Source organism: Salmo salar, chromosome 09 (assembly GCF_965601325.2).
Source record: "Salmo salar chromosome 09, fSalSal1, whole genome shotgun sequence".
NCBI lineage: Eukaryota > Metazoa > Chordata > Actinopteri > Salmoniformes > Salmonidae > Salmo > Salmo salar.
In genome coordinates, this window is record NC_138299.1 from 48,987,818 (window position 1) to 49,059,906 (window position 72,089).

Consider the following 72,089-nt stretch of genomic DNA (forward strand, 5'->3'; position numbering starts at 1 on the left):
AGTCTATGGAAGGGGGTGAGAACCATGAGCCTCCTAGGTTTTGTATTGAAGTCAACGTACCCAGAGGAGGATGGAAGTTAGCTGTCCTCCGGCTACACCATGGTGCTACCCTACAGAGTGCTGTTGAGGCTACTGTAGACCTTCATTGCAAAACAGTGTGTTTTAATCAATTATTTGGTGACGTGAATATATTTAGTATAGTTTTATCTAACAAGGATAACTTTTTAATGTTTGCCTATTTTTATTTTTTATGAAATTCACTGAGGAAGATGGTCCTCTCCTTCCTCCTCTGAGGACCCTCCAATGGCCTATAACTTGGCAGCATATCTGCCTTCCCTGTGGCTCAGTTGGTAGAGCATGGTGTTTGCAACATCAGGGTTGTGGGTTCGATTCCCACGGGGGGCCAGTACAAAAAAAAAATGAAATGCATGAAATGGAATGTATGCATTCAATACTGTAAGTCGCTCTGGATAAGAGCGTCTGCAAAATGACTAAAATGTAAATGTATTTCAATAAAGTTCATGCTTGTTTTACTCCAATGTAAACAAGTACTGTATACATTAAAACATGGTTAAAACTATAATTTTGATATCGTGGGTGGTCAGTCCTCTGTCTTTGAATTTGAGAGCGGTTACATTTCTCTAGGCCCATCCCTCAGCTTTCTAACAAAACAGAGACGGGATGCCCACATTGTTATTGTTTAAATTAAGGATTATAGCTTTAAATGGATAGTTGTTGGCTCAATAACTAGAAGTCTATGGGAATACACACACACACAAAAGGGGCCATTTCCTGTGACACAGATTAAGTGTAAAATAACTGAATTGGTTTCATGGAGGACTGACTTTAATTGTGAGGATGACCATACAATTTATTTTAATAACGAGCCAAATCTATTGGTTTTCTGCCCAAAATTGCAAAGGAAATGTTGTGATCTATTTAATAAACACAAGAGACCAGCAAAATTGATAACATAATGGTGGGGATATATGAAAGGAACAGCGGCATCTAGTGGTCAAAACCTGGTACTATCACTGTACTTTATGGTAAATAATGCAAGCAAACTTCAATGACTAATTTCTCTGAACAGGAGAGAAAAACATCACCAGATTCACAGGGAATACCTTACATAGTATGAAGAAGTGATACTCCAAACTGCATCTTTATTTATGTTATTTAACCTATTTAAACGGGGAGTCACATTGAGATTAAACATCTCTTTTACAAAAGAGCCCTGTACACATTACAATAAAAACAGGATATTAAAAACATACATGTGTATAAAACAATATAATTCAGCACAATAAACAAAAATAAACATTTAATAAAAATCAATCACATTCAATTACATAGAGGACCTCAGTCCATAATGTAAACTGCCTGAGTGGCACTAGTACGTCTAACTGCAGTGAATTCTGCATATTGTTAAACAAATTAGGGGCAAAAAAAAACTAAATGCTGATCTTCCCAGATCTGTGGAGACTGGAGGGATCTCTAGTGCTATTCATTCCTGTGAACGGGTTTGGTAACTTATGATTCTTATCTTAATTAATTATGTTATATATGAAGGGAGTTTCTGTCAGATTGCTTTGTAAATAAATCAAAGAGAATGCAGCTCTCTTCTTACAGACAGAGAGGTCCATCCCACATTTATATACAGACTATAATGATGAGTCCTAAAATTGTCCTCTGTGATAAAATGTATTCCGGAATGGTAGACAGCGTCCAATGGGTTTTAAAACAAATGTTGCCGCGTGTACGGTAACAATATTACCAAAATCCAATACAGGGAGAAGCGTTGTTTGAACAATCTTTCTCCTATTTTTAATACTAAGGCATGATTTATTTCGATATAAAAAAACTATCTTGGATCTTAGCTTCTTAGTCAGATTTTTTATATGCGTTACGCAGGATAACTTGTCATCAATCCAGACACCCAGGTATTTATATTGAGAAACAAGCTCAATTTGGGCTCCGTTTATAGCGCAGATATGCAGATCCTCAGGGTCAACATTTCATGACCTAGAGAACAGCATGAGCTTGGTTTTACTTGTATTTAACACTAATTTAAGATCTGTAAGTGATTTCTGAATTGAATTAAAGTCATGTTGAAGTTCACAAATGGCCTGCTGCACTGAGGTGGCACAGAAATACAAAACTGTGTCATCTGCATAGAGATGAATGAAAGTATTAATATACAAAGTGAACAATAATGGACCCAAAATAGAACCCTGAGGAACACCTTTTTGAATCTCAAGAAATTCCGATTTAACCCCATCTATCAAGATGGCCTGAGTTCTGTCGCTAAGATAACTCAGATTTCACCCCATCTATGAAGATGGCCTGAGTTCTGTCACTAAGATAATTCTGAAACCATAAACAGGCTGTATATATCTATATATACTGCTAGCGGTCATCAGCTAACCTTTAGCTCGGAAAACTCTCGCCAGTTTGCACAACGCAATTCTAACCAGAGCATATTCAACTGGCCCCTCCGTCACGACGTCCCCTGAATGCCCATCTGCTAGCCTGCTAGCCGCGGCCCGCTAGCTGTCTAGAGCATATCGGCTGTTAGCTGAATATCGGCTGTTAGCTGAAAATTTCTTGGGCCACTATACCTATTTTTGCCAATTGGACTGGTCCCCTTTACCACACGGAACCCTACTAATCCATCATGACTGTTCAAGCAACGTAAACGCATGAGGAGGCTCTGCACAAGGAGGCTATAAACAGACTTCCTCCATCACGACATCCCTCTGAGGCTCTTCTGCTAGCTTGCTAGCCCCGGCCCGCTAGCTGTCTGAATCGCCGTGTCTCCAACCAGCCTCACTACTCACTGGACCCTACTCACTGTCAAACGCTTCCTAAAACATTTCAGCGAGCAGGCCTTTCTAATCGACCTGGCCCGGGTATCCTGGAAGGATATTGACCTCATCCCGTCAGTAGAGGATGCCTGGTTATGCTTTAAAAGTGCTTCCAGACCTGCCTTCCAGCACAAAAAAATCTTGTGGCGTACTGCATTAGCATCGAAGAGCCCCCGTGTTATGCAACTTTTCAGGGAAGTTAGGAACCAATATACACAGGCAGTAAGGAAAGCAATGGCTAGCTTTTTCAAGCAGAAATTTGCATCCTGTAGCACAAACTCAAAAAAGTTCTTCCCCCAAAGCCAATTCCTCCTTTGGCCGCCTTTCCTTCCAGTTCTCTGCTGCCAATACAGAGAAGAGAGTCGGCACGAGAATTGAACCCTGTGGCACCCCCATAGGGACTGCCAGAGGTCTGGACAACAGGCCCTCTGATTTGACACACTGAACTCTCTCTGATGTCGCTCTTGCTGCTGGTGATTCTCAGATCCACCTCTACGCAGACGACACCATTCTGTATACTTCTGGCCCTTCTTTGGACACTGTGTTAACAACCCTCCAGACGAGCTTCAATGCCATACAACTCTCCTTCCTTGGCCTCCAACTGCTCTTAAATGCAAGTAAAACTAAATGCATGCTCTTCAAACAATCGCTGCCCACACCTGCCCGCCCGTCCAGTATCACTACTCTGGACGGTTCTGACTTAGAATATGTGGACAACTGCAAATACCTAGGTGTCTGGTTAGACTGTAAACTCTCCTTCCAGACTCACATTAAACATCTCCAATCCAAAATTGAATCTAGAATCGGCTTCCTATTTCGCAACAAAGCATCCTTCACTCATGCTGCCAAACATACCCAACTGACGATCCTACCGATCCTCGACTTCGGCGATGTCATTTACAAAATAGCCTCCAACACTTTACTCAACATATTGGATGCAGTCTATTACAGTGCCATCCGTTTTGTCACCAAAGCCCCATATACTACCCACCGCTGCGACCTGTATGCTCTCGATGGCTGGCCCTCGCTTCATACTCGTCGCCAAACCCACTGGCTCCAGGTCAACTACAAGTCTCTGCTAGGTAAAGCCCAGACTTATCTCAGCTCCCTGGTCACCATAGCAGCACCCACCCGTAGCACGCGACCCAGCAGGTATATCTCACTGGTCACCCCCAAAGCCAATTCCTCCTTTGGCCGCCTTTCCTTCCAGTTCTCTGCTGCCAATGACTGGAACGAACTGCAAAATTCACTGAAGCTGGAGACACATCGTCTACCTTTGACTCATTTCTCTCTGCCTCCTTCTTTCCACTCCTCTCCTCTTTTGACCTCACCCTCTCACCGCCCCCCCCCCCCCCCCCCCTACTCACAAGGCAGGCAATACGCTTGACCTCATCTTCACTAGATGCTGTTCTTCTACTAATCTCACTGCAACTCCCCTCCAAGTCTCCGATCACTACCTTGTATCCTTTTCCCTCTCGCTCTCCTCCAACACTACTCACTCTGCCCCTACTCAGATGGTATTGCACCGTCGCAACCTTCGCTCTCTCTCTCCTGCTACTCTCTCCTCTTCCATCCTATCATCTCTTCCCTCTGCTCTATCCTTCTCCAATCAATCTCCTGATTCTGCCTCCTCAACCCTCCTCTCCTCCCTTTCTACATCCTTTGACTCTCTATGTCCCCTATCCTCCCGACCGGCTTGGTACTCCCCTCCTGCTCTGTGGTTTGACGACTCATTGCGAGCTCACAGAACAGGGCTCCGGGCAGCCGAGCGGAAATGGAGGAAAACTAGCCTCCCTGCGAACCTGGCATCTTTTCACTCCCTCCTCTCTACATTTTCCTCCTCTGTTTCTGCTGCTAAAGCCACTTTCTACCACTCTAACTTCCAAGCATCTGCCTCTAACCCTAGGAAGCTCTTTGCCACCTTCTCCTCCCTCCTGAATCCTCCTCCCCCTCCCCCTCCTCTTCCCTCTCTGCGGATGACTTCGTCAACCATTTTGAAAAGAAGGTCGACGACATCCGATCCTCGTTTGTTAAGTCAAACGACACCACTGGTCCTGCTCACACTGCACTAGCCTATGCTTTGACCTCTTTCTCCCCTCTCTCTCCAGATGAAATCTTGCGTCTTGTGACGGCCGGCCGCCCAACAACCTGCCTGCTTGACCCTATCCCCTCCTCTCTTCTCCAGACCATTTACGGAGACCTTCTCCCTTACCTCACCTCGCTCATCAACTCGTCCTTGACCGCTGGCTACGTCCCTTCCGTCTTCAAGAGAGCGAGAGTTGCACCCCTTCTCAAAAAACCTACACTCGATCCATCCGATGTCAACAACTACAGACCAGTATCCCTTCATTCTTTTCTCTCCAAAACTCTTGAATGTGCCGTCCTTGGCCAGCTCTCCTGCTATCTCTCTCAGAATGACCTTCTCGATCCAAATCAGTCAGGTTTCAAGGCTGGTCATTCAACTGAGACTGCTCTTCTCTGTGTCACGGAGGCTCTCCGCACTGCTAAAGCTAACTCGCTCTCCTCTGCTCTCATCCTTCTAGACCTATCTGCTGCCTTTGATACTGTGAACCATCAGATCCTCCTCTCCACCCTCTCCGAGTTGGGTATCTCCGGCGCAGCTCACTCTTGGATTGCGTCCTACCTGACAGGTCGCTCATACCAGGTGGCGTGGCGAGAATCCGTCTCTGCACCACGTGCTCTCACCACTGGTGTCCCCCAGGGCTCAGTTCTAGGCCCTCTAATATTCTCGCTATAAACCAAGTCACTTGGCTCTGTCATATCCTCACATGGTCTCTCCTATCATTGCTACGCAGACGACACACAATGAATCTTCTCCTTTCCCCCTTCTGATAACCAGGTGGCGAATTGCATCTCTGCATGTCTGGCAGACATATCAGTGTGGATGACGGATCACCACCTCAAGCTGAACCTCGGCAAGACGGAGCTGCTCTTCCTCCCGGGGAAGGACTGCCCTTTCCATGATCTCGCCATCATGGTGGACAACTCCATTGTGTCCTCCTCCCAGAGTGCTAAGAGCCTCGGCGTTACCCTGGACAACACCCTGTCGTTCTCCGCTAACATCAAGGCGGTGACCCAATCCTGTAGGTTCATGCTATACAACATTCGCAGATTACGACCCTGCCTTACACAGGAAGTGGCGCAGGTCCTAATCCAGGCACTTGTCATCTCCCGTCTGGATTACTGCAACTCCCTGTTGGCAGGGCTCCCTGCCTGTGCCATTAAACCCCTACAACTCATCCAGAACGCCGCAGCCCGTCTGGTGTTCAACCTTCCCAAGTTCTCTCACGTCACCCCGCTCCTCCGCACACTCCACTGGCCTCCAGTTGAAGCTCGCATCTGCTACAAGACCATGGTGCTTGCCTACGGAGCTGTGAGGGGAACGGCACCTCCGTACCTTCAGGCTCTGATCAGGCCCTACACCCAAACAAGGGCACTGCGTTCATCCACCTCTGGCCTGCTGGCCCCCCTACCTCTGCGGAAGCACAATTCCCGCTCAGCCCAGTCAAAACTGTTCGCTGCTCTGGCACCCCAATGGTGGAACAAGCTCCCTCACGACGCCAGTACAGCGGAGTCAATCACCACCTTCCGTAGACACCTGAAACCCCACCTCTTTAAGGAATACCTGGGATAGGATATAGTAATCCTTCTAAAAAAAAGATATAGATGTACTATTGTAAAGTGGTTGTTCCACTGGATATCTTAAGGTGAATGCACCAATTTGTAAGTCGCTCTGGATAAGAGTGTCTGCTAAATTACGTAAATGTAAATGTAAATGTACATCACTAGCTTAAGCACCAGCTGTCAGAGCAGCTAACCGATCGTTGCAGCTGTACATAGTCCATCTGTAAATAACCCACGCAATCTACCTACCTCATCCCCATACTGTTTTTATTTACTTTCTGCTCTTTTGCACACCAGTATCTCTACTTGCACATCATCGTCTGCTCATTTATCACTCCAGTGTTAATCTGCTAAATTGTAATTACTTCGCTACCATGACCTATGTTTTGCCTTACCTCCTCACGCCAGTTGCACACACTGTATATAGACTTTCTTTTTTCTATTGTGTTATTTAATGTACGCTTGTTTATTTCATGTGTAACTCCGTGTTGTTTTTTGTGTCGCACTGCTTTGCTTTATCTTGGCCAGGTCGCAGTTGTAAATGAGAACTTGTTCTCAACTAGCCTACCTGGTTAAATAAAGGTGAAATATATATACACTGCTCAAAAAAATAAAGGGAACACTAAAATAACACATCCTTGATCTGAATGAATGAAATAATCTTATTAAATTATTTTTTCTTTACATAGTTGAATGTGCTGACAACAAAATCACACAAAAATAATCAATGGAAATCCAATTTATCAACCCATGGAGGTCTGGATTTGGAGTCACACTCAAAATTAAAGTGGAAAACCACACTAAAGGCTGATCCAACTTTGATGTAATGTCCTTAAAACAAGTCAAAATGAGGCTCAGTAGTGTGTGTAGCCTCCACGTGCCTGTATGACCTCCCTACAACGCCTGGGCATGCTCCTGATGAGGTGGCGGATGGTCTCCTGAGGGATCTCCTCCCAGACCTGGACTAAAGCATCCGCCAACTCCTGGACAGTCTGTGATGCAACGTGGAGTTGGTGGATGGAGCGAGACATGATGTCCCAGATGTGCTCAATTGGATTCAGGTCTGGGGAACGGACGGGCCAGTCCATAGCATCAATGCCTTCCTCTTGCAGGAACTGCTGACACACTCCAGCCACATGAGGTCTAGCATTGTCTTGCATTAGGAGGAACCCAGGGCCAACCGCACCAGCATATGGTCTCACAAGGGGTCTGAGGATCTCATCTCGGTACCTAATGGCAGTCAGGCTACCTCTGGCGAGCACATGGAGGGCTGTGCGGCCCCCCAAAGAAATGCCACCCCACACCATGACTGACCCACCGCCAAACCGGTCATGCTGGAGGATGTTGCAGGCAGCAGAACGTTCTCCACGGCGTCTCCAGATTCTGTCACGTCTATCACATGTGCTCAGCGTGAACCTGCTTTCATCTGTGAAGAGCACAGGGCGCCAGTGGCGAATTTGCCAATCTTGGTGTTCTCTGGCAAATGCCAAACGTACTGCACGGTGTTGGGCTGTAAGCACAACCCCCACCTGTGGACGTCAGGCCCTCATACCACCCTCATGGAGTCTGTTTCTGACCGTTTGAGCAGACACATGCACATTTGTGGCCTGCTGGAGGTCATTTTAGAGTGAAGTACATCGGAAAAAAGCAAAAGAAAACTGCAAGACTGAATAGGAGAAAAAACAAGCAACAAACAAAGAAGATAACTATTTTTCATAAAATTGTAGTTATCTTAGCAAGCTGAATTGTTTACCAGTTGCTAAGCAGTTGCTAGGGACTCTTTTGGAAGAAGCTAGCTAGCTAACGAAGAACAACAAAGAATATCTAGTTAACAGAAGAAAAGAAAGAGAAAATCAGGACAGAAGAAAAAGGATATCAAAGTGAAACAGTTCTCTAAAGACACAGGAGACAATAATACAAGAAACAACACTTCTGTAGCTTGTCAACTATGTGTCTGTCTATCCCTGTTCTCTCCTCTCTGCACAGGCCATACAAACGCTTCACACCGCGTGGCCGCTGCCACTCTAACCTGGTGGTCCCAGCGCGCACGACCCACGTGGAGTTCCAGGTCTCCGGCAGCCTCTGGAACTGCCGGTCTGCAGCCAACAAGGCTGAGTTCATCTCAGCCTATGCTACCCTCCAGTCCCTAGACTTCCTGGCGCTGACGGAAACATGGATTACCACAGATAACACTGCTACTCCTACTGCTCTCTCTTCGTCTGCCCACGTGTTCTCGCATACCCCTAGAGCATCGAGCCAGCGGGTGGTGGCACTGGAATCCTCATCTCTCCCAAGTGGACATTCTCTCTTTCTCCCCTGACCCATCTGTCTATCTCCTCATTTGAATTCCATGCTGTCACAGTTACCAGCCCTTTCAAGCTTAACATCCTTATCATTTATTGCCCTCCAGGTTCCCTTGGAGAGTTCATCAATGAGCTTGACGCCTTGATAAGTTCCTTTCCTGAGGATGGCTCACCTCTCACAGTTCTGGGTGACTTTAACCTCCCCACGTCTACCTTTGACTCATTCCTCTCTGCCTCCTTCTTTCCACTCCTCTCCTCTTTTGACCTCACCCTCTCACCTTCCCCCCCTACTCACAAGGCAGGCAATACGCTTGACCTCATCTTTACTAGATGCTGTTCTTCCACTAATCTCATTGCAACTCCCCTCCAAATCTCCGACCACTACCTTGTATCCTTTTCCCTCTTGCTCTCATCCAACACTTCTCACTCTGCCCCTACTCGGATGGTATTGCGCCGTCCCAACCTTCGCTCTCTCTCTCCCGCTACTCTCTCCTCTTTCATCCTATCATCTCTTCCCTCTGCTCAAACCTTCTCCAACCTATCTCCTGATTCTGCCTCCTCAACCCTCCTCTCCTCCCTTTCTGCATCCTTTGATTTTCTCTGTCCCCTATCCTCCAGGCCGGCTCGGTCCTCCCCTCCTGCTCCGTGGCTCGACGACTCACTACGAGCTCACAGAACAAGGCTCCGGGCAGCCGAGCGGAAATGGAGGAAAACTCGCCTCCCTGCGGACCTGGCATCCTTTCACTCACTCCTCTCTACATTCTCCTCTTCTGTCTCTGCTGCTAAAGCCACTTTCTACCACTCTAAATTCCAAGCATCTGCCTCTAACCCTAGGAAGCTCTTTGCTACCTTCTCCTCCCTCCTGAATCCTCCTCCCCCTCCCCCCCCCTCCTCCCTCTCTGCGGATGACTTCGTCAACCATTTTGAAAAGAAGGTTGACGATATCCGATCCTCGTTTGCTAAGTCAAACGACACCGCTGGTCCTGCTCACACTGCCCTACCCTGTGCTTTGACCTCTTTCTCCCCTCTCTCTCCAGATGAAATCTCGCGTCTTGTGACGGCCGGCCGCCCAACAACCTGCCCACTTGACCCTATCCCCTCCTCTCTTCTCCAGACCATTTCCGGAGACCTTCTCCCCTTCCTCACCTCGCTCATCAACTCATCCTTGACCGCTGGCTACGTCCCTTACGTCTTCAAGAGAGCGAGAGTTGCACCCCTTCTGAAAAAACCTACACTCGATCCCTCCGATGTCAACAACTACAGACCAGTATCCCTTCTTTCTTTTCTCTCCAAAACTCTTGAACGTGCCGTCCTTGGCCAGCTCTCCTGCTATCTCTCTCAGAATGACCTTCTTGATCCTAATCAGTCAAGTTTCAAGACTGGGCATTCAACTGAGACTGCTCTTCTCTGTGTCACGGAGGCTCTCCGCACTGCTAAAGCTAACTCTCTCTCCTCTGCTCTCATCCTTCTAGACCTATCTGCTGCCTTTGATACTGTGAACCATCAGATCCTCCTCTCCACCCTCTCCGAGTTGGGCATCTCCGGCGCGGCCCACGCTTGGATTGCGTCCTACCTGACAGGTCGCTCCTACCAGGTGGCGTGGCGAGAATCTGTCTCCGCACCATGCGCTCTCACCACTGGTGTCCCCCAGGGCTCTGTTCTAGGCCCTCTCCTATTCTCGCTATACACCAAGTCACTTGGCTCTGTCATATCCTCACATGGTCTCTCCTATCATTGCTATGCAGACGACACACAATTAATCTTCTCCTTTCCCCCTTCTGATAACCAGGCGGCGAATCGCATCTCTGCATGTCTGTCAGACATATCAGTGTGGATGACGGATCACCAGCTCAAGCTGAACCTCGGCAAGACGGAGCTGCTCTTCCTCCCGGGGAAGGACTGCCCGTTCCATGATCTCGCCATCACGGTTGACAACTCCCTTGTGTCCTCCTCCCAGAGTGCTAAGAACCTTGGCGTGATCCTGGACAACACCCTGTTGTTCTCCACTAACATCAAGGCGGTGACCCGATCCTGTAGGTTCATGCTCTACAACATTCGCAGAGTACTTCCCTGCCTCACACAGGAAGCGGCGCAGGTCCTAATCCAGGCACTTGTCATCTCTCGTCTGGATTACTGCAACTCGCTGTTGGCTGGGCTCCCTGCCTGTGCCATTAAACCCCTACAACTCATCCAGAACGCCGCAGCCCGTCTGGTGTTCAACCTTCCCAAGTTCTGTCACGTCACCCCGCTCCTCCGCTCTCTCCACTGGCTTCCAGTTGAAGCTCGCATCCGCTACAAGACCATGGTGATTGCCTACGGAGCTGTGAAGGGAACGGCACCTCCATACCTTCAGGCTCTGATCAGGCCCTACACCCAAACAAGGGCACTGCGTTCATCCACCACTGGCCTGCTGGCCCCCCTACCTCTGAGGAAGCACAGTTCCCGCTCAGCCCAGTCAAAACTGTTCGCTGCTCTGGCACCCCAATGGTGGAACAAGCTCCCTCACGACGCCAGGACAGTGGAGTCAATCACCACCTTCCGGAGACACCTGAAACCCCACCTCTTTAAGGAATACCTAGGATAGGATAAAGTAATCCTTCTAACCCCCCCCCCCCCCCCCCTTAAAAGATTTAGATGCACTATTGTAAAGTGGTTGTTCCACTGGATATCATAAGGTGAATGCACCATTTTGTAAGTCGCTCTGGATAAGAGCGTCTGCTAAATGACTTAAATGTAATGTAATGTAATTTTGCAGGGCTCTGGCAGTGCTCCTCCTGCTCCTCCTTGCACAAAGGCGGAGGTAGCAGTCCTGCTGCTGGGTTTTTGCCCTCCTACAGCCTCCTCCACATCTCCTGATGTACTGGCCTGTCTCCTGGTAGCGCCTCCATGCTCTGGACACTACGTTGACAGACACAGCAAACCTTCTTGCCACAGCTCGCATTGATGTGCCATCCTGGATGAGCTGCACTACCTGAGCCACTTGTGTGGGATGTAGACTCCGTCTCATGCTACCACTAGAGTGAAAGCACCGCCAGCATTCAAAAGTGACCAAAACATCAGCCAGGAAGCATAGGAACTGAGAAGTGGTCTGTGGTCACCACCTGCCGAACCACTCCTTTATTGGGGGTGTCTTGCTAATTGCCTATAATTTCCACCTGTTTTCTATTCCATTTGCACAACAGCATGTGAAATTTATTGTCAGTCAGTGTTGCTTCCTAAGTGGACAGTTTGATTTCACAGAAGTGTGATTGACTTGGAGTTACATTGTGTTGTTTAAGTGTTCCCTTTATTTTTTTGAGCAGTATATATATTATTTAAATATCCCAGTCCTACTCATGATAATTTCATCAGCAAAACAGAATGATCAACATTGTCGAACACCTTTGACAGGTCAATGAACAAGGCAACACAGATCTTTTTAGCATCCAAGGCATTGACAAGATCATTAACAACTAGCGTGATTGCTGTGGTAGTACTATGCCCAGGCCTAAACCCTGATTGGTTTATATTAACAATACAATTATCAGATAAAAAGGAACAAAGTTGTACATTAACCAAAGATTCTAGAATCTTAGCTAAACAAGATAATTGTTGTCAAGATCATTTGTATCCCCACCCTTATGGAGTGGCAACACATATGCAGATTTCCATGCTTTTGGAATACTTTCCTGATAACAATGTTAAATAAAAAATGTGGGCTACTGAGCCAGCAATAAGTTCTGCTGCACACTTAAGCAGACCAGGATCCAAATGATCAGCCCCTGTGGATTTGTTTTTGTCTAATGTTAACAAAGCATCCAGGACTTCTTTATCAGTGAATTTCAGAAAACTCCTGACCAGCATTTTCAGTATCTTTCAATAGATTTTCACCGTCAACATCTAAACTACTCTTTTCAAGAGCTGGCTTTGAAATACATTCAAATATAAAGCCTGCAGAGATAAAATGGTGATTAAATGCATTAATGACATCAATTGTGTCAGTAATAGGGCCAGAATATAAATTCATTTCTTGGTGGAGAGAAGAGGAGACACAACCCTTCAGTGATTTAACAGCTTTCCAGAATTTAGCTGGGTTCCCTGTACATTCAGATGTGTAATAACAAAATAATCTGATTTAGCTTTTTTAGCTAGTTTTACACACAGATCGCTCAATTGCCTAAAAGACTGCCCGTCTGTGCCCGAGTCTGTGAATCTAGCTTTGGCCCAGGCAGCATCTCTGTTGTGTATGATTTCAGATGGCTCTGGACTGAACCAAGGGCAAGACCTATTTTTAATTATCCGTTTTTTTTTTTTAAAGGGAGCATGTTTATCTACAATACAATGTAAAACATTTGTGAAGTGGTTCAGAGCCAACTCTGGGTCAGGTATAGATGCAATGCAATCAAAGTCACCAAAATAAAGGTCACAAAAAAAGGCCTGTTCATTGAAATGTTTAAAATTCCTCTTGTTGATAAAATGAGGTTTGGATCGAGGCATCTGTATATCCCTGACACACACAATGGGACAGTGGTCACTAATATCAAAAGCACATACACCACTCCCAGCATATTTATCTAGAGTATTTGTAAATACGAGGTCAATCAAAGTCGATTTCGTAGGGTCCTTTAAGTTTGGACTAGCGGGCTTTGTAATCAGCCGGGTTAAATTTAGATTAGTACAAAAATCATTTAAACAGACATGCATCCTGCGTTCCCCGTGCAAAATTAAAATCGCCAGCGATCAACACCTCTGTGGTAATAAAAATGGCAATTAAATCAGTGAGTTTGTTTAGTACACACTTCTTGGCGGAGGTTGGATGATAGATTCCTATAACTGTTATTTTTGGAGTTTGAACCCAACTGAAGACTTAAAGCCAACAATTCAAATTGTTTAGGACTGGAGGTAGCCTTTAACAGAGACACAGAAAGAAGATTCCTTGTGTAAATAGCAACACCACAACCTTTGCCTTTCCTATCAGGCCTAAACGCATTGTAACCATCCATAGCAACCTCAGAGTCCAGGGTTTTATCAGTTAACCAGGTCTCACATTCAATAAAAACATCAGGGTCTACCTGAGAGGCCCAGATCTTAACATGATCCATTTTAACTAATAAACTACGAATGTTAAAGATGTAAAAATGTCAAACCTTTTCTGCATTTAAAATCAGATTATTTTGAGATTTCAGAACAACAGGAGAAGATTATTATACCAATTAGGAAAAGTAAACAAAATAAGAATAGCGATTACATTTCTCCGGTTAACACCATTTGGCATGTCACCACTTTCAGATACAACATGTGGAACTCTCATAGAGACCAAAGAGGACATGGTAAAAACTGACTTACATGTAATGTTAAATGCTAACATAGTCCTCACATCAATTTAAGAAGAGGAACCAAGAACCTTTCCCATCTTTAATGACCACAACCTGGGAGCCATTTTCACCCAGGTGAATTCCGTCTTCCACAAAGTAGCCAGGCCTATTCTAGAAGGAGTCAAATTATTCCATATGTGTTATTTCATAGTTTTGATGTCTTCACCATTATTCTACAATGTAGAATAATAGTCAAAAGAAAAGAAAAACCCTGGAATGAGTAGGTGTGTCCAAACCTTTTGACTGGTACTGTATGTGGTTGTATTTTGGATTTGCGTCATCTTGACCAACTAGTTTGAGTAGCAGGAGGCTTATAACGTCCTGTTCTTTATCTCTCTTTTCATCCCCCCTCTTTTCTCTCTCCTCGCCAGGTTTGGTGCGTTGATGATAACAGTGGCGGGTCTGAAGCTTCTTCGTTCCTCCTACAGTAAGCCCCACATACCAGGACATCACAGTATTCTCTTCACCGTCCTCTTCTTCACCTTCGACTACCGAAGCCTCTCGGACACCATGTGCTGCTGGACCTCTTCCTCAAGTCCATCGTCTTCAGCAAGGTGACCAAGAATTTTACCCTGACATCTGGGACCTATACATTAGGGAACACAGCGCCTAAATGTTTTGCAATAGAAAAGTTCAGATGGTACCAGAGTGCAATAGTTAGTTGTGTTTTTCCTCATACTGCCCACAGCCCTGTGCTTTGTAGTATGATATACATGTTGTTCAGTGTATAGAGCATCCAACTAACTAGTGTCTGTGTAGTTTAGACGAGTTTAACTCTCTCGCTGTCTCTCTCTCTCTCTCGCTGTCTCTCTCTCTCTCGCTGTCTCTCTCGCTCTCTCTCTCTCGCTGTCTCGCTCGCTCTCTCTCTCTCTCTCTCTCTCTCTCTCTCTCGTTGTTCCTCTCGCTCTCTATCTCTCTCTCTCTCTCTCTCTCTCTCTCTCTCTCTCTCGCTGTCTCTCTCTCTCTCTCTCATTGTTCCTCTCCCTCTTTCTCTCGCTGTCTCTCTCTCTCTCTCTCGCTGTCTCTCTCTCTCTCTCTCTCTCTCTCTCTCTCTCTCTCTCTCTCGTTGTTCCTCTCGCTCTCTCTCTCTCTCTCTCTCTCTCTCTCTCTCTCTCGTTGTTCCTCTCGCTCTTTCTCTCGCAGTCTCTCTCGCTCTCTCTCTCGCTCTTGCTGTCTCTCTCACTCTCTCTCTCGCTGTCTCTCTCGCTCTCTTTCTCTCTCTCTCTCGTTGTTCCTCTCACTCTCTCTCTCGCAGTCTCTCTCGCTCTTGCTGTCTCTCCCTCTCTCGTTGTTCCTCTCTTGTAGCTGCGGGAGCTGTTCTACAAGCTGTGTTTTCCCAGGCGTTTCTTTAGATAACAGCAAAAACATCATTTGTACAGAAGTCGCTAGCTAGTTATGCTAATGTTAGCTAGCTAGCTAACCAAAATAATGTTTACAATGCCATGGCTGAATGCCTCTTGATAGAACTCTAACTTCCCACAATGATTTTAATCAGAACAGGACATCCATTACATTTAGCCACCGTTTTTTGTTGTAGTTCTCAGATTAAAATATTTAAGCAAATGATCCCAATTCTAGTTGTAGCAGCTTGTGACCAGTTCATGTTGAAGTAGCTTAGGCTAGCTCTAATAGCTGATAGCTGAACTCAGACCTGGCTGACCTGTTGTTATTGTCTTATGTGGAATTCATAACATTGTTTGATAGATTTAAATGCTCTTTGTTCTTTGTATCCATAGAGACATTTTTTTTTTTTTTTACTGTAGTCAACCCTCCAATCAGAAATAGGGGGAACACTCAATTGTTGGTCCCCAAAAAGTCCTCGCAAGTATAGTAAGTAATGTGTGTGTGTGTGTGTGTGTGTGTGTGTGTGTAACTTCAACAACATTGATAAGAGGGTGTAGACCTATTTAAACTTTGGAAGCATTTCATTTTTGATACAGATTATTTTGTGTTTCCGTCCTTGTTTCTCATTTTATTCAACTGTTACCATGCACCTGCAAAAAATATATAGCTCAGATGTGCAAGTGCCTTTTTGAATTTTGTGTTTCAGTCACTTACGGTCAAAGTATGCCTGTAACACAATGCACTGCTTTTTAAATTGAAAAAAATCTTTCTTAAGAGACAAATTTGAGCAACATTTTTTTTTTAAAATTAAAAAAGAAAGAGGCTTCAATATTTGCAGCCGTAGGTGATATCTCTCTAGAAGTTGATCGTCTTCGGTTAAGGTAAGATTATAATAGAGAAAGCTGCTCCGAGAGCAGCGCTGCTTTTCTTTCCATCCTGTCAGTTACCTTTAGCGTCTATTGATGAAGGTATCATCTTCACGGTGACTTTTGTTACGAGCCCAGACGCTCGGTTTTTTTTTCTACATACTTTCGTATCGGCGAGAAATTACTACAAACCTTATTAGGATTAGTGTTCCCTCACGGCCATATCTCCATGTTACAACGGGTGTATGGAAGACAGACGGAAGACCGAGGCTTCTACCTGTGCTAATTAGCTATCTAGCATGCTCCGAACACCTGTGCTAATTAGCTATCTAGCATGCTCCGAACACCTGTGCTAATTAGCTATCTAGCATGCTCCGAACACCTGTGCTAATTAGCTATTTAGCATGCTCCGAACACCTGTGCTAATTAGCTTTCTAGCATGCTCCGAACACCTGTGCTAATTAACTATCTAGCATGCTCCGAAGAACCTGTGCTAATTAACTATCTAGCATGCTCCGAACACCTGTGCTAATTAGCTATCTAGCATGCTCCGAACACCTGTGCTAATTAGCTATCTAGCATGCTCCGAACACCTGTGCTAATTAGCTATCTAGCATGCTCCGAACACCTGTGCTAATTAGCTATCTAGCATGCTCTGAACACCTGTGCTAATTAGTTATCTAGCATGCTCCGAACACCTGTGCTAATTAGTTATCTAGCATGCTCTGAACACCTGTGCTAATTAGTTATCTAGCATGCTATGAACACCTGTGCTAATTAACTATCTAGCATGCTCTGAACACCTGTGCTAATTAACTATCTAGCATGCTCCGAACACCTGTGCTAATTAGCTATCTAGCATACTATGAACACCTGTGTGTAGTAACCAAGGCCACGAGAAATGTGTTGTCACTGAAAAATACTGTCGGCAGCAACTGTGAAAGCTGGTTAAAACAGTTAAGTGTATATTTTGTATTTGTGAAATTATTTTGATGTGATATGAAAGTAAAGGACTTTGTTTCTAGAACTGTATCGCAATTGAGAATCGATTCACATTTAGTCTCCATGGCTGCCAGAGCCAGTCTCCATGGCTGCCAGAGCCCGTCTCCATGGCTGCCAGAACCCGTCTCCATGGCTGCCAGAGCCCGTCTCCATGGCTGCCAGGGTCAGTCTACATGGCTTCCAGAGCCAGTCTCCCACTGAAAATATCATAATGTCCTTGGAATGGTAGGCTTGCCTACACTCCTTCTGAGTACATTCTTAGGCTATATCGACTCAACGACTCACTTGTAACATCTTCGGCCATTATAGGAACGATGCATTGTTAAAACACTCGTCAGCCTAAGTTCCAGCAATATCGTGAAACTGGACCCTGGTTATCTTCTATCCTGTCCTCTCCATACAGGCACCAACTAACCTGTCCATACAGGCACCAACACAACTCTGCTCTATCCACTGTGAGAAGAGATTACATCTACAGAGTGCAGGTCAGGGGACAGACAACGCCTTGATGAAACCTCACTGTTTTAACCAGCACCTGTAACTGTTTCTTATTGGTTTTTAAAGGGATAGTTCACCTAAATTCCAAACGTACCTTTTTGTTTCCTTTTCCATAGACTGCTTCTCCTTTAGAGAAACATACAAGTCTTTTAGACATTTGGAGGATGGATTGTTTACTTTAGATCAGTGTTTCCCAACTCCAGTCCTCCAGTACCCCCAACAGCCCAACTCCAGTCCTCCAGTACCCCCAAAAGCCCAACTCCAGTCCTCCAGTACCCCCAAAAGCCCAACTCCAGTCCTCCAGTACACCCAACAGCCCAACTCCAGTCCTTCAGTACACCCAACAGCCCAACTCCAGTCCTCCAGTACACCCAACAGCCCAACTCCAGTCCTCCAGTACCCCCCAACAGTGTTTCTCAACTCCAGTCCTCCAGTACCCCAACAGCCCAACTCCAGGCTGGAGTGCAGACTGGTACCCAGGCTGGAGTGCAGACTGGTACCCTGGCTGGAGTGCAGACTGGTACCCAGGCTAGAGTGCAAACTGGTACCCAGGCTGGAGTGCAGACTGGTACCCTGGCTGGAGTGCAGACTGGTACCCAGGCTAGAGTGCAAACTGGTACCCAGGCTGGAGTGCAGACTGGTACCCAGGCTGGAGTGCAGACTGGTACCCTGGCTGGAGTGCAGACTGGTACTCAGGCTGGAGTGCAGACTGGTACCCAGGCTGGAGTGCAGACTGGTACCCAGGCTGGAGTGCAGACTGGTACCCAGGCTGGAGTAAAACAATACACACATCTATCTTGCTCTGTGTGTCCCAACATGCTGCATGACAGTAAATCCTGTTCAGTTGAACATTTCTACCAACGGTCATTATTTTATATGCATTTATTTCTATTACTTTGACAGACTGTGTGCACACACGTGACACACACACACACGTGACACACACACACACGTGACACACACACACGTGACACACACACACACGTGACACACACACACACACGTGACACACACACACACACGTGACACACACACACACGTGACACACACACACGTGACACACACACACACACATGACACGCACACACACATGTGACACGCACTCACACATGTGACATACACACACACACGTGACACACACACACGTGACACACACACACACACACATGACACGCACACACACATGTGACACGCACTCACACATGTGACATACACACACACACGTGACATACACACACGACACACACACACACACTTGACATACACACACACACACACACGACATACACACACACACACACTTGACATACACACACACACATCACACACACACGTTACACACACAAATATGTGCACAAACTCCTGATGACAGTTTGATTTATGATTATGACAGAATGGAGTGTGAGGAAGTTGTGTGAAACTGCAAAGTTTTATTTTTCTTGTTTTGTCTCTAAATCATTTGCCAAAAAGAAGCCTGGCCCTGAAAGTGGCCATGGTTTCACACGTGACATGACATGTGAAATCTTTTTGTTGCTGCCAAGAAGATTACAGAGAAACATAGCTGTAGTTAAGGGGGAAGACATGCAGTTTCTAGATACACTATTTACTATGGCCTCATTGTCATTCCTATTTGTAGGTTTTGGAAGTTGCAAAAATAAGACCCTGCGAGCAGAAAATAACGGACGCTATGATGTTCTTTATGAATTGACAGTGATACACTACCATCTACGGCAATATCACATTATTGTATTTGTTAAGACCCTTAGCGGCCATGGTTACCAATACCTTGGGAATTAAAATAAAAAATAATACAATCATTCTGTTTATTAAGCTATTAAATTTTTTTGCATTTGATAAACTTGAAAAAAGTGTTTACAGTATATCATTTTATATATATATATATATATATATATATATATATATATATATTATGTCAATGTACAAAATATCAATTTTTGTTTATAATATTTATTACTGTGAACATGGTATATTTTCATTTATGCGACAAAGGTTATATAAATAAGAATGCGTTTGATTTACAGCTGGTTTATATTTTATGATGAGTCTCAAAAGACCGCGGTTTGTTAAAACATCTGATGTGAAACCACCAGCACCAACACTCTCAGTGTGAAACCACCAGCACCAACACTCTCAGTATGAAACCACCAGCACCAACACTCTCAGTGTGAAACCACCAGGACCACCACTCTCAGTATGAAACCACCAGGACCACCACTCTCAGTATGAAACCACCAGGACCACCACTCTCAGTATGAAACCACCAGCACCAACACTGTCAGTGTGAAACCACCAGGACCAACACTCTCAGTATGAAACCACCAGCACCAACACTGTCAGTGTGAAACCACCAGGACCACCACTCTCAGTGTGAAACCACCAGGACCACCACTCTCAGTATGAAACCACCAGGACCACCACTCTCAGTATGAAACCACCAGCACCAACACTGTCAGTGTGAAACCACCAGGACCACCACTCTCAGTATGAAACCACCAGGACCACCACTCTCAGTATGAAACCACCAGGACCACCACTCTCAGTATGAAACCACCAGCACCAACACTGTCAGTGTGAAACCACCAGGACCACCACTCTCAGTATGAAACCACCAGCACCAACACTCTCAGTATGAAACCACCAGGACCACCACTCTCAGTATGAAACCACCAGCACCAACACTCTCAGTGTGAAACCACCAGGACCAACACTCACAGTGTGAAACCACCGGGACCAACACTCACAGTGTGAAACCACCAGCACCAACACTCTCACCGCTCACAGCCTGAAACCAAAACACACATAACTAAACACAAAACATACATCACATCCCCACCCTCACCCCTGATTGGAGGACCTCAAACCTTTAAACTGGGAATGTGTATAAGCCTTGTGTTTGGGGAAAATCCAACACATCACTGAGTACCACTTCATATTTTCAAGCATGGTGGTGGCTGCATCATGCTATGGGTATGCTTGTCATCGACAAGGGAGTTTTTTTGGGGATAAAAATAAATGGACTCGAGCTAAGCACAGGCAAAATTCTAGAGGAAAATCTGGTTCAGTCTGCTTTCCAACAGACACTGGGAGACAAATTCACCTTTCAGCAGGACAATAACCTAAAACACAAGGATTAAATATACACTGGAGTTGCAAGACGACATTGAATGTTTTTGAGATGCCTAGTTACAGTTTTAACTTTAATCAGCTTGAAAATCTATGGTAAGACTTGAAAATGGTTGTCTGGCAATGATCAACAACCAACTTGACAGAGCTTGAAGAATTTTCTAAATAATAATATGCAAATGTAGCACAATCTAGGTGTGGAAAGCTCTTAGAGACTTACCCAGAAAGACTCACAGCTGTAATCGCTGCCAAAGGTGATTCTAACATGTATTGACTGATATGAATTCTTCTGTAAATGAGATATTTCTGTATTTTCATTTTCAATAAATTAGCAAAAATGTATAAAAACATGTCTTGACTTTGTCAATTTTGAATTCAAGCTGTATCACAACATACAGTGGAATAAGTCAAGGGGTCTGAATACTTTCTGAAGGCTCTGCATGTCTACTAGACGAGGGCCGTTAGCCACACATGATAGAGCCCACAAATACATTTCAGGAGCATTTCACATCCCGTCCCACAGTGCAGTGCAGGTGCTAAACTGAGTGTTAGATGCTCAAATAAAAGCAGGGCCATTTGTAACACCTGATGTGAAAGTCTTCCATACTGAAAGCGTTGTATTGTCCTACAGCCCCAGTGTCCACTCTAGACTATACTCTCTGAAAGGTGTATGGCTACTAGACTATACTCTCTGAAAGGTGTATGGCTACTAGACTATACTCTCTGAAAGATGTATGGCTACTAGACTATACTCTCTGAAAGATGTATGGCTAGCAGACTATACTCTCTGAAAGGTGTATGGCTACTAGACTATACTCTCTGAAAGGTGTATGGCTACTAGACTATACTCTCTGAAAGGTGTATGGCTAGTAGACTATACTCTCTGAAAGGTGTATGGCTACTAGACTATACTCTCTGAAAGGTATATGGCTACTAGACTATACTCTCTGAAAGATGTATGGCTACTAGACTATACTCTCTGAAAGGTGTATGGCTACTAAACTATACTATACTCTCTGAAAGGTGTATGGCTACTAGACTATACTCTCTGAAAGATGTATGGCTACTAGACTATACTCTCTGAAAGGTGTATGGCTACTAAACTATACTCTCTGAAAGATGTATGGCTACTAAACTATACTCTCTGAAAGATGTATGGCTACTAGAGTATACTCTCTGAAAGGTGTATGGCTACTAGACTATACTCTCTGAAAGGTGTATGGCTACTAGACTATACTCTCTGAAAGATGTATGGCTACTAGACTATACTCTCTGAAAGGTGTATGGCTACTAGACTATACTCTCTGAAAGATGTATGGCTACTAGACTATACTCTCTGAAAGATGTATGGCTCCTCTTTAAATCTGGGTATTCCTCCAAAGCTCCATTGTCCTGAGTCTACACAACTCTGCCAGGACCTAGGATCAAGGGAGATACTAAAGTGTTTTAGTACTATATCTCTTGACACAATGATGAAAATAATCATGGCCTCCAAACCCTCAAGCTGCATACTGGACCCTATTCCAACTAAACTACTGAAAGAGCTGCTTCCTGTGCTTGGCCCTCCTATGTTGAACATAAAAAACGGCTCTCTATCCACCGGAGGTGTACCAAGCTCACTAAAAGTGGCAGTAATAAAGCCTCTCTTGAAAAAGCCGAATCTTGACCCAGAAATTATAAAAAACTATCGGCTTATATCGAATCTTCCATTCCTCTCAAAAATTTTAGAAAAAGCTGTTGCACAGCAACTCACTGCCTTCCTGAAGACAAACAATGTAAACGAAACGCTTCAGTCTGGTTTTAGACCCCATCATAGCACTGAGACTGCACTTGTGAAGGTGGTAAATGACCTTTTAATGACGTCAGACCGAGGCTCTACATCTGTCCTCGTGCTCCTAGATCTTAGTGCCGCTTTTGATACCATCGATCACCACATTCTTTTGGAGAGATTGGAAACCCAAATTGGTCTACATGGACAAGTTCTGGCCTGGTTTAGATCTTATCTGTCGGAAAGATATCAGTTTGTCTCTGTGAATGGTTTGTCCTCTGACAAATCAATTGTAAATTTCGGTGTTCCTCAAGGTTCCGTTTTAGGACCACTATTGTTTTCACTATATATTTTACCTCTTGGGGATGTCATTCGAAAACATAATGTTACATTTCACTGCTATGCGGACGACACACAGCTGTACATTTCAATGAAACATGGTGAAGCCCCAAAATTGCCCTCGCTAGAAGCCTGTGTTTCAGACATAAAGAAGTGGATGGCTGCAAACTTTCTACTTTTAAACTCGGACAAAACAGAGATGCTTGTTCTAGGTCCCAAGAAACAAAGAGATCTTCTGTTGAATCTGACAATTAATCTGGATGGTTGTACAGTCGTCTCAAATAAAACTGTGAAGGACCTCGGCGTTACTCTGGACCCTGATCTCTCTTTTGAAGAACATATCAAGACTGTTTCAAGGACAGCTTTTTTCCATCTACGTAACATTGCAAAAATCAGAAACTTTCTGTCCAAAAATGACGCAGAAAAATTAATCCATGCTTTTGTTACTTCTAGGCTGGACTACTGCAATGCTCTACTTTCCCGGCTACCCGGATAAAGCACTAAACAAACTTCAGTTAGTGCTAAATACGGCTGCTAGAATCCTGACTAGAACCAAAAAATTTGATCATATTACTCCAGTGCTAGCCTCCCTACACTGGCTTCCTGTTAAGGCAAGGGCTGATTTCAAGGTTTTACTGCTAACCTACAAAGCATTACATGGGCTTGCTCCTACCTATCTTTCCGATTTGGTCCTGCCGTACATACCTACACGTACTCTACGGTCACAAGACGCAGGCCTCCTAATTGTCCCTAGAATTTCTAAGCAAACGGCTGGAGGTTGGGCTTTCTCCTATAGAGCTCCATTTTTATGGAATGGTCTGCCTACCAATGTGAGAGACGCAGACTCAGTCTCAACGTTTAAGTCTTTACTGAAGACTTATCTCTTCAGTAGGTCCTATGATTAAGTATAGTCTGGCCCAGGAGTGTGAAGGTGAACGGAAAGGCTGGAGCAACGAACCGCCCTTGCTGTCTCTGCCTTGCCGGTTCCCCTCTTTCCACTAGGATTCTCTGCCTCTAACCCTTTTACAGGGGCTGAGTCACTGGCTTACTGGTGTTCTTCCATGCCGTCCATGGGAGGGGTGCGTCACTTGAATGGGTTGAGTCTTACTGACGTGGTCTTCCTGTCTGGGTTGGCGCCCCCCCTTGGGTTGTGCCATGGCGGAGATCGTTGTGGGCTATACTCGGCCTTGTCTTAGGACGGTAAGTTGGTGGTTGGAGACATCCCTCTAGTGGTGTGGGGGCTGTGCTTTGGCAAAGTGGGTGGGGTTATATCCTGCCTGTTTGGCCCTGTCCGGGGGTATCATCGGATGGGGCCACAGTGTCTTCTGATCCCTCCTGTCTCAGCCTCCAGTATTTATGCTGCAGTAGTTTATGTGTCGGGGGTCAGTCTGTTACATCTGGAGTATTTCTCTTGTCTTATCCGATGTCCTGTGTGAATTTAAATATGCTCTCTCTAATTCTCTCTTTCTCTCTTTCTGTCTTTCTCTCGGAGGACCTGAGCCCTAGGACCATGCCTCAGGACTACCTGGTATGATGACTCCTTGCTGTCCCCAGTCCACCTGGCCGTGATGCTGCTCCAGTTTCAACTGTTCTGCCTGCGGCTATGGAACCCTGACCTGTTCACCGGACGTGCTTGTTGCACCCTCGACAACTACTATGATTATTATTATTTGACCATGCTGGCCATTTATGAACATTTTAACATCTTGACCATGTTCTGTTATAATATCCATAGGTTTTTGGCCTTTCTAGGGAGTTTTTCCTAGGGAGTTTTTCCTAGCCACCGTGCTTCTTTCACATGCATTGCTTGCTGTTTGGGGTTTTAGGCTGGGTTTCTGTACAGCACTTTGAGATATCAGCTGATGTACGAAGGGCTATATAAATAAATTTGATTTGATACTAGACTATACTCTCTGAAAGGTGTATGGCTACTAGACTATACTCTCTGAAAGGTGTATGGCTACTAGACTATACTCTCTGAAAGATGTATGGCTACTAGACAATACTCTCTGAAAGGTGTATGGCTACTAGACTATACTCTCTGAAAGGTGTATGGCTAGTAGACTATACTCTCTGAAAGGTGTATGGCTACTAGACTATACTCTCTGAAAGATGTATGGCTACTAGACTATACTCTCTGAAAGGTGTATGGCTACTAAACTATACTCTCTGAAAGGTGTATGGCTACTAGACTATACTCTCTGAAAGGTGTATGGCTACTAGACTATACTCTCTGAAAGGTGTATGGCTACTAGACTATGGCTATTTGCAGTATCACGAGAGCAAGCACAGGAACATTTCACCTCAGTAAAGGCTGGTTTATACTTTGTCTAACGACACGTCTGTCGACAAGTCTGTAGACCATTTAGAATGTGACAAGTGTCTAAAAACAGTAGGTAACCAGACCAACTGTAAACCAGCCTTAACAGGACAGGTGCTAAGTGGGTTGAACGCTCAAATAATCACACCCTGATCTGTTTCACCTGTGTCCTCGTTATTATCTCGTTTGTTTTCCCCAGTGTATTTATCCCTGTGTTTTCTGTCTCTCTGTGCCAGTTTGTCTTGTATGTCCAAGCCTACCAGTGTTTTTCCCAGTTTCCTGCTTTGCCTTTTTCTCCTTTTGCTAGTCCTCCCGGTTCCTGACCCTTGCTTGTTTTCTGGACTCCTGCTTGACCATTCTGCCTGTCCTGACCTCGAGCCTGCCTGCCCTTCGGTATCTCCTAAACTCTGAACTGGTTTTGACCTTTTTCCTGTCCACAACCATTCTCTTGCCTACTCCCTTTTGGATTTATTAAACATCTAAGACTCCAACCATCTGCCTCCTGTGTCTGCATCTGGATCTGGGCCTTGTGTCATGATACACATAATGCTTTTTATTGATCTTTTATGTCACAAGATCTGTGGTTCATTATGTTCAAACATGTCACAAGGAAGATCTGTGGTTCATGGTGCCTCACTGTACCATTTCTGCTGAGCATTCGGAAATGGGTCACAAGACTGTGTCAATAAAGGAAGTTAATGAGAGACAGAGAGAATTACACCTGGCATCATATTTCTATATATTGTGCACTTCAGTGTTATTTGGGTGACTTATAAAACACTAGTGACTAAATGAAACTCCCTTTGCAGTTATCCAAACATGTAAACAGTACTGTTTTTTTAATGCATCCATATTGCACATTGCATAAGTCTTCCTAATGAAATGAATAGCAAGCTTTGTCAAAATTGTTACTGTAGTATAACCTAATTCAGAAAATCTACATTTAACACAAAAATTGTGTTACTATGTGTGGGGAAAAAGGACAGTGGTGGAAAGTACATAAGTAGTACTTTAAACTATTTTTTACTGAAGTTGTTTTTGGGGGTATCTGTACTTTACTATTTATATTTTTGACAACTTTTACTTTTATCTCACTACATTCCTAATGAAAATAATGTACTTTTTACTCCATACATTTTCGCTGACACCCAAAGTACTCATTCCATTTTGAATGCTTAGCAGGACAGGAAAATGGTACAATTCACGCACTTATCAAGAGAACATCCCTGGTCATCCTGTGCCTCTGATCTGGTTGACTCACTAAACAAATACACCGTTTGTAAATGATGTCTACCTGTTGGAGTGTGCCCCTGGTTATCTGTAAATAACAAAAACAAAACGTCTGGTTTGCTTAATATAAGCAATTTGAAATTATTTGTACTTTTACTTTTGATACTTAAATACCAAATACGTTTAGACTTTTTAAGTAGTATTTTACTGGGTGACTTCCTAGTAATTTCCTATTAAGGTATCTTTACTTTTACTCAAGTATGACAATTGGGTACTTTTTTCCACCACTGACAAAAGACCATGTCATGAAAAATAGGAACAAGTCATATTTTTTAATCAGAGAATCAGAGACAAGCACATGACTTTGTATCATGTGTTTAAAACGTAGACTGATTTATCCAATCATGACCCGCCTTCCCCGTCTTGGGGCGATCTGATTGGCTGTCCAGTAAATCCTGACTGGGTTTTTTTTCCCCAACCCTGTGATTGGCATAAAAATCCTCTCCTCGATGCAACAGCTACAAACGGTATCCTAGTCTTCGTGACAACAACAACAACTCAGAAAAACGAAAAAAGGTAATCAAACTGTTTTACTTTTCGATGATACCTCAAATGTAGCTAACTTGTTTTTGTTGTTATTTTCAGTGTTGTAGTAGGCTACTGTTAGTGTAGATTTGCTGCTTCAGTAATTTTGGAAATGGATGGTGTAACTGACAGCTAGCTTACCTAGCTAATGTTGGCAGCCGTAGGATCGACCAAACCGCACGTTTGCTATGGCTTGCTACTTTACTCAACTGTAAACAGTCGCGGCAGTCGGCCAATTTTTATACAAAGTGTTAATATAATCTTTTGACATTTCAAAACATGTGTGGACAAAGGGAAAAAAAACAAACATCTAGCTAGTAACTTGATATGCAGTGATGATAATACCTTTTTTTACCAGGACAGAGGATGTTTACTTCGACCCTAGCCCTTCTGGGCCTCAGTCTGGGACTTGTGGCTAATGCTTTCCCCACACAACAGCTTGAAAACGGGAAGAACTGGGTGGTGATTGTCGCTGGCTCCAGTGGCTGGTACAACTACCGGCACCAGGTAAGAAAGTTAGACTAGTACATTTTGTGATTTAAAGGTGAAGAATTTTTTTTTTTTTTTAATATATAGATTTTTTTAATCTGTTAACGTACACTTGACTATCAGTTGAGTGAGTCATTGTTGTAATCTTTTGCCATGATTACATCCCAAATGGCTCCCTATTCCCTTGTATCGTGCACTACTTTTGACAAGGGCATAAGTATTGCACTATAAAGGGAAAATGGGGCTATTTGGGACATATTACAGTGTATTTGACCAATTTTAATTCTATCCACCTAGACTTGAAGGTGACTTTCCCTTTTATTGATAAGAGCTAGACATGCATAGCTGACATTGGCCACTATATTACTAATGTAGCTAGTCCTTTTTAACATTGTATGAAGCAGTGATTCACCCCTACCGACATGTACCTATTGTCTCGTCTAACCGGTACCCCCTGTATATAGCCTTGCTATTTATTTATATAAAAAAAAAATATATAGTAATTTACTTAGTTTTTTGGTAAATATTCTTAATGAACTCTTTCTTGAACTGCACTGTTGGTTAAGGGCTTGTAAGTACGGTCTACACCTGTATTTGGGAGGGGGGGGGGGGGGGGGGGGCGGCATGTGACAAAGTTGCATAATAATCAGTAAACATACTCATGAGCTTCTCAATCAATAACCCCTCATTCAGATAATCAAATGGATATATGCTGTGATGGATTATTTCTTGAGTTTCTTTTTATTTTATTTATTTTATTTTTGACTGGCTGGCTGTGTTCCTAGCTGCTGCTCTGTATTTAGCAGTTGACTGGCTGGCTGTGTTCCTAGCTGCTGCTCTGTATTTAGCTGCTGCTCTGTATTTAGCAGTTGACTGACTGGCTGTGTTCCTAAGCTGCTGCTCTGTATTTAGCTGTTGACTGACTGGCTGTGTTCTTAGCTGCTGCTCTGTATTTAGCTGCTGCTCTGTATTTAGCTGCTGCTCTGTATTTAGCTGTTGACTGACTGGCTGTGTTCTTAGCTGCTGCTCTGTATTTAGCTGCTGCTCTGTATTTAGCTGCTGCTCTGTATTTAGCTGCTGCTCTGTATTTAGCTGCTGCTCTGTATTTAGCTGTTGACTGACTGGCTGTGTTCCTAGCTGCTGCTCTCTATTTAGCTGCTGCTCTGTATTTAGCTGTTGACTGACTGGCTGTGTTCCTAAGCTGCTGCTCTGTATTTAGCTGTTGACTGACTGGCTGTGTTCCTAAGCTGCTGCTCTGTATTTAGCTGCTGCTCTGTATTTAGCTGTTGACTGACTGGCTGTGTTCCTAGCTGCTGCTCTGTAAAGTGACATAATACATTCTAACTCCTCCCTCTCAATTAATCTGACTGTGATTAGTGGGGTGACTTGTTGCCTTACATTACATGATTAGTTTACTTCGTGTCCCCCCCCCCTCCCTAGGCCGACGCCTGCCATGCGTACCAGATCGTCCACAGGAATGGCATTCCTGACGAGCAGATTGTCGTGATGATGTATGATGACCTGGCGACCAATGAGCAGTGAGTATTTTATTTCTGTTGTCCACCTTGTTAAAAAGGTGAAGAACTAAGCAGGCAACGTCCTAGGGTTGCTGTAATCCAGTACAGATTGTCATGAAGGACTACACATGGTCCTCTCCAGGATTATAAATGACAACAGCCCTATCTTCTCTTCAGATTTAGCCAGCTTTAGTCTGTTTTTATTATGGGTTGTTTCTGCAATATTTGCATTCCTGAGATGAGAGCAGAGCATATGTTCTCCTTGTTTTGGGTGCATGATGGGTCTAAAACATTTCCTCATAGTGCTGTGGCGTACAGGCAGCAGCCAGGCCCTGTGCTTCTATACGCCACTCGGGCTCTCGCAGCATTCTAAGGCACTGCATCTAGTGCAAGAGGTGTCACTACAGTCCCTGGTTTGAATCTAGGCTGAATCACATCCGGCTGTGATTGGGAGTCCCGTAGGGCGGTGCACAATTGGTCCGGGTTTGGCCAGGGTAGGCCGTCATTGTAAATAAGAATTTGTTCTTAATTGACTTGCCTAGTCAAATAAAGGTTCCTTTATTTTTTTTTTTATATATAAACAATTCTCGAAACAGTAGCTGTCAGACACCATCCAGAAAATTGTTTGAGTGTTTCTCAAAAGGTGCCCTATTCCCTATACAGTGCACTAGTTTTAACCAGAGCCCTATGGACCCTGATCAAAGGTAGTGCACAGTAAAATGAATAGTGTTGCATTTGGAAGGTGGGCAGTTTAGAGGCTCGTTAAGACACGACTGACTCAGTCACAAGGATCTAATTTAGCTGCTCTTAACACGCTGGGAATTATGGTGCCGGGATGGGCCATAAGGTTCAGGGTTTAAGGTGGAAGACAATTTATCTAATGAAAAGAATGTTCTCTCTTGTCCAGTAGCAACATCAGTCATTGGTTGATTCATACGCAGGTATTGGAACCAGTCATGTCAATGACCGACACATTTGAAGTTGTACTCGTCTTACTGTAATCACTAGATACTCATATTGACCTACTTTGATGCAGGAGGTGTCTTGATGTAGGTAAAAAATTGAAGGTTCTCATATATATATTTGTTTTTAACTGTACAACAATGCCGTTTTTGTTTCATTGATCCAGTAATATTTCCTGCATCTAGATGCTGCTGGGATGTACTCTTCCAAGTAATACTTAAGTCTGAATCGAAACGAACAAACATGTGACGCTTAGGTTTTGTGCGTGTGAAAGTGTATTTTTATTTTTTTTCAGTATCTGAGTGTTTTTTTGAATTTGACTACTGTAGGAATAGATGGTGGTGTGATTCCTGTCATTGGAGGATAGAGGAAGTGATACTGTGGTTTTAATAATAAAAAAATACTTTTTGTCATTGCTCTTCATGATAATTCCCAACTGTCACAGACTGAATGCCATTATATTACAGTGCTAATGTGTATTGTGATAGAATGCGTGTCTTGCCAAGACTGTAGACGGTCAACATTTTTATTTGTCCAACTGTTATATCAGAAATGTGTCTTCTGCTCAGTTCTCAAACGCACAGGCACATTACTAGCTGTTGGGTGGCGTAAACTGCCTTGCTTAAGGTAAAGGGGGGGGGGTGTCCCCTGTAGGGTGTCCCCTGTAGGGTTTTGCGGTCATATAATAAATCGTATGGCCTGTTTCCTCCAGGCACGTATCTGATTCAGGTTATTTACCCTCTTTTGTTTTTCAGAAACCCCACCCCAGGGGTGGTGATCAACCGACCCAATGGGACAGACGTCTACGAGGGAGTCCCCAAAGACTACACTGGAGACGTGAGTGGATGGAAAATGGAACATTTCAAATGCTGGATTTAAAAATAAATTGTCAGTGGTAATATCGTCACACAACAATCAATGCTTTATATAGTACTGTTCAAGAAGTTGAGACCCTTATTCAAGTTGCTCACATAGATCTGAAGTCAGAACTGTCCTCAGTGCCTGCTCTGTGTACCCTGCAGGCTGTGACCCCTGACAACTTCCTGGCTGTGCTGAAGGGTGACTCAGCCAGTACTAAGGGGGGTTCTGGGAAAGTGCTGAAGAGGCAAGTGATTGGGGGGGGAGAAGCATGTTGGACTATATCATAGGATTACCACAGTAGGGTGAAGTTATCCCAGAACTTTAAGGTAGTCTTCTAAAATGAAGTAAATCATTTACAACAATGTATTGTCATAAAGTTTCTTGACAGAACTTTCCCTGGAAAAACAGTCTCACAGCTTGAAAATGTGATTGTGTCATATCTTTCAGTTCAAAGGAAAAACACCTGGTTTATCAACTTTTTTTATTTTTTTCTCTCTTCCTGTTGGCAGCGGTCCCAACGATCACGTGTTTGTCTACTTCACTGATCATGGAGCTCCTGGGCTGCTGGCCTTCCCCAATGATGATGTAAGCACTTTTACACTTCCTGCTCGTCTCCCTGGGTTATTTCTCTTCTCTCTGAACACTTGCTCGTTGGCAGAAATGGAACCCTACCCTCTGGCCAAAAGTAGTGCACTATATAGTGTGTGATTTCAGACAGCGCCTTCCTTTTTTATCCATGGATGGATGACCTAGTTCTGCTCTCTGTGAAACAGAAAGCTGCCATGTATTTGAACTAACCTTCAGAACAGTTTGAGTTAGGGTTATGATAAAAAAAAAATCATTTTAAGCCTGGTTGAATAAACCTTATGTTCTGTCACTCAGCAGAAAAGTTTTGTGACAGAGACTGAGTCACTGAACAAGATGAGGAGTACTCCTCCCACAATGCCTTGGGCAACCTAGGATCTTGTGACTGACTCTTGTGGCTCTGCCTCATGGGGTCTAGTGCCTGTTTTGTTTTAAATTTAATCTACTGGAAGATAAACAGAAATGAAACTATTTATGAAATGTTTTTTTTGCTTCTACAGCTTCATGTTGCCGACCTCATGGCCGCCATCAACTACATGCATGAGAACAAGAAATACGGAAAGGTGCGGAAGTTAAACCTGTTATTGTTTGTGGATGTGGAGCGCCAATCACATGTTCATTAAATAACATTGATTTAAGACTAAAGTTAGAGTTGACAGTCCGGATGAGTGTTATGTGAATTTCGCTATCAATGTTCAAAGTTTGTAAGATTCTGGTTGAATGAAACAGACGAGAGTCCCAGCTTACAATAGTCAAAATGTTTATTCACGAGAGTACTCTGAAGTCCATTATACAAAGACATCCATTTTATAGTTCACTTCATATCCTACGCACATACATACACACAAACAGTAGGTGAGTTGTGTGCTTTTCCAGAGTTCTCACCACTGTGTATCACTAGCCAGCGCTGTCCGTTCCATTCCCCAGAGATTAGAGGAAGCTTGAAGTACTCCCTGTCTTATCATAAGTTTCTCAAGAGTTCTAGCCAGGGCGAGCCAAACACAGTTTTAATTGTTCTCTGTATTTTCTTCAGCACACACATTTATCTCCCTCCCAGTCCAACCTAGTTGGACTTATGTTTAATACTTTAATTATTCATTATACATGCTACATAAACAACTAATTAGTTATGTTTCAGGGTAGAATTTTTTTAATCATTATCTTTTAAACGTATATAAATTCTATCATATAGTTTTCCCCTGACTGGACTTGTGTTCATTGATCTTCCCTGCTCTCAGTTAGTGTTCTATATCGAGGCCTGTGAGTCGGGATCAATGATGACCGACCTGGCTGCTGACGTCGATGGTGAGTGACGCTGCGCTTGAACCTCCCTGTGACTCCAATCACAGGGAACTATCCAGAAACACTAATAGGAAGAACGGGTTAATCAATGAAGGTATCAGGGGTGCGTTCAAGATACTCTTGACCGCTCTTTGACCGGCCAGGTCACCAGTGATACGAGTCATTATTCGACGTCCGGCCTCTAGGGGCAGCATTGAGCGCTGTTATCTTCAAGTAGATTTCGGTGAGCATCTGGCACCAAAGGTTGCATGTTCGACTCCAATGATGGAAAGTTTTTTAAAATTTTTACCAAAAAAAGTATATCTTTTTTGCTTTAACCCTTGTCCAATTGAAAGTTAATACCTAACCTTAAAATATTTAGAGTTAATGCCTAAGCGCAATCTTAAACACTTTGAAATTTGAGAAACATGGATAAATCTCTAATTCTGACGTGAGACTGAGAGCCAGTTGCTTTGACTCTATCCAACCCCTGACTCGGACACATCCGAAAGGGCCTGTCCTGCCTCTTGACTCCTATTCAGCTCTCGTTAAGTCTGCCTACTCTTACTTTTAATAAAGTACGACTGTCATTTACATAGAAATACCTGAGAGATTTCCATTTTGGAGAATCTCTGCTAAAATGGGTTATGTATAGTAACCCTAGGTGTAAAATAGTAAATAATGACTACTTCGCAAAGTTTTTAAATTGTTGGAGTAAAACAAGTTTGTCCACTATTGGCGTATCTAATTTATTATGGCCATTGAAATGTTAAAATCATATCAAGGGGTTAGAAAACCCAGGGCTTAAAAACAAAGGTGTCATTGTACGCTGATTCATGTTTTCTTTAAATCCACAATTAGAATCCCTCCTAGAGGATCTAGATACTTTTTTTTTTTTTTTTTTCTTACCTCTCTGGATTAAAACCAAATTATAAGTGTACTATATTACCTATTGGCTCACAAAAGACTACAACTTTTACATTACTGTGTAGTTTACCAATAAAATGGTGTGACGGCGATGTGGACATACTCGCTATTCATATCCCTAAATAAATAAATGATCTCACTCCAATACATTTTTAATAGAAAGTTAGTAAATAGATAAGATCTTGCTACTGTGGAAAGGAAAATGCCTTTATTTGTGGCAAAAAAATCACCCTGTGTTTGAGGTTTTTTTTTTTTTTTTAACACTTTAGTCATATCCCAGTCTACATATTTGCTTATGGCCTTGCCTACACCCAGCCAGACAAAATGAAACAGGCCTATTTACATAATCAATATGAATTCGAAGGGCAGAAATGATTAAAGCGTAAGACTATTGTGACCTCACTAAAGGCTTCAGTTATACTTACATCCAAACTGGTTCAATAGTAGATTATAAACAATGTCTCAACCCATGTTCAAGAATGGCCCTTTTCCCTTCATTCAGATTACAACTGGTTATTTGAAAATGAAATTATCGCTATTTTGTTTTTTATTGGGGGGGAAGTGATGCAGACAATTAGCTTGATGGAAGCTCCAATGTATCTGCAAAATATAAAGCTGTAGCCGTTACTCCAAGCTTTAAATTTTGCAGATTGATGGAAGCTCCAATGTAATTGTCGGCATCACCCCCCCAAATGTCTAGTCACCCTGAACAGGGCTGTTTTTTGGCTGCTCACTAAATCAGGCTCTGAGGTGATCTTTCCCCTAGGTACATATCTAGGATCAGCTCTCCCAATCCTAACCTTAACCATTAGTGGGGGGGAAATGCAACAACAAAACTGACCCAAGATCAGCGTCTAGGGGCAATTTCAACCTACTTCTCAAATCAGCCCTTTTGTAAGGGTCTGTTCAGACGGCCAATTAAGTAGAACCAGTCACGTATACATAGGTTTTCATACAAGCAGGTGGCAGCTACATTGTGTTGGGGTTTTTTTTTGTCACTGATTGTGTGAAAAGACCTTAAGGAGAGATGGTCTGTGCCAGACCCTTGGTTATTGTCATGCTCTGCTCCACGGGCCATGTAGATCCTTGTCTCCGTAGTCTACTGTCTGGACTAGATCCTAGTGTGTCTGGACTAGATCCTAGTGTGTCTGGACTAGATCCTAGTGTGTCTGGACTAGATCCTAGTGTGTCTGGACTAGATCCTAGTGTGTCTGGACTAGATCCTAGTGTGTCTGGACTAGATCCTAGTGTGTCTGGACTAGATCCTAGTGTGTCTGGACTAGATCCTAGTGTGTCTGGACTAGATCCTAGTGTGTCTGGACTAGATCCTAGTGTGTCTGGACTAGATCCTAGTGTCAAGCAGTGGTGGAAAAGTACCCATCTCATACTTAAGGAAAGGTAAAGATACCTTAATAGAAAATGACTCAAGTAAGTCACCCAGTAAAATCCTACTTGAGTAAAAGTATTTGGTTTTAAATATACTTTATATTAAGCAAACCAGACGGCACCGTTCTTTTATTTTTATTTTTTACAGATAGCCAGGGGCATGCTGCAACCCTCAGGCATCACTTACAAACGAAGCATGTGACTCTGCCAGATCAGAGGGAGTAGGGATGACCAGCGACGTTCTCTTGATTACTTGTTTCATATATTAGACCATTTTCCTGTCCTGCTAAGCATTCAAACTGGAATGAGTACTTGGTGTCAGGGGAAGGGGAAAAAAAATACCCCCCCCCCCCCAAAACAACTTCAGTAGTATTTTGACTTAGGTACTTTACATCACGCTGGCCTTGGGTACTTTACATCACGCTGACCTTGGGTACTTTACATCACGCTGACCTTGGGTACTTGACATCCCATAAGGTTGTATTGTTACCCACAGGCCAAAGTCTTCATTGTCTACTGTACAACATTAAACTACGAGGGTGTTTCTTTACTACTTTAAAACATATTTTGTTCTTGTGTATAATCAATCAAGCTATGGATTTCCAATTGTGATCGTGTATAAGCAGTGTCCTGGATCCATAGATCCTGTTTTTAATGCGCTCTCTCTCTCTCTCTCTCTCTCTCTCCTTCAGTGTATGCCACTACAGCAGCCAACTCTCATGAGTCGTCCTATGCCTGCTACTATGATGAGAAAAGGGAGACCTACCTGGGGGACTGGTACAGTGTTAACTGGATGGAGGACTCTGATGTGGTGAGTCTGGTACAGTGTTAACTGGATGGAGGACTGACGTGGTGCTCCTTCACATGTCTGGACACAACTTCTGATTCCTTAGAAAAAGCTAAACACAAAAACGTAAACAGTGTCCTCGATTAACTGCAAGTCTTTACTGATTTGTGTTTCTGTAAAGAAATTACTGCTGTTGGCTATAGCTGTTACTCCAATGTGTTTGGCCCAAAATAGGGGGCAGAACATCCTTAGCCACTCACTGTCATTTCTCTTTGTAATGTCTCTCCCCGACTGTCCAGGAGGACCTGAGCAAAGAGACGCTGATTAAACAGTTCAAGATCGTCAGGAGCCACACCAACACCAGCCACGTCATGCAGTTTGGAAACAAGGTGAGGGATTCAGAGGGAAGACCTAGCTAATTCCTGTTGAAACGTTCAGCTGAGGAGTCACATGATGTTTTAGTGAAATGGGTTTTATCTGCTAAGATGTAAAAGTTTTATTTTTTTAGTGTTAACAAACCTCGACTTCCTCACTTCTGTTCAGATGGCTAATGTTTATGTTGCAATAGACGATTTTTAATGAACGAGCCGGTAACGTCTTTAGACTCTGACCTGTATGGAGGTTAACTAGCTGTATTTATCTGTTCTCCAGACTCTGACCTGTATGGAGGTTAACTAGCTGTATTTATCTGTTCTCCAGACTCTGACCCGTATGGAGGTTAACTAGCTGTATTTATCTGTTCTCCAGACTCTGGCCCGTATGGAGGTTAACTAGCTGTATTTATCTGTTCTCCAGACTCTGACCCGTATGGAGGTTAACTAGCTGTATTTATCTGTTCTCCAGACTCTGACCCGTATGGAGGTTAACTAGCTGTATTTATCTGTTCTCCAGACTCTGACCCGTATGGAGGTTAACTAGCTGTATTTATCTGTTCTCCAGACTCTGACCCGTATGGAGGTTAACTAGCTGTATTTATCTGTTCTCCAGACTCTGACCCGTATGGAGGTTAACTAGCTGTATTTATCTGTTCTCCAGACTCTGACCCGTATGGAGGTTAACTAGCTGTATTTATCTGTTCTCCAGACTCTGGCCCATATGAAGGTGATGGCCTTCCAAGGTAATGCCAATGCCAAACCTGCTCCCCCCATGACCCTGCAGCCCGTAGCGGCCCCAGACCTGACCCCCAGCCCTGATGTACCCCTGGCCATCCTAAAGAGGAAGCTGATGAGGACCAACGACATCTCTGCAACCAAGAGATACTTCAGCCAGATCACGTCACACCTCAAGGTAACGGACAGGAAATGCGTTTACCTTGTTTTTTTATTGTAATATATGCATTTTTCATTTCCCCCCCCCCCCCCCCCCCCCCAAATGAACCTGGGATGTATTAAATTGGGCACACAGTAACAAACTGAAAACAAGTCTTCCTCAATGAAGTTCAGATGGTTTCGCTCTGTTCGTGTCTAATGAACATGACCCAGACTTTATCATCAGGTGCTTCTGTTATTTCATAAGTGGAGACCTTGGTGTTTTATTATATATTTTTTTTAATTCCCACTAGGTGCGCGAGCTGCTGGGAGAGACCATGCGTAGGGTGGTAGAGACGGTGACAGGAGAGGAGATCATGACCCAGAGGGTTCTGAGTGCCAAGCTGGATCTGACCCAGCATCAATGCTACCAGGCTGCTGTCAACCACTACAAGATACGATGCTTCAACTGGCATATCACTGAGGTACGTCCTGTCTGGCAAATGTATTTATAGGACATGCTGCTTTTTTATTTGTTTCTTTTTTTTACATCAACAATTGTCACGTCACAGGAACTCAACCTAAAGCAGTCCATGGTACCAACTGCCCCAGCCCAGAACTCTCCTTTTAATTTCAATCAATTGTTTGAAAAGGGACAGATACAATGACAGTATTGGCTCATTTGAATACACAAGTCTGATGCACCATCACTTAATCCTTCATTTATTTCAGGGTTTGTCCCCAAGATGACTGTCTCTAGTTGATTTGTGGTACTGTAGGTTCCTGTCAACGATGCGTTGATCTACTTCTCTTTCCCAGCCTGTTACCCATGTACTTCAGAGACTGAATAACATAAATACGTCACTGAAATCAAAGCATATTTTTACAGACCGATTTAGACGTGTTTACTGTTAAACTAGACTTCTCACATGACCACGGGACTTTTTAACTTTACACAGAATGACAGACATAACACTGACTTCTGTACAGGACATGTGGAGGAAGTAGGAACATTATGACTCGTATGTACTTTCCATTTTGAAACGGTGTACAGTTTTTATTTTTTATTTTTTTCCCCCCCAGTATGGCTCAGAGAACAGTGTATATAGAAGTTGTGATTGTTCTTGTGTTGCAGTATGAATATGCTCTGCGACACCTGTATGCCCTGGTCAACCTGTGTGAGGGAGGATACCCAACAGACAGGTACTGTACCAGTCCCAAGGCTGAGTCCAAAATGTCTCCCTATATAGGGAAGGGGTTCTCAAACGCTTTTCTGTGGACCTGGGGAAACTTTTTATTTTTTTATTGTGATTGCAAATTTATCAGGGACCCAATGAGAGGTATGTAGGGGTGTGTATATATATATATATATATATATATATATATATATATATATTTTTTTTTTTTTTTTTTTTTTTTTTTTTTGATGTGCATTCAAGGCATTCTGACGAACCAAGACTCTGGCCCAGGGGAAAAAACATTTAAAGGCCCAGCTCTTGGCATCAAAGAAAATGCTGAAATTATACACATTTTTCCATGAGGAAGAAGGAACACTGCAGTTTTAAAGCTTAAATTATAGTGCATTCATGTTTAAAGAAAATGTTAAAAATTGTGGGGGGGGATGTATAATTGGTGAAGTGTGGATACTTGTTGGCTGAATGAGTGAGAAAGTTACCCTTCTACCTTAACACTATCAATGTCAAGACGAGTTATTAAATAAATACATAAGATGCACGGTTGGCAAACACAGTAATATTTGGTATATTAATTGTTTTATTTAAGGTTTATTTAGTTTCCGGGGAGCTGCTTCCATAGACTAATCATGTAATTTGTCACCCTGCTCAGTATCCTGATGGCAATGGAGAAAGTGTGTCACTTCGACTAGACGGATCTTTCTGAACGAACACCCCTCGGATCAGGTTGCTGCGCCTCCAGACAGGAGGGTCTGAGACGACAACCAGTCTTCTCTTTGAACTGACAAGGAATCAAGTTTGACAAATCAAATTATTTTTTTCACACTGCTATACCACTTTTTCAAAATTTTGATTTTAAACTTTTATTCCCTGGATTTATTGAGACATTTTTAAAAATGTGTTTTTTATGAATTGCACGATCACTGTAAGCGTTTGTTTCTTGTTTTACTCCTCTGATTTTCTTTTTTTTTTTTTTTATTAAAATTTAGCTTTTGGATTCAGTTTTCTCCCTCTGGTGCAGTGGTGCCTGAAATTAGTGGGTATACTGTAATTTTGCAAAACGGCCCTCCCAGTGAAGGAAAAGCGCCCTGCGTGAAATTCTATGAGAAACGGTGACCTACACTCTGAATGACCTAAAACTATGAATCCCATATTGGTCTTTCACTGTCAGGCTAACCCAAGCTGTACTGTGGAAGTAGGCTAATAGTAGGTCTACTATTGGAACAGATAAATTGGGCTGTCAAATGACTCAGAAATTCATAGGTTTCAGACACACACCCCCTTGCACTTTTTAATAGAACATCAATTTCTTTCATTTTTCTAAGTCCATAACGATGCTTAATAAATCACATCAGAAGACTACTTTTGAGGTCTGGGTAAAAATCTAAGGAATGTAGCTACTTATTTTTTTTTTATTAAAGTGCTCAGGCACCTAGCACTGTTTGGTTAGTAGTGTTTCTGTAGCCACTGGATTAGCTTAACATTTTCAATTGAAGGTTTTTGGGAACATGTTTTTCCATCTACCAGAAGACTGTTGGGCCTGTCATCAGCATCGCTATATCATTTTTGTAATTTTTTTTCCTCCTCTTCGTTAATTGTTTGATACCTGGACATTTTACTTGATAATATTACTTGATAATTTTACTTGATTAAAAAAAAATAATAATAATATGAGGCATGTCTTACCTTGATTCAAAGTAGCCTATAGCCACAATCCCATTAGAAACATGGAGGAAATAATTGGATTTGCTTTGTTTGTCCAGCAGACGGGTATTTAATTATCCTAGTCATATTAGCAACCCATGATACGTTTTTCTAACGGATATTTCTGTCCCTGAAAACGCGTGCATGTGCGTTTTTAGAAGGGTGGTTTCCCGCAAATTGTATTTTTAAACCTTCGCATGTAGGCCGTGTGCACATTGACGCACCGAAAATGTGACGACAATGATAAGTAACATTCTGATCTGTTCCCTCAGCCTTATTAATTGATACGGCGTATACCTACACTACTTTGATAAGCATCGTGGCGATTTAAGAAGTGAGTATAGACAATGCCCACAAAAAATAAAAGTGGGTATACGGTTTATACCCTCCACTACTGCTTGGGTGTTGGCTCTGCTATACGCCAACATGAGCCCGTTATCTGAACTGGGAGTGACGGAGTAGGGTGACGATGCTGATCCTCCATCTGAACCTAGGGAAAAGTTCACCCCAGAAAGTGACTGGCCTGTAACAGGGTTTGTGCTTAGAGGTTGAATCCTACAGCGTCATAATACTCTCACGTTAACCTCCATGCAGACTCCTGTAAAGGCTCAGGATACTGTGTTGTCACAGGGATGTTAAACTAAAACCTTGATAGTCAGAACAAACTGTAAAGGACTATTGTGCACTACCACGAGCCACAACGTGAAGCTGAGGTGTGTAGCCCACCACAGCCATGATAAAACTATGATAACACATGGACTCCAGATTATATTATTGCTTTTATACAACGGGTTACCAGTCTTAAAGCAAGATTCTTTCCCAAACCATTTTTAAATTTAACAAAGCGTGATGCTACAGTCATTAACACTTGTTGTCAAGTGCAATTTTAGGTGTTCTATAGTTGTTAGTTCTATTGTTATTGACAGGAATGTAAACAAAACTGCCGGAACACACTGAGCGGTAGTTCTAGAACTTTGCAGGTTGCTATGGAGGCTCAATCACTACAGACTTGAAGCTGAAAATACTTTTAACTAGTTGCATGTGTATGTTGTCTATCATGGACTCTTAATTGGGATTCTAAACCGAACGTATAATATGAATGACCATAGTGGCTCTCTCCATCTAGTCAACCTCCCCCTCTGTGTCATAACTAAGGTTTAATCAAGATATTGCCAGAGTCAAATAATGGTTCCTCTTCTGTTTTGGGAGTAATTTGTCATATTAGGATTAAAACATTTTTTTGTGAGATGCTGTACCTGGTTTTTGCTGAGGAAAGGTAGAGGCCATAGACTGGATTCTATTTATGTTAAACGTCTAGCCACCGTATATTATCAAATGCAACTGTGATTTATCTTTAATTTTTACACATTTAAGTTGCTGAAGTTTCTGTATGACTGGCTGTATAAGATGCCAAATGGGGCAGAACAGTTTTTAGGAATGGAGAGATGGACATGCAGTGGAGGATTTTAAGGTTGAGGAATGGACTGCAGGAGTAACATAGCAAACCAGAATGTATATGAAATGAATGTTCACTCTTTGGAAATTGAAAAATAAAGCTGACCATGTTCACATGTCTTTGTATGTGTGAATCTTTTAGATTGTCCTCAAATGACTGACTTTACAAACAATATAGAACATATTCTATATATAGATAATTTGTAAGTCGCTCTGGATAAGAGCGTCTGCTAAATGTTAATATATATCTCAGTGTATGAAACATTAAGAACACCTGCTCTTTCCATGACAGACTGACCAGGTGAAAGATATGATCCCTTATTGATGAAGGGGAGGAGACCAGTTAAACAAGTTTAATTTATTATTTTTTTAGTAAAGCCTTCAGACATGGATTGTGTATGTTTGCCATTCAGACGGTGAATGGGGCAAGACAACAGATTTAAGTGCCTTTGAACGGGGTGTGGTAGTAGGTGCCAGGAACCGGTTTGTGTCAAGAACTGCAACGCTGCTTTTATTTTTTTGACACTCAACAGTTTTCTGTGTTTCTCAAGAATGATCCACCCACCCAAAGGACATCCAGCTAACTTGACACAATTGTGGGAAGCATTGGAGTCAACATGGGCCAGCGTCCCTGTGGAATGCTTTCGACACCTTGTAGAGTCCATGTCCTGATGAATTGAGGGGGAGCTGAAATGTCTTGAGTCAATAAGTATTCAACTAAAAAAATGTGCTTAACTCACAATTTGTATGGACTCACTGTGTGTGCAATAAGTGTTTAACATGATTTTTGAATGACTACCACATCTCTGTACCACATTATCTGTAACGTCTGTCAGTCGAGCAGTGAATTTCAAACACAGATTCAACCACAAAGACCAGGGAGGTTTTTCAATGCCTCACTGAGGGAGGGCACCTATTGGTAGATGGGTAAAACATTTAAAAAGCAGACATTGAATATCCATTTGAGCATGATGGTTATTAATTACACTTTGAATGGTGTATCAATACACCCAGTCACTACAAAGATACAGGCGTCCTTCCTAATGTAACAGTGTAGGTTCCGTCCCTCTCTTCGCCCCAACCTGGGCTCGAACCAGGGAACCTTGCACACATCAACAACTGACACCCCAAGAAGCATTGTTACCCATCACGCCACAAAAGCCACGGCCCTTGCAACGCAAGGGGAAACCCTACTTCAAGTCTCAGAGCGAGTGACGTCACTGATTGAAATGCTATTAGCGCGCACCACCGCTAACTAACTAGCCATTTCACATCGGTTACACTAACTCGGTTGCTGAAGAGGAAGGAAACCGCTCATATAAAAATGTTCCAAAACATGCATCCTGTTTGCAATAAGACACTAAAGTGATACTGCAAAAAATGTGGCAAAGCAATTAACTTTTTGTCCTAAATAGAATACAACAACTCCATATTTTCACACATAGTGGTGGCTGCATCATGCTATAGGTATGCTTGTAATCGTTAAGGACTGGGGAGTTTTTCAGGATAAAGAGAAACGGAATAGAACTAAGCGCATGCAAAATCCTAGAGGAAAATCTAGTTCAGTCTGCTTTCCAACAGACACTGGGAGATGAATTCACCTTTCAGCAGGACAATAACCTGAAACACAAGGACAAATATACACTGGAGTTGTTTACCAAGAACACGGGGAATGTTCCTGAGTGGCAGAGTTAATCAAGATATATTAATATTTTTATTTTATTTTTTCAAATTTTATCATGTTTCTTCAACTTTGACAGAGTATTTTGTGTAGCTTGTTGACCAAAAAAAAGTACAATTAAATCAATTTCAATCCCACTTTGTCACACAACAGAATGTGGAACAAGTCAAGGGGTGTGAATACTTTCTGAAGGCCCTGTGTGTGTATATATATATATATATATATATATATATATACACACACACACACACACACACACACACACACACACACACACACACACACACACACACACACACACACACACACACACACACACACACACACACACACACACACAGACCAGATGTGTGTTCTGAAGGCTCTCTCTCTACACACACAGACCAGATGTGTGTTCTGAAGGCTCTCTCTACACAAACACAGACCCAGATGTGTGTTCTGAAGGCTCTCTCTCTACACAAACTCAGACCCAGATGTGTGTTCTGAAGGCTCTCTCTCTCTACACAAACACAGACCCAGATGTGTGTTCTGAAGGCTCTCTACACAAATACAGACCCAGATGTGTGTTCTGAAGGCTCTCTCTGTCTACACAAACACAGACCCAGATGTGTGTTCTGAAGGCTCTCTCTCTCTACACAAACACAGACCAGATGTGTGTTCTGAAGGCTCTCTCTCTCTACACAAACACAGACCAGATGTGTGTTCTGAAGGCTCTCTCTCTCTACACAAACACAGACCCAGATGTGTGTTCTGAAGGCTCTCTCTCTCTACACAAACACAGACCCAGATGTGTGTTCTGAAGGCTCTCTGTCTACACAACCACAGACCCAGATGTGTGTTCTGAAGGCTCTCTCTGTCTACACAACCACAGACCCATGATGTGTGTTATTGTTCAGTTACCCATAAACCATCTCTTAATAAAAAAGGATTGTTCATGGTTTAAAAAAATATATATGTTTTGGGGCTCAGCTAAATAGTTTTCTGAAGTTTATGAAATGTATAAAAATGTTTAACAATCTACAGTTTGTTGGTCATCAGGTAGATTCAAAGATCATGGCTCAATAAAGAAATGGTAATAGTGAATGGGATTAAATTCTGTTTCCCCTCCTAATGAAAATACTGTATGGCAGGAGTCGGCAAAACCCTGGCCCTCGAGTGATTTTCTTTGGCCCCTCAAAGTTTTTAGTAAAAAAAATGTTTTTATCGAATTCAGCTAAAAATACATTTAATTCAGGAAATTTATTCTCAAATATTCCCACAAATAAACAATGAACGCTACTGTATGTGATCTGTTTTTCAATGTAGTCAAGGTATGAAATTATTATTATTTTCCAAATACAATGTATTTTTGGGGCTTAGTTGAGGTCAATTTTCAGTGTACAAATGATTATAATTATGTTCCTGGCCTAATGACTAATGGCCTAATGTAATGACCATCTGCTCTGACAAAAATCATCCCTCTGCTGAATATGAACAAAAATATAAGCACAACAATTTCAATGATTTTACTGAGTTTACAGTTCACATAAAGGAAATCAGTCCAATTTAAATAAATAATTAGGCCCTAATCTATGGATTTCATATGACTGGGCAGGGGTGCAGCCATATTGGGAGCCAGGCCCAGCCAATCAGAATGAGTTCTTCCCCACAAAAGGGCTTTATTACAGACAGAAATACTTCTCTGTTTCATCAGCTGTCCGGGTGGCTGGTCTCAGACGAAGAAGCGGGATGTGGAGGTACTGGGCTGGCGTGGTTACACGTGAGGTCGGTTGGACGTACCGTTATATTCTCTAAAACAACGGAGGCGGCTTATGGTAGAGAAATGAACATTAAATTCTCTGGCAACAGCTCTGGTGGACATTCCTGCAGTCAGCAAGCCAATTGCACGCTCCCTCAAAACTTGAGACATCTGTGGCGTTGTGTTGTGTGACAAAACTGCACATTTTAGAGTGGCCTTTTATTGTCCCCAGCACAAGGTGCACCTGTGTAGTGGTCGTGTTGTTTAATCAGCTTCTTGATATGCCACACCTGTCAGGTGGATGGATTATCTTGGCAGAAGGAGAAATACTCACTAACATGGATGTAAACAAATTTGTGCACAACATTTTAGATAATTAATCTTCTTGTATGGGAAAATTCTGTGATATTTTATTTCAGCTCATGAAACAAACACTACATGTTGCGTTTATATTATTGTTCAGGGTAGTTGCCATCCTCTATACTGCCATCGTGTGGCAATAAGCAGTGTTGCATTCTGAGTTTAGGCGTTTCCATTGTGTTATCTTGCTGGAAGAGAGGAACAACTCGGTGGAAAATCTGTCTCTCTCCAGCAGGTGGCGTTTTTTTGTCGTTGTTTCAACCACCAAGCAAGGAGTGTTTGTATGAAGTCAATGTCTGTCGAATTTAATAACCCAGAAAACATTATGGCTTACTTGCAACGTGAGGTTTATTTGATGGAATAGAAGTTTCCTAATGCATAAGTTGTTAGGAGTGTACTGATATAAGTAGGACACGCGACATTCCGGCAACTTTGATAGAAAAATAAAAACCCACTTTATATTGGAGTTGTTTTGCTAGTAGCATTGCATCTCTCTACCATTGAATACTTCAAGAACCCAAAGATAGAGTATCTGGCCCGCCGTGCCGCTTTGTGGACAACGACTCCCATTGTTAGGGCGGAGAGACATGTATCTAGTCAGTATATCCATAATATTTGCTGGTCCTCTGACAGCAGGAAGACAGCCAGCTGGCCACAGGACTCTTCACGCCATTTCCCCCGCTGGGTGATGCTGTAGATTGGGCGTTCAACCGAGAACCCTCAACCTGGGACCTCGTTAATTGTATTTTTTAATTTAACCTTTATTTAACCAGGCAAGTCAGTTAAGAACAAATTCTTATTTACAATAACCCCCCCCCCCCCCCCCGGCCAAAACCCTAATCAAATGATTCATTTATATATACGACATTGTACCTAATTCATAACTTTTTACCGACATCACTGTGGGTTTATACTTTATAGTTTACAAATGCACTTTCATATCAATACATAATGTTGCTTTATTTGAACTAAAGATAGTGGCTGGGACAGTTTTAACCCAAAAGTGAACGATGTGTGACGTTAAATTTCGCTTGCTATCCAACCAACTTCAAAGCTGCTGTCAAACCATTGTACTAATTACTAATTTTACCTGAAATATGAAGCTGATCATGACTAGATTGAATCTACTTTCACTGCGATTGGTTAGTCAACATGCAAAATACTGTCAATTTGCGTTTAGATGAACAAAATCAGATGAACTAGCCTACCCTTTCTCTCTCCATTTTCAGTGACTAACCAATACTTCAGGTCAGTGTGATCAACAATGATCATACCTAAATATATTGATATGTATGCTATGTGTGAGAGTTGTACAGTAGTAGACCTCTGCAAGCTGTATGTGTGTGAGCATTTCTCTCTCCCTATACCTTACTTCACAATATATAGACTTCTTCAACTACTAGAAACAGACATCCATCTGAAGCCAATATGTGTATGATATGGTGTGAGTTTTACAGTAAACTGTATGTGTGTGTGATCCTCTCTCTCCCAATGTGATTTTTTTATTTTTTTTTTATCTTTAAAAAAAATGATTTTGGTATCAGCGTTGCTGGCTTCATTAAAAACTGTTGAGCTGATGGATTTTGGATATCCTTGGTTTGAATCAAATGAACGAAATGAGTCGAACGATTCACTTTTTTGACTGAAAGAGCAGAACTTCCCACCACTAGTGCTCGACGCAGTTTTTATATATATATATAGTAATGAAACCTGGCCGGGACCTGGCCTCGAACCCTCGACCTTCTAGCCCGAAGTCAAGCGCGCTATCGACTGTGTCGCAAAAGTATGTTCGTGAGGCAGAGTCGATTTCCGCGAGGGTCATTACCCTCGCGGAAATAAAAAAATATGTTCAGGTATATATATATATATATATATATATATAGAATAAAAAAATATGTTCAGGTATATATATATATATATATATATATATATATATATATATATATATATATATATATATATATATATATATATATATATATATATATATATATATATACCTGAACATATTTTTTTATTCTGTATTCTATTGAAATGCAACAAGACACACAGAGAACAGAAGGTGGTTTGACATAAATTGTCATTTTTTTCTTAAGTCTTGTGACGTTATCTACGTTATCTCTCTGGGCTGACGTTACCTCTCTGGGGCTGACGTTACCTCTCTGAGCTGACGTTACCTCTCTGAGCTGACGTTACCTCTCTGGTGCTGACATTATCTCTCTGGGGCTGACGTTACCTCTCTGGGGCTGACGTTATCTCTCTGAGCTGACGTTACCTCTCTGGGGCTGACGTTATCTCTCTGGGCTGACGTTACCTCTCTGAGCTGACGTTATCTCTCTGGGCTGACGTTACCTCTCTGGGGCTGACGTTATCTCTCTGGGGCTGATGTTACCTCTCTGGGGCTGACGTTACCTCTCTGGGCTGACGTTACCTCTCTGAGCTGACGTTACCTCTCTGGGGCTGACGTTACCTCTCTGAGCTGACGTTATCTCTCTGGGCTGACGTTACCTCTCTGGGGCTGACGTTACCTCTCTGGGGCTGACGTTATCTCTCTGGGCTGACGTTACCTCTCTGAGCTGACGTTACCTCTCTGGGCTGACGTTACCTCTCTGGGGCTGACGTTATCTCTCTGGGGCTGACGTTACCTCTCTGGGGCTGACGTTACCTCTCTGGGCTGACGTTACCTCTCTGAGCTGACGTTACCTCTCTGGCCTTACGTTACCTCTCTGGGCTGACGTTACCTCTCTGGGCTGACGTTACCTCTCTGGGGCGACGTTATCTCTCTGGGGCTGACGTTATCTCTCTGGGGCTGACGTTATCTCTCTGGGGCTGACGTTATCTCTCTGGGGCTGACGTTATCTCTCTGGGCTGACGTTATTTCTCTGAGCTGACGTTATCTCTCTGGGCTGATGTTACCTCTCTGAGCTGACTTTACCTCTCTGAGCTGACGTTACGTTACCTCTCTGGGCTGACGTTAACTCTCTGAGCTGACGTTACCTCTCTGGGCTGACGTTACCTCTCTGGGGCTGACGTTACCTCTCTAAGCTGACGCTACATCTCTCCGCTGACGCTGACGTTACCTCTCTGGGCTGACGCTGACGTTATCTCTCTGGGCTGACGTTACGTTAACTCTCTGGGCTGACGTTACGTTACCCCGCCGTGACGTGGACCACCGCCCCGCTGTCAAAAGAGTGTCCCAGCTAACCACTCCGCGGAGTGTTGAAAACACAAGACCAAGTTGACACCTATCCGGTCAGCTGTTTGAGAGTCAAACTCGGAATACTTTAAAGAATATCATCATCATCAGTAGGATTCAACCGTAAACCATAGCCACGTTACAAAATTGCTAGCTTGCTACCTTCGTTATACCCATCTTTTCGATAGCTAGCAAGCTAATCTAAACCGCCGAACAAATTGTTAGCGTAGACATTTAGCTTCTGTGGGACTTTACAATGGGATCCAGAGCGTCGACATTACTGAGAGAGGAGGAGATTGAAGAAATCAAAAAGGAGACCGGCTGTAAGTTGAATTGTCCACTTTTACTAATGCCTGTTAACCTAGCTAGCTTGTTAGCTGGCCAACGGTGTGCTAGCTAACTCGCTAGGTAGCATTATTGGCTCTAGTGTAGTCTGTAGCCAACTAGCAGTTAGATGACTAACTCCCACTCTACAGTAAACAAGGCGCATTGTTCCACCTAGATAACTATATATTTGTGTTGCTAGTTGGATTAGTGTTTGTACATTACGCCAGTACTAGTTAGTGTGTTGTGTTGTGGTGAGGTGTTATGTTTTTCTACTGTCCCTGGAAATGAGCTGATCTGTGGACTGAACAGAGAGACATGTCATTATTGTGGTGTGACATAACATACATATGCGTTATTCCAGTAGATCACAGCAAAGAAACAAACTAACGTTAAATTAGGAACACATTTTGTTGATTTAAAAAGGGACATACTCTACATTTCCTTCTGTTACATTTTTGTTTTTGTACTTAGTTAGTTCACCCATCTAGGTGAGACGACCACATGTTGTAAGGACGTTTTTTCCTCAAAAGTAGCGCTTAGTAAAGTCAGTGCTAGTATGCTACATTATTGTACTCCTTTGTGTTAAAAGGTTGTAGTAGGTTGAGACGTGAGGCATTTAGAAGCTTATTCCCAACAATCTTGTAACTTTTTTATGTTTCTTTGCAGTTTCCCACAGCCAGATCACCCGGCTCTACAGTCGCTTTACCAGCTTGGACAAAGGAGAGAACGGCACGCTCAGGTACAGTACCATCCAACAGCAGCACTGGCATACATACATACACATGTGTGTGTGAAATGCTTTGTGAAACACTCAGTATAACCCATACATACATACACATGTGTGTGTGAAATGCTTTGTGAAACACTCAGTATAACCCACACTGAAATAACCAGAAGGTGGATATGAGATGTCTGCAAGACATTTTTTTTTATTTTGACTGGGTTCATGATTACCCTTTCTCCCTACATTTGCTTCTCCTGTAACATCATCAGAGCCAACTGGGTAATATTCCAATGAAACTGTCTGCATGCCAGTGAATATCGCTGAGATGCAAGTGACCATTTCACCTACTTGAAAGTGGCAATGCAAGTATTTTCTGAGCCGGTGTGGTTTTGAAATTGCGTGCACGTTTTGACGTTTGTAGCCTCCGTTCTGTGCACACACAATTCCGTTGGCTAAAAGGCTTTCCTCTTGGCTCAGGCATAACCTACAGTACACACTAGTGGTGTATTTTTCCACTGGGTAAGAAGTCAAGAACTAGATTTTTTTGTCCTTGGTGTCGGTCTAGTCTTACAACACTGTTTGCAATATCAACAGCAGCAGTTGCTTGAATCTGTGTGACTAGACCTCACTACGTAGACATGTCTTACCGTCAGATCTAGCGCACGCGTGACGGCAAACGTTAGACTAGATAGACCGTCTTGACTGTTCTCAATGTTCTCTCTGATCTTCAGAGGAAAATGGCCACCTTTTTAATCACAGCTCTTTTATCTCTCTGAGTGGTTTCTAAAAAAATAACGTCCTAGATTCCAGCCACACATTTTACTCTCATTTAACCAGTGTCTTTGAAATGTTACTGACTATTAAGCTGTGGTGTGGGTCAGTTTCAGGTCACTACATGACTGTAAACACTTAAATGTAGTCACACATAGCCAGTTCTGTGTCCTCTGTCACTGAAGCAACCAGTCTGCATTATGGGATACAGTGGGTCTGGCTAAAGCCAATGTGGTGAATCCAAGGTGACTTGTCTTAATCATTCATCAGTTGACACAACACTACAGCCACATCCGCTCCCCTGGGCTGAATATCTCACCCGCAGACACACACACCACACACACACACACACACACACCACCTTGGCCACGTCCGTTCACCCAAGCACACTCTCAATGTTGCGAGTCAACATTTGGAATCAAATCATAAGGCCAAATGAACATTAGAATCATTGTCATATCATCACACTATTCAGTGTCCTATCAGTGATATCTGCCCCGATTTATCAGGTAGTGTGACGTGGGGACTAATTCTTAGCCTCTGAGACTATAGATCAACATTCCCTTTTGTTGTCATTGAGTTCATCCTAACTCTCCTCACACTGTCTGTCTGGTTTGTGTAGTCGGGAAGATTTCCAGCGGATCCCAGAGTTGGCCATCAATCCTCTGGGAGACAGAATCATCAATGCCTTCTTTCCTGAGGGGTGAGTAGTCTCTGTGTCCTTCGCTGGTTTCCTCAAGGGTGCACATAGCCGGGAGTCACCACAACAACCGTTTTTAGTAATACATTAAACATAGGTTAAACATTTATTTTGTTGGAACAGGGTTACAAATGAATGGTTTGTGTGTATTTCACAAAATATTCAAATGTTTAAGACAAACGGCACATTTTTAAGCTAGTTTCTGTAAACATGATGGCTGTGGTTCTGGATCTTTGAAATGGACATGAAAGTTCCATGTTTTATTGATGACTTGGATAGGCCTATATCATTACATTCCCAACACGACCAGTGTGTAGGCGACTTCATTTTAGCTGTGGCTTATAGTGGTTACTGATCCTCTGGACTCTAGAGATAGTCTGGTTCACAGCAGTTCCACTGCAGATTGTAGCATTATAGCCTGGTCCTAGATCTGTTTTGTGCTGTCTTGACCACTTGTATGGTTATTTTCACCATAGAATTTAGTAAGAAGGCACAAACAGATCTTGAACCAGGCTAGAGCATGACTGGAGGACAGGCAGGGAGCTGTTCAATCAGGACAGGAGTCTTTTGTCTGCAGTGCCAACGTGTACTATTACACTGTAATTGACTAGCTAAGATAACAGTGGCATCACACTGACATGATTTTGTGTGTTTGTTCAAGGCACTTCTCAACGAATGACCCACGTCTGTCTGTCTGTCTGTCTGTCTGTCTGTCTGTCTGTCTGTCTGTCTGTCTGTCTGTCTGTCTGTCTGTCTGTCTGTCTGTCTGTCTGTCTGTCTGTCTGTCTGTCTGTCTGCCTCCCTGCCTCCCTCCCTCCCTCCCTCCCTCCCTCCCTCCCTCCCTCCCTCCCTCCCTCCCTCCCTCCCTCCCTCCCTCCCTCCCTCCCTCCAGAATGAATGGCCTGGTAGAAGAGGGTCGCATTGCTCTAAGGTGTAGTGACCTCGAATCTTAACTAGTGAAGGACTGTTTTAATGTATGGTTAGTAAGCAAATGATACAGTTTAAGCTTTCACTACCGTACCCTAGAAATGATGCTCAGTCTATATGTTAGGCCTCTGTTATAGCCTACCAATTTGAGTGGTGGTTGACTGGAGTAATTGTTATTTGACTGGGATGTAGGATTATTTATTGATGGGCGTAAGTAATTGTTATTTTCACCCCACTGTGTTGGTCGGACAGGGAGGACCAGGTCAACTTCAGGGGCTTCATGAGAACACTTGCTCACTTCCGTCCCATAGAAGACAACGAGAAGAACAAGGACCCCACTGCCTCCGAGCCACTCAACAGCAGGAGCAATAAGCTACTCTGTGAGTCAGAGGCTAAGGGGTCTAGTCAGAGGCTAAGGGGTCTAGTCAGAGGCTAAGGGGTCTAGTCAGAGGCTAAGGGGTCTAGTCAGAGGCTAAGGGGTCTAGTCAGAGGCTAAGGGGTCTAGTCAGAGGCTAAGGGGTCTAGTCAGAGGCTAAGGGGTCTAGTCAGAGGCTAGTCAGAGGCTAAGGGGTCTAGCCTGGTCACAGGTGTGTTTGTACTGTCTTGCCAACTCCTTGTCAAGACAGTACAAACAGTCTGGGCACATCTAGCTTGGATCCCAGAACCGTTGACTATTTCTCTATCACCTTCTTCCACTACTCTTTTTATTAAAAAGAGCTTGAATTTTTATTTTGATGATGGACATTAAAATGCTTTTTGAAATGATGACTTAACATTAAATTCTTCCATCTCTTCTCCAGTTGCTTTCCGGCTGTATGACCTGGACAGAGATGACAAGATCTCCCGTGACGAGCTGCTACAGGTCAGGATGGGGGTCAGGGTTCAAATTATACCCTCTTGGGGCTGCCCAACAAGTCTTTGATGTACGCTCAACAGCGTATTGTCATTGGAGAATCGGGGCTTTACTGTTGTGGACTATGTATCAGGATGTTAAATACATTTGGACCTACAATAGAGCTGAATAACCAGCTCCAAGGGAGATACTCCCTTTCTCTGCTTTTATTGAAAACACAGAGACCTTTGTCTTAGGTTTGTTACACAAGTCATGTTGTAATCTGAGCCTACTATAGTAAATATAGAGACTGCCAAAGAAGAAGAAAGGGGGGTATTTTAGTGATCAGAATATTTTATTATTGTAACTTCTTAAAGCATTTCACCTTGAAGGAAGGGGAAGTTACAATGTACTGAGACAATTGTGTAACTTTCCAACCCCCAACTAAATGTTTTGGGCTACTTTTTGTGCAACCTTCCTCTTCTGTAATCTCTCATTGTATTGGCTGGGTAGTGCCCAATGATATATGACCTGTGTGTCTAGGTGGGCAGTGGCCAATGATATATGACCTGTGTGTCTAGGTGGGCAGTGGCCAATGATATATGACCTGTGTGTCTAGGTGGGCAGTGCCCAATAAAACCGGTTTGTCGGACTGGACTGGGATGTGCCCAACAATCACTGTAATCTCAGGGTTCAATGACTCAGGAGAAGCTGATTTCTTGTTTTGAAAACAAAATGGCTGCCTAACATTCTTTATATCATGCACATGCTTTGAGTGCTTACCCCCCTACATTAACACTGGAATTTCAAACCTGAATTATTTTTGCACTCTTTGTTACCAGAAACTTAAGTGGGTTTTTTTTTTCATTTTTTTTTTCACTTATACTCAGTATTTATGTACAGTTGTGGCCAAAAGTTTTGAGAATGACACAAATATTAATTTTCACAAAGTCTGCTGCCTCAGTTTGTATGATGGCAATTTGCATATACTCCAGAATTCTATGAAGAGTGATCAGATGAATTGCAATTAATTGCAAAGTCCCTATTTGCCATGAATCCCCCAAAAACATTTCCACTGCATTTCAGCCCTGCCACAAAAAGACCAGTTGACATCATGTCAGTGATTCTCTCTTTAACACAGGTGTGAGTGTTGACGAGGACAAGGCTGGAGATCACTCTGTCATGCTGATTGAGTTCGAATAACAGACTGGAAGCTTCAAAAGGGGGTGGTGCTTGAAATCATTGTTCTTCCTCTGTCAGCATGTATCGGATCATCAAGAACTTCAAGGAGAGCGGTTCAATTGTTGTGAAGAAGTCTTCAGGGCACCCAAGAAAGTCCAGCAAGCGCCAGGACCGTCTCCTAAAGTTGATTCAGCTGCGGGATCGGGGCACCACCAGTACAGAGTTTGCTCAGGAATGGCAGCAGGCAGGTGTGAGTGCATCTGCACGCACAGTGAGGCGAAGACTTTTGGAGGATGGCCTGGTGTCAAGAAGGGCAGCAAAGAAGCCACTTCTCTCCAGGAAAAACATCAGGGACAGACTGATATTCTGCAAAAGGTATAGGGATTGCTGAGGACTGGGGTAAAGTCATTTTCTCTGAATTCCCTTTCCGATTGTTTGGGGCATCCGGAAAAAAGCTTGTCCGGAGAAGATGAGGTGAGCGCTACCATCAGTCTTGTCATGCCAACAGTAAAGCATCCTGAGACCATTCATGTGTGGGGTTGCTTCTCAGCTAAGGGAGTGGGCTCACTCACAATTTTGCCTAAGAACACAGCCATGAATAAAGAATGGTACCAACACATCCTCTGAGAGTAACTTCTCCCAACCATCCAGGAACAGTTTGGTGACGAACAATGCCTTTTCCAGCATGATGGAGCACCTTGCCATAAGGCAAAAGTGATAACTAAGTGTCTCGGGGAACAAAACATCGATATTTTGGGTCCATGGCCAGGAAACTCCCGAGACCTTAATCCCATTGAGAACTTGTGGTCAATCCTCAAGAGGCGGGTGGACAAACAAAAACCCACAAACTCCAAGCATTGATTATGCAAGAATGGGCTGCCATCAGTCAGGATGTGGCCCAGAAGTTAATTGACAGCATGCCAGGGAAGATTGCAGAGGTCTTGAAAAAGAAGGGTCAACACTGCAAATATTGACTCTTTGCATCAACTTCATGTAATTGTCAATAAAAGCCTTTGACACTTATGAAATGCTTGTACTTATACTTCAGTATTCCATAGTAACATCTGACAAAAATATCTAAATACACTGAAGCAGCAAACTTTGTGGAAATGAATATTTGTGTCATTCTCAAATCTTTTGGCCACAACTGTACTACATTTAGGTCATCTTGTACTTAACATCTCTGGTGTTAAGACTTAGATAACTGTACATTTTAGACCCTAAGGAACTTTGTCAACATATTCCAGGTTCTAGAATGACGGTTGCTGTGAACATGTTTATTCCGGGTTCTTAGAATGACGGTTGCTGTGAACATGTTTATTCCGGGTTCTTAGAATGACGGTTGCTGTGAACATGTTTATTCCGGGTTCTTAGAATGACGGTTGCTGTGAACATGTTTATTCCGGGTTCTTAGAATGACGGTTGCTGTGAACATGTTTATTCCGGGTTCTTAGAATGACGGTTGCTGTGAACATGTTTATTCCAGGTTCTTAGGATGATGGTTGGTGTGAACATCTCTGACGAGCAGCTGGGCAGCATTGCTGATAGGACCATCCAGGAGGCCGACCAGAACGGAGACAACTCTATTTCCTTTAATGAGTTCATCAAGGTTGGAAACATGAACTATTACCTAACGTAGAATCAGTGTGAATTATACCGTGGCGTTCCGGGCCGTTACTCTCAGCACAGGACCTCCTGTGTGCCAAATAGTGAAGATGCCATTAACAAACAAAAAATATATAATTTATTTGAAAATGAACACACCCAGTCAGGATGTTTTCATCTTTTTTTTTGTCAATCAAATCACTTATTTTTTTAAAGTAGCCTACCTGCACGTTTGTCCACTACAAAATAATTCCAGCCACCGAATGGAAAGGGACATCTGTTACTCTTAGAATTACACTGGACAAAAGTATAAACACAGTGTTGGTGCCATGTTTCATGAGCTGGGGGGGGACTGACATTTTCCAGATGCACAAAAAAGCTTTTATCTCAAATGTTGTTCACTAATTTATTTTACATCCCTGTTAGTGAGTATTTCTCCTTTACCAAGAGAATCCATCCACCTGACAGGTGTGGCATATCAAGAAGCTGATTAAACAGCATGATCATTACACAGGTGCACCTTGTGCTGGGGACAAAAGGCCCCCTTTTTTTTTCAGTTTTGTCACAACACAAATGCCACAGAAGTCTCACGTTTTGAGGAAGCGTGCAATTTGCATGCTGACTGCAGGAATGTTCACCAAGAGCTGTTGCCAGACAATATAATGTTAATTTCTCTACCATAAGCCGTCAGGGAAACCTGAGAAGGGGCTTCGATACGGGACTCTCCAGGGATGACTAGTGTAGCCACACAGATTATTATGTTTGTAAAACTATGATAGAGAGGTGGGGATGTTCGTTTTAATTAGGAATACGTTTTTTGTACTAGCAGTACAAATTGTGTTTTAATCAAAGTTTGACTTTGTTGTATTTAGTGGGACCCATGTCTCATTCAGGGGAGACCCCGGGCCCCATCTAATTCACACTCTGCCTGAAATGTACATTATGTTGTCAGTTCTACAGTACTGACTGTGTTGAGTCCCCTGTTGGTATTTGTGCAGGTGTGTTTTGCGAGTTGTTAAACTGAGATAATATTGATGGTAATGTAGTATAATGTTAATCACTGCAGGTGTTGATGGCCTTGTTAGACCGAGGTAATGTATCATGTTGATGGCCCGTGTTGTTGTTGTCGTCGTCCTCCTCAGGTACTGGAGAAGGTGGACGTGGAGCAGAAGATGAGCATCCGCTTCCTGCACTGAGACACTAATGGGCTTCCTGACAGGACTGTCTCTGATTGGACCCCATTCTGACAGGACTGTCTCAAATTGGCTGGACCCTCCACCTTCACAATGCCCGTTGGACCAAGACCCAAGCTGTGTCCCTACTGGCACCCTATTCCCTATATAGTGCGCTACTTTTGACCAGGGCCCATAGGGCTCTGTTATGTAGTGCACTCATTTTGTTTAGGGCCCATCGGTTCCAAGTCAAAAGTAGTGCACAACATAGGAAATAGGATGCCGTTTCGGACGCAACCCCACTCCCATCTCAACACTATGCACTCTCTCTCTCTGACCCTCCTCCATACAGTACTATGCTCGCTCTCGCTCTCTCTGACCCCTCCTCCATACAGTACTATGCTCGCTCTCGCTCTCTCTGACCCCTCCTCCATACAGTACTATGCTCTCCCCTCCCCTCCCTCCCTCTCTCCCTCCCTCTCTCTGACCCCTCCTCCATACAGTACTATGCTCTCCTCTCCCTCCCTCCCTCTCTCTAACCCCTCCTCCATACAGTACTATGCTCTCTCTCCCTCCCTCCCTCTCTCTGACCCCTCCTCCATACAGTACTATGCCCTCTCTCGCTCTCGCTCTCGCTCTCTCCCACACCAAGGATTTGGTAGAACAGATAATGTTAGTTTATTATTTCTGCTCTGTAAACTGAAGGGAATACATGCGTGCCTTGAGATGTTTTATGTTGACTCTACTACGTCTCTCAGAGATGGAACCTTATTTATTGTTTAGACCGTTCAAGGTTGAACTAGATCTCAATGTTTATTACCAAGGCTCTCTGTGTTATAACACCTTCATGACTTATAACATGTTTAAAACATGTTAAAAACATGTTTGGTGTCGTTCCATGTAAGGTAGGGCTTTATTGTGATGTTAGCCAGGGCAGAAAAGGCCAAATCTATCCTCTTTATTTAAGCTAACTTTTTTATCAACAAACAAAAAAAGTGTTTCTGCTTGCTTTGTCAGTATGAACATGCAGATGTAAAAGATATGTACATTTCTCTCTAGTAAGGTGTGATGTGTTATTGCTAACAAGGAATGATGTTCGTTCCTTTCTTTCTCACTGAGCAACAACTTGTTCTCCAGGGCAGGGTTTCCTAAACTCAGCCCCCCTCCTCTTGGGTACATGTTTAGGTTTTTTCCCCAGCTGCACTACACAGCTGACTCAAATACCCAACTCCTTATCAGGCTTTGATTGTTTGAATCAGCTGTGTAGTGCAGCTGGGAAAAACAATAAAACGTGCACCCAAGAGGGGGGGGGGGGGGCCCAGGACCTGAGGAACCCTGCCCTAGATCAAGTCTGTGCTCCAAATGTCACCCTATTCCCTTCATAGTGCACTACTATAGACCAGAGCCCTATTCCCTTCATAGTGCACTACTATAGATCAGAGCCCTATTCCCTTCATAGTGCACTACTATAGACCAGAGCCCTATTGAGTGAATCTTGGCCATTTGGGACTCAGTCTAAGTTTCCTCAGTGTCTGTCAATAGGCCACGCTAGTATTGTCGGACACTATTTTGCAATTACCCTTTTTTTGTTTTTGAGAATTCATAATTTTTTTACATTTCTTTACCCACTAGTGCCATGGTGTTGTTCTCCCATCCTTCAATATCATAAGGGTCAAATGGGAACTAAGTTGTTATGTTACTTTGTTACGGTTCCACCAGCCTAGCTACAGCCAGTCAACTGTTAATGCCCATTTCTCATATGTGTCCCAACTGGTGCACTATGCCCTATATAGTCCACTACTTTTAACCAGAGCCTTATGGCCCTTGATTAAAAGTAGTGGTCTGTATAGGCCCTATATAGTGAAGGGAAAAAAAAGTCTAATGGGCCCTGGTCAAAAGTATTGCACTACAGAGAATCGAGTGCCATTTGAGAGACAGCCCTTGTGTTCGACTGTCTCAGACAGCCCTGACCCTAGCTGGTCTACTGACCTGTCTCAGACAGCCCTGACCCTAGCTGGTCTACTGACCTGTCTCAGACAGCCCTGACCCTAGCTGGTCTACTGACCTGTCTCAGACAGCCCTGACCCTAGCTGGTCTACTGACCTGTCTCAGACAGCCCTGTACACAGGATGTTTGGTCAAATGTTAGCATTGTAATATTAGAATGTTTATAATATACCTGGCGTAATAGTGGAATGACAGTGTTGAGCCTTTTGTTTGTTTTGGTACACTAGCTTCAAACAGCTGTAAAAACTATATTGTTTTGTTATTGACAAGATATTTCAGTGATTTTTAGACGGTATAATGATTCCCTACGCTATTCAGTGCTTGTTTTTGCACAAAACTAAAAGTGTAGGATTTTAGCAACCAGGAAATGAGAAGGATTTGTACTAGATGACTGCTGGAGTCAGAGCAGCTTTCCCATTTTTGACAACCGATGCCGCTCCGGTGGGAGAAATCAATAGGCCAATATCCACCATTGTTGTGATTGGCTGTGATAAGTAACACTGGTGAAATACTCCTATTAGCGCCAGCTATATTATGAACGTTTTCTGAAATTATTAAAATCCTGTGTAGCACTTTTTATAACATGATAGATGGCAGGAGTTTTAGGTTCACCAGATCCTGAGAGAGATTTATTTTTCATCAATTAGTTATATTAATCAATGTGACCAATCAAGCATAACTCAAATGTATGATTTTATTTATATATATATATATAATATATGTATAATATATGTATATATAATATATATATATATATATATATATATATATATATATATATATATATGTATGTATGTATGTATGTATGTATGTATGTATGTATGTATATATATGTGTATATATATGTATATATATATATATATATATATGTATGTATATATATGTATATATATGTATGTGTATATATATATATATATATATGTATGTATATATATGTATATATATGTATGTGTATATATATATGTATGTATATATATGTATATATATGTATGTGTATATATATATATATGTATGTATATATATATATGTATGTATATATATATATGTGTATATATATATATATGTATGTATATATATATATGTGTGTATATATATATGTGTGTGTATATATATATATGTGTATATATATATATGTGTATATATATATGTATATGTATATATATATATATATATATATATATATATATATATATATATATATATATATATGTATATATATATATTGTGTGTGTGTTTATCCTGTGAAATGTTAGGACAATTGTAAAAAAAAATATTTGATGGAAATAAAAGAGGTGCCATGCTTGCTCAAAGTTAACTTTTTTTTTTTTTTTGTCTCGTTTCAAATCAAATTTTATTTTATTGGTCACATACACTTGGACAACCTAATAATATTTATCCATGTACGCTGTTAGTCTTTTTAGTTTAAGTTGCGCCAAGCGAGGTCTGGGATGTCCAAGACGAGCTATATAGATTGTCAGCTTGTAGTCCTAAAACCCAGAATTAAGTTACCTCAGGTTCGTTCAGCCATCCCTATAGGGAAAATGAATGGGGAAAGAATAGGTTTTCTGGAATTAATGCCTGAAAATAAAGTGAGAGGTTAACACAGGCTTAGGAGATCTTTTAAGTTATTATTTTTTTCTGAGATGGTAGCAGTCAGTTAACATGACATTTATGAAGGCTTTGTTTTTATTACATTTTTCAAAATTCACAAAGTGACGTTAGCTGATAAAGATTATCATAGGCTGAAAACATCTGATGCGTTCTGTGTTTACCACAGATCTTATTGTCGGTGTTTATACAACAAACAAAAAAACGCAATTTATTTTCCACGTAGGCTTTGTCCAACAAGCCATGGCGGAGTTAATGCCTACAAAAAGACGGCATTACGTCACAAAAATATAAACACAGCATGTAAAGTGTTGGTCCCATGTTTCATGAGCTAAAAAAAAATGTGAGATCCCAGAAATGTTTCATACCACAAAAAGCTTATTTCTCTCATTCTGTGTACAAATCTGTTTACATCCCTGTTAGTATTTCTCCTTTTGTCAAGATAATCCATCCACCTGACAGGTGTTGCATATTAAATAGCATGATCATTACACAGATGCACCTTGTGCTGGGGGCAATAAAAGCCCACTTTAAAATGTGCAGTTTTGTCACACAACACAATGTCAAAAAAAATTTACATTTACATTTTTAGTCATTTAGCAGATAATCTTATCCAGAGCGACTTACAGTAGTAAATGCATACATTTCATTTCATACATTTTTTTTTTTTTTCCTGGGCTGGCCCCCCGTGGGAATCGAACCGACAACCCTGTCGTTGCAAACACCATGCTCTACCAACTGAGCTACAGGGAAGGATGTCTCAGGTTTTGAGGGAGTGTGCAATTGGCATGCTGACCTCAGGAATGTCCACCAGATAATTGAATGTTCATTTCTCTACCATAAGCTGCCTCCAACGTTGTTTTAGAGAATTTGGCAGTACGTCCAACAAGCCTCACAACCTCAGACCGTGTGTAACCACGCCAGCCCAGGACCTCCACATCCAGCTTCTTCACTTGCAGGATCGTCTGAGACCAGCCACCCAGACAACTGATGAAACTGTGGGTTTGCGCAACCAAAGAATTTCTGCATAAACTCTCAGGGAAGCTCATCTGTGTGCTCGTCGTCCTCACCAGGGTCTTGACGTGACTGCAGTTCGGTGTGGTAACTGACTACAGTGGGCAAATGCTCACCTTCGATGGCAACTGGCACACCTGGTTTCAACTGTACCGGGCAGATGGCTGACAGCGTGTGTGGGCGAGCGGTTTGCTGATGATGTGAACAGAGTGCCCCATGGTAGCGGTGGGGTTATGGTATGGGGCAGGCATAAACTACGGACAACGAACACAATTGCATTTTATCGATGTCAATTTGAATGCACAGAGATACCATGACAAGATCTTGAGGCCCATTGTCGTGCCATTCATCTGCCGCCATCACTTCATGTTTCAGCATGATAATGCACAACCCCATGTCACAAGGATCTGTACACAATTCATGGAAGCTAAAAATGTCCCAGTTCTTCCATGGCCTGCATACTCACCAGACATGTCACCCATTGAGCATGTTTGGGATGCTCTGGATTGACGTGTATGACTGAGTGTTCCAGTTCCCGCCAATATCCAGAAACTTCACACAGCCATTGAAGAGGAGTGGGACAACATTCCACTGGCCACAATCAACAGCCTGATCAACTCTATGTGAAGGAGATGTGCCGCGCTGCATGAGGCAAACGATGGTCACACCAGATACTGACTGGTTTTCTGATCCACGGCCCTACCTTTTTTTTTTTTTTAAGGTATCTGTGACCAACAAGATGCAGATCTGTATTCCCAGTCATGTGAAATCCATAGATTTGGGCCTAATGAATTAATTTCAAATGACTAATTTCCTTATATGAACTGTAACTTAGTAAAATCTTAAATTGTTGCGTTTATATTTTTATTCCGTGTATTTCTCCTTTTTTACTGTATTTTTAATAGGAGGAAAACGGAGGGGCGCGATTTAGGATTTGAGTGTCGATTTTCTGGGCATCTTCGTAGAAAGCTATGCCAGAGATATTAGAGCAAGGATGAGATTGGAGGAGATTGTTAACGATCTATTTCACTTGCGTTGTGCAATGTAGACATGTTTCCCATGCCAATAAAGCCCTATGAATTGAATTCATATAGGAATTCCATTGGGCAATGAATGACGGCCACCCAGCAGACTGTCGACCAATCGCGTTCACGTTATCCCGCTGTTGTTAAATATATCGTCACTCAAATCCCTTCTCAAAGTCAAGGTATTAAATCGAGAAAGGTGCCTATTTTCCTCGAAAGCACGTAATATCACCAATCCAGAGCTATACAGTATTACAAGTTAATTATCACACATCTTGGAAAATATTTTTTGTAATGTTGTAGTTCTTGTTGACGAAATTTCTACTAATCTTGTTGGTTTTTTTTAAAGCTTTGAAGAGTCCTTGAAGGACTCATTGTCCCAGAATGCACCGCGCGGCCCCATTGGGCAACGTTACACAAATCCCCAGTGGAGTTTCCCATCTACTCCAAATTATCTCTAAAAACAAAATGGCGTAGAGCGGTGGAGACCGTGGTGTTAGCGACAACAAAAAAACAACATCCACGGGACCCGTACAAACGACCGATGGACAACACCCGGGACATTAGCGTTTACTGATGATTTGTGGCGGCTTGGATGTCTTTCGGTGAGTACTTTTAATGAGTAATATAGTATTTAAACGTAGCTATTAGGTGGTTGTATGACCAGTGTTTTTCGAGATGGGCACTCAGTCCTTTGTTTAACTGTTAACGTTACTTGTATAGCCACGGCATAGCTTAGCAGCGAACTAAACTCTACTCAATTGTGAAGGAAGTTTCTGATTAACTTCACCAGACGATTTTGTGCAATTTATCTCCGACTACATCGATTCGTCCAAGGTCAATACTTAAAAAAATGTAAATTGCCGTATGAACCGGCGACCTTGTACCTATGTTTGACCTCTGTAGTTTGCGTGCCTTACTTTGTTGGCTGAAATCCTTATTTCTTTCCCCCCAATAAACGTTAATATAATACCATTTCACCACCACCGACTGACAGAGGCGCATAAAGATGGCAGAATGAATATGACGTCGTTGTTTTAGGGCCATCCACTGACTCTAAACTATGGTGTGTGTGACATTTTTCAAAGTGCAAATGAATCAGCACAATTTACACTGATCAAAAATCCAAACTCAACAATTATTATTTATTTTTTTTACTAAGTTTCAGTTCATATATTTGGATATCAGTCAATTGAAATTAATTAATTCATTAGGCCCTAATCTATGGATTTCACATGACTGGGAATACAGATATGCATCTTGTTGGACACAGATACCTTAAAGGTAGGGGTGTAGATCAGAAAACAAGTCAGTATCTGGTGTGACCACCATTTGCCTCGTGCAGTGTGACACATCTCCTTCTCATAGAGTTGATCAGGCTGTTGATTGTGGCCAGTGGAATGTTGTCCCACTCCTCTTAATTGGCTGTGCGAAGTTTCTGGATATTGGCGGGAACTGGAACACTCAGTCATACACGTCGATCCAGAGCATCCCAAACATGCTCAACGGGTGACATGTCTGGTGAATATGCAGGCCATGGAAGAACTGGGACATTTTTAGATTCCAGGAATTGTGTACAGATCCTTGCGATATGGTTCAGTGCATTATCATGCTGAAACATGGAGGGATGGCGGCGGATGAAAGGCACGACAATGGGCCTCAGGATCTCGTCATGGTATCTATGCATTCAAATTGACATCGATAAAATGTAATTGTGTTCGTTGTTTGTAGCTTAGGCCTGCCCCATACCATAACCCCACCTCCACCATGGGGCACTCTGTTCACAACGTTGACATCAGCAAACCTCTCGCCCATATGACTCCATACACGCTGTCTGCCATCTGCCCGGGACAGTTGAAACCGGGATTCATCCAGCGTGCCAGTGTTCATCAGAGGTGAGCATTTACCCACTGAAGTCGGTTACAACGCTGAACTGCAGTCAGGTTAATACCCTAGTGAGGACAATAATCACACAGAGACTGTTTCTGCAGACATTCTTCGCTTGTACAAACCCACAGTTTCATCAGCTGTCCGTGTGGCTAGTCTCAGACCATCCCGCAGGTGAAGAAGCGGGATGTGGAGGTCCTGAGCTGGCGTGGTTACACGTGGTCTGCGGTTGTGAGGCCGGTTAGACGTACTGCCAAATTCTCTTCAACAACATTTGTGGCAGCTTATGGTAGAGAAATGAACATTACATTCTCTGGCAACAGCTCTGGTGGACATTCCTGTAGTCAGCATGCCAATTGCACCCACCCTCAACTTGAGACATGATCATTAAAACAGGTGCACCTTATGCTGAGGACAATAAAAGGCCACTCTAAAATGTGCAGTTTTGTGACAAAAATGCACATTTTAGTGGCCTTTTATTGTCCCCAGCACAAGGTGCACCTGTGTAATGATCGTGCAGTTTTAAACAGCTTCTTGATATGCCACACCTGTCAGGTGGATGGATTATCTTGGCGAAGGAGAAATGCTCACTAACAGGGATGTAAAATAAATGTGTTCTTATGTAACATTTCTGGGACCTTTTTTATTTCAGCTCATGAACCACTTTACATGTTGCTTTTTATATATTTTTTCTTCAGTATACTTTTTCAAATTGCCAGCGTCCTTAAAGCTAGAATTGGGATCATGTATGCTCTGCGAATGACCGTACAAAAAAATAGTAGAGGAGAGCCATGTACAAAATGAGGAATTTGTGGTAAGTGCCTGACGGCAGCCATCTTTGACCTCCACATTTTTAGAGCAACAGCTTTGAGCAAACAGTCGGTGGTTGTATTTGATTAACATGTATTGAAAAGGTATGGATATCTGCAAACGAAGGCATGCAACTACAGAGGACAAACAAAGGTACGAGGTGGGCGTTTTTTCACAATTATTGACCTTGGGCGAATCGATTTTAGTCAGAGCTAAATTCCACAAAAAACTGGTCTCGGTGCCACTCCGTTGGTGAAGTCCATCAAACTACCTTCACCGTGGAGTTTAATTTGCTACTAGCTAGCAACTCAACATCTGTAGCAATAATTATTGGTTTCCGTTGTATTCCTGCTTTACTACGGGCATGTCACGGGTTTCTACAAATGTTTTCCATAATAGATAATTTGGATGACATTTGGGAAAGGTTGTTTTGTGTAATTAAATAGCTAGCTAATTTCCTAGCTATATTTTTTTTAATTGGGTGTATTCTGTTTGTCCATCCAGTCTTTCTCTCCAGCTTCCAGACAAGATCTTCCCCTGACAGTGCAACATCTGAACATGTCCATAATTTGACAAAGGTCAGTCCTTTTAAGCCATCATAATGATATGTAGCTATCCGTCCTAATGATATGTAGCTATCCGTCCTAATGATATGTAGCTATCCGTCCTAATGATATGTAGCTATCCGTCCTAATGATATGTAGCTATCCGTCCTAATGATATGTAGCTAGCCGTCCTAATGATATGTAGCTAGCCGTCCTAATGATATGTAGCTAGCCGTCCTAATGATATGTAGCTAGCCGTCCTAATGATATGTAGCTAGCCGTCCTAATGATATGTAGCTAGCCGTCCTAATGATATGTAGCTAGCCGTCCTAATGATATGTAGCTAGCCGTCCTAATGATATGTAGCTAGCCGTCCTAATGATATGTAGCTATCCGTCCTAATGATATGTAGCTATCCGTCCTAATGATATGTAGCTATCCGTCCTAATGATATGTAGCTATCCGTCCTAATGATATGTAGCTATCCGTCCTAATGATATGTAGCTAGCCGTCCTAATGATATGTAGCTAGCCGTCCTAATGATATGTAGCTAGCCGTCCTAATGATATGTAGCTAGCCGTCCTAATGATATGTAGCTAGCCGTCCTAATGATATGTAGCTAGCCGTCCTAATGATATGTAGCTAGCCGTCATAAACCATAATGATATGTAGCTAGCCGTCATAATGATATGTAGCTAGCCGTCATAATGATATGTAGCTAGCCGTCATAAACCATAATGATATGTAGCTAGCTTTGTGCTTTTTCAGTGCACTATTCTCACATTTGTCAAATCCCAAAACAGATGCAAACTAAATGAGTGCCAGACTGCCAGGTGTGGGGGAACTGTCCTGCGAACCACAGGTCTCCTGTGTGAGACAGGTCTGGATTTAGGGCATCATCACCCAAAAGTCAAGCTCCACAGCTGTTGAAACCAGAGCTGGATCAAAGTCTGTGTCAACATCAATGGATCAAGATATCAACCTCCTCCTCTCTTTAGTGAAGAGAGGACCGCTCTGGAAATGTGTGGGTTACAGGAGAGACTGGCTACCACCTCTGTCTGTCTCTTCACCCCTCACCTAGCTGTCTGTCTCTTCACCCCTCACCTAGCTGTCTGTCTCTTCACCCCTCACCTAGCTGTCTGTCTGTCTCTTCACCCCTCACCGTCTGTCTCCTCACCCCTCTCCTCACCTAGCTGTCTCTCCTCTCTCCTCTCCTCACCTAGCTGTCTCCTTTCCACCGCTCCTTATAGCCAATGATGATGATAACTGTAAGGTCAGGGACCGTATCCACAAAGTGTCTCTAAGTAGGGAGTGCTGATCTAGCATCAGTTTGAGTTTTAGATCAGAATGAATCAGATTGTATAGACGGATCCTAGATCAGATTGTATAGACTGATCCTAGATCAGCGTTCTTACTCTCCACCACTCCTTGTAGCCAATCCTGATGATATATTTGAAGTTTGATCCAATTTCTTTCATAACTAGGGGGTCAAACAGAAATTGTGTCGTCTTACTGCCCAATTTGACCTCTACTCTTCTGTTGTCTGAACCAAGGCAATTCACCATTTTATAATCAATGTATCTAGCTATAGATCTAGATGTACTGGGATCAGTGGTTTGTTGTTTTTCCTGAATGCCCTTATCCCCAACCTTTTACAAACGGAGTAAAACTTTTAGTAGACACTGTAGCAAAGATCTGGTATAGCTCCTGTAGTCTCAGACACTACAGCCACAGAGTAAAGTTTTGTCTAAGTATTATGCAATATTCTGAGACACTCATCTGGCTCTGTGAGATTTAGATTAGCAATCCACATGATAGTTGAAAGATGGAAATATCTCTCTACCTCATTGACATGTTTGGCACCATGACAAGTTGGTGTTTTTCTACATGATGGAAACGCTGTAGAGGCCAACAGCAGAACACTAGTGCCCGTCCTACAGAGCTAGGCTAATGAATATCATATGCCTTCCCTTAGACTTCACGTCATATAAAGTACGTACCATAAAACCTACTGTGCCAAAATTTACAGGACACAATTCATACTTCGTTCACCCCCCCCCCCCCATTTTTCCAGAATTATTTCAATAACCTTACCAACGGTGTATGAATGATACAAATCAGATCAGGGTAGATGTAGTTAGTTAGGGCCAATCACTATGTTTTGTGCCCTCATAATAACCTTTTTTTTTTTATTTGATTTGATTATGACCTGTTTTGGTTAAAACATTTGTGATCCACCTTCCTTCCGGGATCTGTGCAATATGTTATCTCATTACCTGTCTTGTTTATCTAATATGTATATTGTATGAACAAGTGAACAAGTTGTTTTGAAAACAACAAAATCACCAACGTCTTCCATTTTTAAGAAACATTGTAGTCTTCATATATATAGAGGGATTGTGGTGCCCAATATAACTAGCCATGCATGAAAAGTAGCTAGTGATGCTTGCTTACTAAGAGAATTCTAGAGAGAATGATTTCTAAAAACAGACAGAACACATTTGGCTACTAACTGGGAGATTGAATTGAAAATATCTATTCAGACTGAGAGAGAAAAAAAAATGGTATAACATCTATTTTCTAAACTGTGTTCTATAGAATGAACACTTAGGAATCAGACATGAAGCATTGACATCCAGTGGGTTAGTCATTGACCAATAAAATACCAATGTCTGAACTCTTCTATGGATGGACAGATTAAAAGGAATGTGTCACGAGAATTTTCAATCCGAATGATAACTAACAATTATTTAATATACCCGTAGAAGGATACCTCAGTCTGGAATGCAAACTTTTTTGTTCAGAATATATTTAGTAAAAAGCAAGCCATAACATGTATTTGATTAGACATTTTTAGAAGCAATAACAATTATGCATGATTTGTGTATTTTTTTAAAAATCTGTTTTTTAAAGGAATTTTTAGGATATTATTAGCTATAAATCAACATTTTGTTTAGAGGGAAGTGTATTAAATATACTCCTGCTTCAGAATACAGTATGTTCTAAGGAAGAACCAGCTGGACATAAAGTACCACACAGAAACAAAGGGAGGCAGGTAGCCTAGTGGTTAGAGCGTTGGACTAGTAACCGAAAGGTTGCTTGATCGAATCCCCGATCTGACAAGGTAAAATAAATCTGTCGTTCTGCCCCTGAACAAGGCAGTTAACCCACCGTTCCCCGGTAGGCCGTCATTGAAAATAAGAATTTGATCTTAACTGACTTGCCTAGTTAAATTTTAAAAAACGGAAACAAAAGGCTGCAGTTTGGTTTGACAAAAACAAGTGTGTATTCTTGGGGAAACTCTATTCAGGCTTGTGTCCTAAATAGGACTCTGCATTTTTTTGGGGGGGGCTCTGGTCAAAAGTAGTGCACTTTTATACGGAATAGGGTCCCATTTGGGAAGTAGCATCATTCATACAGTAGTGTTGATTTTAGGTGGCCTATTTTAATGCCTCTCGTTTTTCCATTCTGTTACATTGTTCCACCATTGTCCAGATCAAACTATCACATATATACATGTCTGTTATACATCTTTCCTAATAATTGAAAGCAATAGATGCCTCAAGGAGAACACTGTAAAGCATTTATTGCTACCATCCTCCTGTCTTGAATACTGTTTAAAAAAAAAAAAAAAAAAATATTTAATGTGGCAATGGTCTGGATCAGTACATTTAGAATGCACAAAAAGATTATGCATGATTAAGTAAAAGTAATTCATTTGTATTGCATGCAATAATACAACTTTTCATTTGTGTTGCTCAATAGAGCCATGATACTGAAATGTTTGCTATTAGTACGTTGACATGTCTTGAATAACAGGGATTGTTGTTGACATTACAGGGAACACAATGTAAACCACTTGTTCTGATCAAAATTACTTTTGATGTTACAATGTTGATCATAGCCTAAAATCCAGTCGGTGTGAAATGATAGCACAACCTGTGGAATAATGGCACAAAGACTGTATTGATCAACTCGTAACCAACAGAATGAGTGTACTGTGGTTTAACTATGCAGTCCAGAGGCCCTGGACATGCTGGAACCAGCCTCTGTCTTGTATCAACTGAAGAATCTGCAATAAAAAGCAACATGGTGCCAATGAACTCAGTTGCTGCCTCCTCCTTCATATCTTTTAATAGACTCATCATTCTGGCATCCAATTCCTGAACTCTGGACAGATTCAAAGGTAAAAGGAATGTGTCACGAGAATTTTCAATCCCAATGATAACAATTATTTAAGCTTTGACCAATCCCCAAGGTTTGTAAGACCCTGGGTTTAATAATAATTAGGCAAAGACTCAGTTTATGCAAAAGGTCCATATAGTTTATTCAGAGAACGTGCTGAAGTCCAAAAATGAGAAGACATGTCATTTTATAGCTCTCATCCCCACACAAACAGTAGGTGGGATGCATCTTTCCCCACAGTCCTCATTTATCACTACCAAGCTGGCAGTTCTATCCTCCCGAGATTAAAGGGACCTTGAGAGGACTCCCTTTCCTGTCGTAAGTTTCTTAGAGTTCTAACCAGGTCAGGTCATGAATAGTTTAATTGTCCTCTGTATTTTCTTAGTCACACACACAGTTCTTTCCCTTACTAGTCTCGACCAAACCTTATTGGACTTAAGTTTATCACTAATTATTCATGTTACAATCTAATAATTTCGTTTCAGGGTGGAATTCTTTAGTCATTTCCTTAAACATAAATTCCCTTATCAGAATGATATGCCCATCCTTAATCCCTGGGCAAGAGATGCCTACCGACACTTCAAGAGAGCGAACATTCATTTATTACAGTGCAAGGTTTTACAAAGATGCAACATGGTCATAGAAGTATGGAAATTAAGACATTTATTGGTTTACATAAGTTTTAATACCTGAACACACACACAGTGCAATGTCTCATCTATGTGGAACGTCACATTAGTAAACATTGATAAAGTACAGTGCCATTTAGCATAAACTATGAGGCAAACACATTGAACAGTAGAATACGAGGTAGCTACTTTTTAACATCTCAAGGAGGGAACTCCCATTTTCACTCTAAATTGTCAATTTTTGGTGGAACACCACACATAGGAATGCCCTCCATTTAGTCAAATTATTATGAACTTTTGTGGCAAGAGTGGCATGATGGCGCAAACAGACTGGCTCCCAGGCTACAAAAGGGCCCTTCAAAAACAGAACATGGAACTAGAGAATAAAGTGCAGTTGACGGAGGATTGTCAAACAGAACAGGCACTTCGTGTTCAATAGGCACAAAAACGGAAGAAAATACTTGTCCAATAAGAAAAACGCTAATTTTCTGTTTTAAAACATTTTGCTATAATGTGCCCTTATGAACACAACCCAGGTAGGATCAGCTTGACTACTGGACAGATGAGGTTGCTTCATTCGTGCGGGTGTCATCCATCACTGCTGACACATTGCTAAGGTGACTTTCCGTTTCCTGGATCAGTTGTTTCAGCTGGCAGGAAGAACAGACGAGACAGGGCCAGGGTTGGGGTCAATTCAGCCAGTGATTTGAATTTTCAGTTTATTTCCTGAATTGACAGTCTTCAATTCAAATTGACCCCAACCCTGAAGAACACCATTCAATGGAATGGCATCAGTTCAATGTAACATTCATGGCTAGAGACTAAACGTGGTTTGACTGCTATGGTGGAAATATCGTCAGATGAAGGGTGTTAACGTGCAGGGTAAAAAAAAGTTGTCTTCTTACCTCACTTACACGTTCTCCTAGTGGTGCTACACTAAAGTTGAGTGTAGAGGCTTTCACCATTTGGCCAGTGCTGAAAATATAACTAAAAGGGCAAGAAATAAACAAATCCATTCTGACAGCTATCCCCGACCACTTGAAATCGTGAGATAAAATCTGTGTATGACAGGTTAAACCAACAATGGCCAGCATCGGCAACTAAAAACAAAAGGTAACCGTGTAGGTTTACTACTTACCAATACATCTCGTCTTTCTTGAGGAGAAAGAGGTTGCGCAGAGCAGACAGGTGCTGTGGTGTTGAGTAGAGGATTACACCCATGAGGCAGAGACAGCCGGCGCATTGGAGAGTGTTGTACACACTATACATGGGGAGGACAGACACACTGAGTATACAAAACATTAAGAACATCTGCTCTTTCCATGACAGGACTGACCAGGTGAAAGCTATGATCCCTTATTGATGTCACTTGTTAAATCCACTTCAGTCATTGTAGATGAAGGGAAGGAGACGGGTTAAAGAAGGATTTTTAAGCATTGATACAATTGAGACATGGATTGTGTGTGTGTGCCATTCAGAAGGTGACGGGATATATTAGTAGGTGCCAG

General features: G+C 42.4%; 3 protein-coding genes and 1 long non-coding RNA gene across 5 annotated transcripts in view; 3 read left to right on the top strand and 1 right to left on the bottom strand.

The window, feature by feature from the left end:
* Window positions 1-27,219: 27,219 nt before the first annotated feature.
* lgmn (legumain) lies at window positions 27,220-41,773 on the top strand. The gene is given in 14 exon segments (NM_001165395.1): window positions 27,220-27,253; window positions 27,621-27,769; window positions 29,192-29,289; window positions 30,987-31,068; window positions 31,254-31,336; window positions 31,602-31,677; window positions 32,178-32,240; window positions 32,916-32,982; window positions 35,964-36,082; window positions 36,358-36,447; window positions 37,142-37,345; window positions 37,620-37,790; window positions 38,441-38,508; window positions 39,151-41,773. Coding segments are annotated over 13 exon segments (1,302 nt in total). The 5' UTR covers window positions 27,220-27,253; window positions 27,621-27,628; the 3' UTR covers window positions 39,191-41,773.
* Window positions 41,774-48,606: 6,833 nt separating this feature from the next.
* Window positions 48,607-59,262, top strand: LOC106611297 (calcineurin-like EF-hand protein 1). 2 transcript variants are annotated; one of them, XM_014211343.3, is made up of 7 exons: window positions 48,607-48,955; window positions 49,626-49,698; window positions 51,077-51,157; window positions 52,334-52,461; window positions 52,882-52,943; window positions 55,582-55,704; window positions 56,843-59,262. In XM_014211343.3, the coding sequence occupies exons 1-7, from the start codon at window positions 48,889-48,891 to the stop codon at window positions 56,894-56,896; spliced, it is 588 nt and encodes a 195-aa protein (XP_014066818.1). In that variant the 5' UTR covers window positions 48,607-48,888; the 3' UTR covers window positions 56,897-59,262. The 2 variants fall into 2 exon arrangements, with proteins under 2 accessions (XP_014066818.1, XP_082811942.1); XM_082955816.1 differs by having other exon boundaries at window positions 51,077-51,156; window positions 52,324-52,461.
* Window positions 59,263-62,963: 3,701 nt separating this feature from the next.
* LOC106611300 (uncharacterized) lies at window positions 62,964-69,870 on the top strand. Its single transcript, XR_001330089.3, has 3 exons — window positions 62,964-63,130; window positions 65,727-65,800; window positions 66,571-69,870. It is a non-coding gene; the product is annotated as an uncharacterized LOC106611300 (long non-coding RNA).
* Window positions 69,871-70,598: 728 nt separating this feature from the next.
* Window positions 70,599-72,089, bottom strand: part of oip5 (opa interacting protein 5) — a 12,808-nt gene continuing 11,317 nt past the window's right edge. Inside the window, exons 3-5 of the mRNA XM_014211344.3 lie at window positions 71,720-71,842; window positions 71,487-71,568; window positions 70,599-71,231 (exon numbers count right to left, since the gene is read on the bottom strand). Of these exons, the coding sequence (XP_014066819.1) occupies window positions 71,133-71,231; window positions 71,487-71,568; window positions 71,720-71,842 (304 nt within the window). The 3' untranslated portion in view covers window positions 70,599-71,132. The remainder of the gene's footprint in view (window positions 71,232-71,486; window positions 71,569-71,719; window positions 71,843-72,089) is intronic.

Bases quoted from the DNA above. Each gene is read 5' to 3' on its own strand.
- LOC106611297 (XM_082955816.1), top strand. From the start codon at position 48,889: ATGGGATCCAGAGCGTCGACATTACTGAGAGAGGAGGAGATTGAAGAA. The intron at 48,956-49,625 runs GTAAGTTGAATT...GTTTCTTTGCAG, and splicing joins AATCAAAAAGGAGACCGGCT to TTTCCCACAGCCAGATCACC. The intron at 51,157-52,323 runs GGTGAGTAGTCT...CCCCACTGTGTT, and splicing joins CAATGCCTTCTTTCCTGAGG to GGTCGGACAGGGAGGACCAG.